Genomic DNA, 72,089 nt, shown 5'->3' with positions numbered 1-72,089 from the left:
TGTTACACACTCCACAATACATTCTGTATATGCGAGGGGCAGTGCATCATTGAAATCAGCTTACCCAGAGTCAATCTGACATAATGTGCACAGACTCTAAAACATCACACTGCACCCCATGAACTTGTAAAATTATAAATCTAATTGTCAACTTAAAATAAACCAACCTGTCAATGGTTAAAGGCAAAAATTCAATTAAGTTGTGGTTTGAATAATAGCATGTCTTGGTCTTGTGATGCGAGGAAACATATAATTTCCTTAAGTTTCAGTTTCTTCATTTGAAAAATAAGAATAATAGTCAAGCTTATTTCAAACTTTGTTGTAAGTTTAAATGAGATAACCATATAAGATATACATGATGATGACTAGTATTTTTATTACAACGTAATAATCAACAACCATCATTATTATCTATAAATTCAAGAAATATCTTACCTTATGTATATTATTATCTTCTCATATCAGCATAATGTACAAATTGTAGACACACAATAATTACATTGAATACATAAATACACTTTAAAAAAGTGTCACTAATCCCTATGTTTGCAATTTTTATTTTTGTTTTTAAAATTATTTCTTAAGCAAATCACTTGTTCAGGAACACTCATGTAAAGCAGTTTCACATCTATCACTTTGGTTGCTCTAGAAAAGAAGTCTTATCACACATAACATACAGACACCTACAACAGATGACCAAGGCTGGTCTACCACCTGTATTATGATGGAGGGCTTTGCAACCGTGTTGTGAAAACTGAGAATTTCCTAATGATACATTGCACTCATACAATTTTGATGATGCTCCCTTGCGTTTGCAATGAAACATTTACATCAGAGCTATTACAGGTCATAAATTCTTGGTTCTGGAAGGGATCTCAGAGTTGCCTAGTTCCGTCTCCTTAGATATATGAATCTACAAATTTGTGTCTGGACATCAATTCCTCTTCAATCAATGCCTAGGGAATATTGCTGTTTTCTGCATTGTTTGTTTCATTGTCCAAAGTCTCAATTCTCCGAGTGTTCTTTGTTGTGATCAGCAGAAACCTGCCTCTGCTCAACTTGTGTATCTTCCTTCTATGTTTAAACAATGTGATCCTTCCTACATGAAACACTTCCGATACCAAAGAGTTCTTATCTGCACTTCAAAGTTTTCCTCCCAATTTCCTTTTGCCATTTTTCACAGGACATGATTTTTTAAATATTTCTCATAATTTAAGCTTTAAAATTTTCTCACTTAAAAGGAGATGCATGGGCTGGATCTTAGAATGGTTGTGTAAAAAAGGTTGCAACAGAGGAAATAGTGGAATTCATGATGTAAAGAAAGTGAAAATTATCTTTTTAACCTGTCCCTAGCTTTCCACTCCAAGTTGTTTTAAAATTTATTGTATAGGACAACGGGATGTATCAGTGCATGTGAGGATGGTCCCCCACAAATCTGCCCTGAGTCTCAGTGCCTCCAAGTCAAAATCCACATTACACTCTCATTTTCCTTTTTACTATTCCAGATAGCCCAGGTCCAGTTGGCAAGAATGTGGCATTACCTCTGTCCGTTATGGAACTGCAGGTAGTCTAGGCTAGATCAGCTCTCCCATGGCCTAGGTATGTTACCTAAACTGAGGGTAACAGACTTGGTATTAAACAGGCCTGGGTTAGAATCCCTACTCTTAGTAACATAATCCCCTGAGATCATCTCTCTTGAATTTGTTTCCTTCTATTTAGAAAATGTAACTGTAATAGTGGTACTTCTCTAATGAGACTGATGCAATTAAAGCATTTGGTTTGATGCGTGAAATACATCATAATATTTTCTTCCCCTCTTTCTTAATATCTCTTAAGTTATTGATATTTGCTTCACAGAAGAGGATTCAATGAGGTACTATGTGAGGACAGGACTTTTTGCTTAACTCTTGAATTTTATCTATATATGTAGTAGCCAACCCCTTAATGTTTGTTTGCTAGAGACTAGTTACCATTTAGCCAGAGCAATTTTTCTTCCAGGTGAATGTAGAGAATTATGTGAAGTGACAGGCTGAAGCAGTTCTAAAATTTCAGAGTCTCTGCTTTTGAAGTCATTATTCTCATTCTAACCTTTAGCAGGTGCCAGAATGTTGAAAAACTTTAAGTAGTAGAAAAAAAAATCTTTATCTTACCTCCAACACAAGAAGGGAGAGTGTCATATACTACACTGCTCTCCTCAATTATATTTATAAAAGACAAGACCTAACAGGTGGTTTCTGACTGCTGATGCGGATAAAGAAGGAAGGAATATGAATCCAGAGGTACTCCTCTATGAGAGTGACGCTTTATACTCTTCTCAAACAAAAGCAATCCCATTGTTAGTTCATCTTATAAATTCCATCTCCCAGAAGAGGGTATTTCATGATTTTTCTGTTCCCCTCTGCTGTTACCTGGTGATTAGGAAAAAAAAAAAAGCTTGTCTCGCTTGGAATCCCATGTTACATGAACTGCATTATGTTTGTCAAAGCAATGATCAAGGAAAAACTCATTAGCAAACATTCTCGGTGCCCAAAATAAGTTCCTGGAAAATATGGAGTTTTCATTTGCATTTCCTGCTTCAGAAAGTTTACTCTCACTAGATTGTCATGGAGGGATTCATCTCCAGCTACCATTTAGTGTTGCTCTGGAGAACAAAACCGTATTTTATATTTTATCTCTCTTTTATGAGACATATCACAGAGCTGTGTTTTGAATATAAAGCATCAATCCATACACATTCAGGTGTTACATTTTTATGGTGTTTTTTTAAGTCTCCTTAAGCAGAGACATGCAGAAGTCTTAGAGAATCAACTTAAATTCTTTTAAAAAATGATGATTAGCTATGTGTAAAGAAATGTTCTTATGTCTGAGGATATACATCCACACACATTCCCCATTTATTCATAGGCAATGCCTCTGCAAAAGCCTAGAGTGATAAATACAGGTGTGTGTGTGTGTGTGTGTGTGTGTGTGTGTGTGTGTGTGAGAGAGAGAGAGAGAGAGAGAGAGAGAGAGAGAGAGAGAGAGAGTCAGTCAGTCAGATCTCAACAACAAGCAGAGGCTGGTGTACCTGATGTTCAGACATTTCTGAGATATTGCAGTGCTACTGCATGGAGGAGAGATGGAGCAGTATTAGTTGGAAATAAAATGTACTCCACTTTATTCTGAGCATCATGATAATTATGATAACTAAGAGGTTTTAAAAAAGATTTATTTGAAAGAGTTACTGAGGGAAAGACAGAAAGAGACATCTTCCATTATCTGTGTTATTCTTCAGATGACTGCAACTAGAGTCGAACCCAGAGTTGAGCCAGGCTGAAGCCATGAACCCAGAATTCCACCAGGGTCTCAAACATGGACACAAGGAGTACAAGTTCTCTGGCCAACCTTCATTGCATTATTTCATGGCATAATTCAGATGCATTAGCAGGGAACTGGATTGGAAATGGAACAGCAGGTTCATAACTGGTGCTCATACAAAATGCCAGAGTCTCAGATGATGCTTCAGACATAATGCATTATGCTTGTAACATAATGCAGGATGCAAAAGCTAAGTTGTAGATCACTGTGTTCTACATTTGCTACACATGCTGATTCATATCTTTACAGAAACCTAAGAATGAAGGCATTATCTTCTGATGGTGATATTCAAGAATATCCTTACTGACTGCCAAATGCTCCCCTGGGATCCGGTGGAGAACCACTAGAATAATTTATGGAAGGTGCTCATATCCCTTTGTTGAATTGTTGAATAAATAAGTCACTATTCAAGATGAGAAATCTTTGAGAATGAATCCATTCTATGGGCAGGTTTTCAGGTGAACACAGAACTGTAACCCACTAGGCTGTGCATTTTAAGTCTTCTTCCCACTCTTCTGAGGTTTCTTGATGCACTTTTCTGACAGTTGTAGAGACATCTCAGTTAATATTGGTTATCTCCAATCAGAGCACACTGACCAGTCCCAAGGAAACATCAGCAACCCTTTAATAGCCAACATTTCATTTTGAATAGCAATTTACTCCTGTCTGCATGAAAAGTTTCTTCATAATAAAGTTGTACAGGTGGGTTTTTACTTGAGGGGAAGTTAATTATCTCAGAAGTTATGCTATGAAACAAGGTAAGATAAAGAATGAAGTGGTTGGAACATATATATATATATATGTGTGTCTATATATGTTTATATATATGTTTATAAATGTGTGTATGTATATATATTTTTTCTTTCACTTTCTTGAATTACTTATATGATACGGGATCACTGTGAGAAAGGTATGGTGCTACACAAATATAATTGTATTACAAGTTTGACTTTCTACATCTTGGTTTTCAGATACGTATCTAGAGAATTTATTATAGAATAGGAAATTGCATATCATACAAGTCACTTATCAGAGATAAGTGGAGAAAAATGTTATTATTAAGTAAATGTGTATGAAATATTTATTATGTGAGATAGATACTTATTAAGATAGAGAGCTAGCCCTCTTATCCACAGGTTGACTCCATAAAGAGGGTTGGGATTGGTTTAAGATGAAACCGGTAACTGAAAATTCAGTCTAGGTTTCCCATGTAGGCGGCAGGGGCCCTGTTACAGATTCATCCCATTCTCTCTCCCGAGGACATATTACATATTAGCCGGAAAACAGTGTTATGAACAGAGCTGAGGTTAAAGGTACAGTTAGGGCCCGGCGGCATGGCCTAGCGGCTAAAGTCCTCGCCTTGAAAGCCCCGGGATCCCATATGGGCACCAGTTCTAATCCCGGCTGCTCCACTTCCCATCCAGCTCCCTGCTTGTGGCCTGGGAAAGCAGTTGAGGACGGCCCAATGCATTGGGACACTGCACCCACGTGGGAGACCTGGAGGAGGTTCCTGGTTCCCAGCATCGGATCTGCACGCATCGGCCCGTTGTGGCTCACTTGGGGAGTGAATCATTGGACGGAAGATCTTCCTCTCTGTCTCTCTTCCTCTGTGTATATCTGGCTGTAATAAAAATGAATAAATCTTAAAAAAAAAAGGTACAGTTAATTGGGAGCAGGGTGTGTGTGTGTTTGTGTGTGTGTGTGTGTGTGTGGTTGGGAGACAGACAGAAAGATCTTCCATCTGTTGCTTCACTCCCCAAATGAAACAGTCAGGGTTGTCTCAAGCTGAAGCCAGGTGCCTAAAACTCCATCTGATTCTCCCATGTAGGTGACAGGGACCCAAACAATTGGGTCATCCTCCATTGCCTTTTCAGGTACATAAACAGGGATCTCAATTGGAAGAGGAACAGCTTGAACTTGAACTTGGGACGATGAAACTGCAGGTAGTGACTTAATCAGGCTCTTTTAATCGGGATATAGGTTTCTGAATTGCTAGGTCAAATGGATTCTCCTGATAAATATACTCAGTGACTGCAAATTAAATAAAAAAACACATTAAAAATATTTATTTGAAAGTCAAAGTTACAAAGGAAGAGTGAGAGACAAAGAAAGTAAAAGATCTTCCATCTGTTAATTCACTGTTCAGATGACCACAATGGCCTGGACCAGGCCAGGCTGACGCCAAGGCCCAGGAGTCAAGAGCTTCTCCCAGGTATCCTGCATGCGTATCAGGGACCCAGGCACTTGAACTACGTGCTGCTGCTTTTCCCAGGCTTTTATCAGGTAGCTGGATCAGAAGTGGAACACCCGGCACATGAACCAGGTGGGAATCTGGTATTGCAAGCAATGTTTTTTTCAATGTGACACCAAATTGGCCTAGAAAACGTTTTTATTTTTCAAGGTACATGATGAAAAAGTAGTGTTACAAGCGGTTGAGTAAAAGTGCGTAGTGCATTTTTAGGGCTACCATGAAAGCAACAGAGTATGGAAGATTTAACCAACAATTTTTTTGCTTTTGCTTTTTGTTTTGTTTTGCTTTTTGCTTTTTCACAATTTTGGAGGCTAGAAATCTGAGCTCAAGGTGTCAACAGGGTTATTTTCTTTTATTGCCTCTTTTACAGTTGTTCATCTGTTCCATGAGTCTTTACCTGGTTTTCATTCTAATGATCAGAGTCCACCCTGAGGGCCTCAGGGTTTTTTTTTGTTAAGACTTATTTATTTTTGTTGGAAAAGCATAGTTACATAGATCAAAGAGACAGTTCCAACCCTAGACGGATAGAGCTGGGCTGGTTTGACGCCACAAGATTTTTTTCTGGTCTCCTACATGGGTGCAGGGGCCCAAGGAATTGAACTAGCCTGAATTTCCATAAACACTGAATTTCCACATGCAGTAGCATTCTGAGCTATTTGGAGATGAGTCTTCAATGTGTGTATTTGTTTTTGCCGAGAGGAAGGCACAAACTATCCCACAACAATGTGTACTGGGCAAAATGGGGTAAAATTTCCAATTCAGGTAGAAATGGGATAAAATATGACAGTGAAGAATTTTTTGGATGTCATAGTATGTGAGTTTTTTTTTCAGCTTTTTACTATCAAGCAAGCCATTTAATCAGAAGCATCTCCATTCGTCATGCTCCACACACTTCCACACAAATGCCTGAATAATCACATGCACTCAGGCATACTTCTATGTGCAAAACATTACACCAATGCAAAAAAAAAAATTAAAGAGATGAAGCTTTAGAAGGGCCTTGGCCAGGGTTTGAATCTCTGGTCAGTTACCAGCCACCTGTGAGAGTGAAACTGTTGTGTTAGAGCCAGTGTCTGCAATCCTGCAAATAACACCTCTGGTAAAAACCACTCAGAGAAGCAGGTGAAGCAAATGCTAACATTCAGTCAACCAACTTTGTGCTCCTTCTGTCCCATATTTTGTAAAGCAACTTTTGAGGAAAAAATAGCAATGAGCCAAGTCGTTTATAGAATAAATTATTTGTTACTGCAATAATGATAGTTCCTCCAATTTACAGGGACCGGATTTAATTAATCCCAAAGAGAATTTGGGTGAAGGAAGTTGAGACTTACTAGTGTGATTTCCTTCAGGAAACCTCATAACTTTCAAGATCAAACTTGAAGACAAAAATCGAAAAGATTGAGAAATATGACTGGGACGACCCATGATCAGTGCAGACAACCTCCTTGAGGAGTTCTTGGAAATGCCATTTTCTCAGGGATTTTCATGTCCTAGTTTAGATAAACACAAAACAAAAGCAAGGACTCACACAGAGGGGCATCCTGGTGGGTACCTGGGGAAGTAACCTCATATGGTTCAGGAAACATTAAGACCATAAGCTTTGATGTTTTAATGTGGGTCAATGTAAAAAGATTCGACTTGCAAATGTTTGATAGACACGCTGTGATTTACAGAGTCACTGCCTGTTCTTTTCCTATGCTCTTTTCAGAGGTTCTGACTCAGTGACCTGGCTATGGGCTCTTGAGGGCAGCAATTTCCCTAACACTGCTTGTGGTTCTCATGCAGGAAGCCAGCACATAGCCCTAGAGATGTACTGTTTCATAGGAACTCGGGTTTGCACCAGATTTATCTTGTGCTCAACCTACTGTTTGCTGTTAGGCATTTTGTAAAGCTTTCCCCTATCAGAATCCCTGCTCTTATTCTAGAAATTCAACATGCAAGATTGGTAATACCATGTGTATTTTACTGGTACATACATGGACAAGTTCATCGATGGAACCCACGTTTACATGGACCACAGGCAAATTAATAAAAGAAAAGGTAGTTACATTGTTACAAAGGAACACTGAAGTACATCCAGGTATATCAGAATAAAAGCAAATGCTGGCAAAAATTGAAATTGTCATATAGAAGCTCTAGTGTATCGAAGCTGCTCTAATTCACAATAATGTATTATATACTCTATAAAGAAGACAGGAACTGGCAGGCTCCAATCACACAGAAAGATAAAGAAATGGAAAGATTGGTGGCTTGGATTGATGTGTCTGTACTGTGTATATGCATTGGAATATTCCACTGTGACCCAGCAGAATATAAATCAACCAAAAAATTTTTTAAAATGTGACAATTTGAGAAAAATTAAAAATGTGTATGTAAGACATCTTTTAAAAGTTCATGCAAAAGGTGTGCTATATCAAAACGACGCAAGGATTTCAACTTTCTTTTCACTCAAATAAGCTAGTCTTTTAGATTCATTTTTTACAAACTTTTAAAAAGTGATGTTGTGTTTATTAATTCAGTCTTCCATAAAAAGTATTTTCTTTTTTAAAGGTTTATTTATTTTTATTGGAAAGGCAGACATACAGAGAGAAGAATAAACAGAGGGAAAGATCTTCCATCCATTGGTTCACTCCCCAAGTGACCACAACAAGTGAAACTGGAGCCAATTCAAGGCCAGGAGCCAGGAGCTTCTTCTGAGTCTCCCACATGAGTGCAGGATCCCAAGGCTTTGGACCGTCCTCTGCTGCTTTCTCAGGCCACAAGCCCGTAGCTAGATGGAAAATGCAGCAGCAGCTGGGACATGAACTGGCACTCATATGGGATCTTGGCAAATGCAAAGGCAAGATTTTAGTTACTAGGTTATTGCTCCAGGACCGTGAAAGTTCCTCTTCATGTATTTGGACCATCTGTAAAGTCCAAATTCTTAGCTCTTTCTCTGACACATTCATTTTTTTGTTTGTTTGTTTGTTTGTTTGTATATTCACATGATTTCAGTCTCCACCTGGGTGCATCATTATACATTTAGGCGATCGTGTGCATGTGTGTGTGCGTAATTGGAGTGATTCTTTATCAAAAAATTTTATTGAGGAAAAAATGATTTAACTTGAAAATATTGTAATTAGAAGTTGATGAGGATCATATAGACTTTACATCAATCATTTTGTGCCAACCTAAAGTAACAAAATGTGATGACCTCCTACAAGGTTGGATATGAATCGCCAGTTGTTATTATGAAGGAAGTGTATCTAGACTGTCCCAGGAGATGACAAGACAGGATTGGATGTGTCACAGATATTGGGGCACTCTATTATCTAAAAGGCAGAAAGAGCTAGAAGAGGGAGGGAGAGATGTTAAATCTGTAATACGCCTGATCCTTTTGCAGGAAGCACAGAGGGGAAGTTGGATGAGAAGTCTCCAACAACAGACTAAAAAACACTTTCCACAGGGCTGCTCGAGTATTCTCAGCCAAACTCTCCAGTCACAAGAGGCCTGTATCTAGCAAACAGGTTGACTTCACAGCTCTCATCTGTTCAGTCGTTGGCTGGGAGCTGCCTGTGGGTGTTGTGAGTGTGGCATAGATACAGTGGAGGATTCCATTTATCATATAAAGCAAAGTCAGCATTTATGACTTCAGCAGGAGATCTGAGTGGCACATTTTCAGGACTGCCTCATTAGGGAACTATGCTAAGGAGAAACTACTGTTCTAATTGATTGGTTCTTCTTGCACTTGCTTTGTGAAAGTTCTTTACTCCACATCAATTGTTGTTCTGCAGGGAACAAACATCTTAAATGCTACTCGAGATGCTGAACTTGCAGAAAAGAACTTTAACAGGAAAGTGTAATGTTGCGATTAGACAAAAACATGATGACTCTGACACTCCCTGAGTATTCCTTCTTAGTTTCATGTTTGGTTATTGTAGGAGCTCAATTATTTTCCTGCCAAATTCCTGACTGCACAAGTAGCAACATACAGTGAGCAGAGAAAACCCTGTGAAAATACTGTCTTGGGAAATCATCTATTCTCTTCCAGGGATGAGAGTTTAGTTTTCATTTAGCGAATGGGTCACAAGGTATCAAATCTAGAGATAAGGACACTCATATTAGGAAGTTGCAGTAATTCAGATAAGAATTCACTGGGCTGGACTAAGCTAAGTGACAGATGCTATACACTATTTTCTTGCACTAAGCATTGTGTTTTGGTTGTGATGAGCAGTTCTTTTTCAAAAATTTTATTTATTTTTATTGAAAATCAGATTTACAGAGAGAAGGAGAGACAGAAAGATCTTCCATCCTCTGGTTCACCCCTGTCAAGTGGCTGCAACAGCCGAGCTGAGCCAATTCAAAACCTGGAACCGGGAGCTCCGTCTAATCTCCCACATGGGTGCAGGGTCTTAAGGTTTTAGGTTGTCCTCAACTGCTTTGCCAGGACACAAGCAGGGAGCTGGAAGGGAAGTGGAGCAGCCAGAATATGAACTGGTGCCCATATGGGATCCTGGCACATGCAAGGCAAGGACTCTATCCACTAGGCTATTGTGCCAGGCCTGACAAGCAGTTTTTTTAATTTAGGACTATGCCAGGCAAGAAGAGCTAAAGATCAGATTCAAACTGCCTGTGTCAGAGATCAGGGGGCTGACAAATGCTAGACATGAGCTAGGCTCCTTTTGGGCAGTCTGTGATAAAGGGAAGAGCTTTCTTTTCACTAAATAATTGATGACCAGGGAAAGAAACGGAACAAAAATCTAATTATACATGGTGTGGCAAGAACTTCAGGTAGGAAAAAAATACAGTAAAATGATACACTAAAATACATTGGAGTGACCAGAAGACTTTAACGATCCAGGTGGCCAGGAGGAGATGACATCAACATTGCGTTCAGCACAGGGCTACCTTCACTTCCCTGTTTTCTTCTGTCTCCACATCAGATCCACTGGCAAATTTGGCAAAATTTCTCAATGGATACAGAGTGTGACTATTTTTTCTGACTTTCAGCTATGGAATTCTGGTCTATAGGATCATCACCTATGAATTGGTTTCCTTGCTTCATTTTTTTGCCTTCTGCCTTTTTTCAGACCCAGCACAGTGACTCTAATGATATTTACAAGATCATACTTCTTAATGCCATACAGTGTCCTTTAGATTATAATCCAAAGCCCATCCTAGGACCAAAAAGGGTCCCATCAGACATTGTTTTGTTGGCCTTGTCTCCTACCCTCTTACCCTCATTGATTGCTGTTAAGGATTAAGTTCTTTATATTCGGTAAGAAGCAATGGTGAATCTTGGCCCTGCACCTCATCGTTCTGTGACTTGATTTCTTCTTTTGTACTACAGAGTTGCAATTGTCATTTGATACTGCATAATAAATGACCTCAAAGCTTAGATGCTTAAAACAGCAGCACCAGGGCCAGTGCAGGGTCTGGCAGGCTAATCCTTTGCCTGCAGTACTTATATCTCACATGGGACTGGATCATGTCCTGGCTGCTCCACTTCCAATCCAGCTCCCTGATAATGTCCCTGATGACTCAAGTCCCTGGGCCTCTGCACCCATGTCATGACCTGGGAGAATCTCCTGTCTCGCAGTTTCAGATGGGACCAGCTCTGGCCAACAGCCATCTGGTAATTGAACCAGCAAATGTAAGATTTCTCCTTTCTCTGTAACTCTGTCTTTAAAAAACAACAACAGCATAAACAATACAGGTTTGTCATTGTGTATAATTTCTGAGAATCAGATATTCAGCAGTGGCTTAGCTGGGTGCTTCTGCATTAATTAGCTTGTCATGTCTGAAGGCCATGGTGAGATTTACAGATATGTTTCTAGAAGTGGCTCACTTAAGTGAGTTTTTCGCAAGATCAAGATTTTCTCTGATTGCCATGGAGAATCTAAGAGTCCTGCTTCTGTGCCTTTCTGTCACTTCTGTCTGGTTTTCCTCAGAGAAAGAGATGGAAGTCAGAAGCCACAGCTTCCTTCATGACCCGGTCTTTAATAATCTGCATGCTTTCCCAGTGCACATGTCAGCTTTATTCAGCACAGGAAGGCAGTGAACAAGGCGTACTGTACTTTATGGATCATTACTCCCTTTCATCATCTGAAATGCCACAATATACCACTTTTATGTTCCCTTTCATAGTTTTTGATTATTTATATTCTCATAAATATTTTTCTTGGTGACATGATTTCAATCACTTTTATTACTATGGATTTTCTCATATTTTTATAATTTTTATTTGGTTGCCCAACTGATATGTGAAGTTTTGTTTCATCCTCCAATACCTCTTGTCTTTTGCACAATTCTGTGTCTTCCAAGCTCTACTACAGTCAAGTCTTATTTTCAGAGTTCATGTTTTTATGTGCATTCTGTTTATACTTGAGTATTATGCAAGCATTTATCATTATAAGATTCTATAAAAGTAGGAATCAAAAATGAAATAAAAATATTCGAATGCAACCTCTTTTGTGAAAGTGTTAATTGCAAACATATGCTGGGTACAGATACAAAAGTTTGGCAGAAGTCAATGGGTGCATGTGGTGGATACTGGCATATTTGCTGTGCTTCTAAATTAATTTGTAGTAACGGAGATGTTGCTTTACTGTTCAATTCAAGTTATTTGAGTATGAATCCCAATTAGATGATACGACGCAAAGTTTGGAATAGGATTCTTGACAGAAATTACGATCATGTAGCAGTTTTTTTCTCTTGAAATTAGAAAATAAACTTGTCTAGTCTAACATTTAAATTTAGAGCTATAAGATTTAATCTCATAAATCTATTTATACTTTCTTTCCTATTTGCAGTGAGAGCAACACAGTCATTGTCTGCTCTGCCTATGCAACTCAACACAAGCTAAAAACACAGAATTTCAGTCAACCTTGTTGATCTGGTCCCACTCCACATGCTACAAATTATTTCACATCTTTATTTTCCCATTTAGAATTCTACAGTAAGAATTTTTAAAAACTGCTTTATTCCCCTATAGATTGACAGGAATTTTTTTTCTATGAAATTAGTTACAGCTTATCTGTTTTGTGCCTTTTTTTTTTTTTAAATTCTGTCGGTTGGACTTTTCTGCTGCCTGTCTGCATCTGTTGTCTTTTCCCTGTGGTTTTATGCTGAGTTCTGCACCTTCACTGCCTTTCAGTAGTGTTTCCAGGGAAACTGAAAATAAACATCCCATGTTGAGCCAGTTTAGAAATATTTATGGGTGGGGTGGATGATACTCTATTGTTGCATCTCAGCATTGTTGGATTACATTCAGAGAATCCTGTTTGGAATACAAACTTCTTTGGAATTTGTTGCTCTTCTTTGTAGCCTAGGATGAACTTTATTTTCATTCGTGCTCGTGTGTCATTGAAAGAAGATGGAACGTCTCTTAAACTGCATGCAAAGCTCTACATGAGTGTGACACCTACCTGTCTTAGCATCACTCACATAGTTTCTTTGCTTGTTAGTGATTTTTCTCCTTTATATTCAGAATTATAAAATAAATGAATTCAATCATCTTGCTTTTGCTGTGAAATTATTTCTCCTTGTACTTTCGCCAGTTCAAAAAGATCAAGACTAATGACCTATTTTTTCCAGCTTTATAAATGTTTCCCCTTAATGTGTAATTCTTTTTTCAATATTCCTCTTATTTCTACAAATACATTAACTCTGTAATATTTTTGGTGTGTGCCATCCATATTGGTAAGTTGGATTCTATAGGTGAAATAAATTTATCTCTTCACTTATTTATTTTTCAAATTGAAAATATACTAATTTATTAAGTGTGTTTGAAGAGAAGGTGTTATGGGAATTTGACCACCGAAGCCCATATCCACTTGTGAGCAAAGAAGTGACCTTTATTTATTACAGATGGTATCAGCTGGGGTCACTCCCAAAAGACTGAACATGGACTGCCCCTGTCACAAGCTTATGTAGAGCAAATGCATAGATTTCTGTACAGATAGGAGTCTGCAAGCAGTGAGATACAGAAACAAAGACTCAGCTGTTAGCTTTGGGCTGTTAAAACATCACAACACAGTTCTTGGCATTTTCCTGTCTCTTCAGCTGATATTTTATCTTAATATCCAGTGGTATTGGCCTTGCCTCTTTTGACTCAAAGCAAGCTCATCTCCCCACATCTTGCAAACAGGCTGTCATCTATGTGACCAACATTCTCCTCCTCATGCCAACAACACTCGTTGCACCTGAGTATGCCAATTCCTATGGATAAAAGGTGATAAATACACTGGTACTTGGTCAATATTTTCATCCACAAACTTAAGCACAATCGGGCTCCTGTTCTCTCATGATTGGACCTGTCTCACTATGCAGTCCTGTATTTGTTTTCTTCCTTTCCCTGGCCCGCTTTACACTTCCTCTCAGTTTATTTCTACTATGACATCTACTGATGCAAGCTGTTCCTAAAAAAAGAAAACAACAGTGTGCGTTGATAAAGAAGAATAGGAAGACTGTGCTTGGATTCTTGAGTTCACAGACTGCTGGCACAGGAGGCCAAGGTCAGACTCCATAGGCAACGGTCTACAAGTGGGCACAAGTCCAAGACCAAAGTCGAGGCCTGCAGGTGAGGGTCCAAAGTTGGGCAATGATCCAAGGTCACAGAAATGTAAGATATTCTGGAGACAGTTACAAACTGACTTCAGTACTTGGGCCACACTGCTCAGTCTGGCTAATATCAACATGCAATGTAGCTATCAGACTTTCTGCCATACCAGTTTTTGTAATTTGACTCCCCAAGCAGTTCAGCAAAATGTTGAGGCACTGAACCTTGTGTGTTGAGCATCTTCCTCAGAGAAGGGGGATTCCATCTGTCCAGTAACTTTTGCAGTCTTTGTGTCTATCTCTTTTCTTGTTTTCTGAATTGCATGTTGGCCCCTCTCCAACCCTGTTCGTGTTGTGCTGGTAGCAGCATCTGCAGTTGAACCACTTGAGCTCACAATCATGACTCTAGTATGTTTTTTGGTAGAACCCAATCTACTGTCCATTCCCAGAATGTAAGTCTTCCTTTGTAGAAGCTGGTTCTCCATCATCCTCAGCACAGGCAATGGGTAGAACAACAGGCATTCCTGTTGCAGATGGGGAGAGTAGATGGAGGGAGCGAAGCAAATGAGCCAAGAATGCCCCACCTACTCTTACAGATCCTCCAAACTGCCTGTCTTCACCTTGCTGAGTTGCTTTCTCGTGTTCCAGCACTGTGAATCATAAAAGAACTCTCAATCTTGGTGTGTCTGATGTCCTTATTATGTCATTGCACTGGAACGTAAGTTTGTCTAGGCACAGGTTGATATTTGATTTCCCTCAAGCATTTGAGAGATGTTAATCCTGTGTCTTCTGACTTTTGACTTTAATGAAAAGTCTATTATTACTTTGTTTGCTTCTTTCTCTGGCATCTAGAAAATTTTGTCTTAATTGATTCTTTTTTTTTTAGTTTTACAAAATTAAATCTAATACAAATTTTAAAAATGTACCCATCTCAGAAATTTTTATGGTCCTTCAAGATTGATATGTTTGTGTAATTGATCAATTTTTCATTTTAAATTTTGACAATTGGTTTCTTCTGTTTTCCCTGTTCATGTTTTTCCCACTGGAATTCCTAGTAGTTCTATGCTGGAACTTTTCAATCTGTCATTCCTGTCTGTTAAAATGCCTTTCATCTTTTCGTTTGATTTTTCTGTGTTCTGTATCATTTATATTTTTAAAACTCTAACGTTTGCATGCTAATTCTAAGTTGAGCTTTCTGTAGGTTAAAATTTACTCCACCCGTTGAAGGAGTTGAAAAATGTTTTGAAAGCCTGTATTCTATTTCTATGACTCATGGTTGTTTCTTTTCCCTATTTCCTGCATGGATTAATAACCACTCATTCGTGTTTGATTTGTTTTATGCTCCGGATCTTCAGATATATTTCCCTCATAACTTCAGAGTATTTTAAACCTAGCTGTTTCAAAGTTTGTGTATTAAACCATGCGTTATCTTCTCTAGGGAATGATATAGTCCATTATTGAGTTCCTTAGCTATATTTCATGAATAAGATTCCCCTATATTGAGCATACTTTAAAAATTCATCTCATGTTGATGTATTTTGTTTTCTTGCTTATTGGATTAAACCCTTTCTGTCAAAAGGCTTTTCAATTTCAGTGGAAATTCTTGATATTCAAAGATCTTATTACATTGGTGAGTCAGACTTTTGGCGGTGGTGTCTTGGTCCCATTCTTTTTCAAGTGAATGACTCTGTTTCTCTACTGCGTACAGGAAAATGTATTGTGAAGAAACACTAAGGAACATACAGAACAATTTAGCTCCCAATGATAGGAAAAGGTGACATGCAGATTTCCCACTCTTTGCAGGGAATCTATATCTGATACTCACTGACTTTGTGAGTTTTCTGATTCTCCAGGAATGTTTCAGTCAAGAGCACAACACTTGGTTCTAGAAGTTCTAGGACTTGTTAGATTGATTGTAAGCTCATCTGTTGCCTTTTTGGTTTCCTGTACTGTCTGAAACACATGTGTGTGCAGGTATTTCATATGTGTTTAGAGTACAAGGCTTTCTCCCTAATTTTTGTTTCAATGTTTAATTTGAAAATGTTTAATTTGAAAGTGTTTAATTTGAATAAGGCTTTCTCCTTATTTTTTATTTCAATGCTTAATTTGATTTGATTCTCATGATGATACCAAAATAGCATACCAGACTGCTCTGAAAGGTTCCAAATGTTCTAGCATTCTATTTAATAAAGTGTAATCCAATTATTTCATTGAGAAATATTTGCCTGTACAATAATATCCACATTTAACCTTGTGATTAGATTTGAAGCTGGAATTGGAGCTGGAATGAACTGTTTCTAAAGCTTTATGGAAATGATTGCTTTTACCTGAAGAAGAAACAAATCTCCTTATGTTATAATGATAGTATTTCTTGCGGTCCACATGGATTCAATATCTTCTCTGTGCAGTCCCTTCTCTATTTTTCATTCTCTATCTACTTTCCCAACAAACTACTGTCTTATAAAAGCTACTTATAAAATCTCCCTGACTGTTGTAAAGCAAATCTGGCTCTCTTCCACTGACCATTACAAAGGACTAAAGAAGGAAAGATGCTACATGGTTTTTGTATGCATTTTGAGGAGAAATGTAGTGTGAAATCATCTCATCGCTATTTGAATTTTTGTCACGTGTACTACATTACTATTGATAAAAGTGTGACTTTTTTCCTTCTCAACACATTTCCAGGACACCCCTTCCCCCAGGAAAGAATGAGGTGATTCTCTGGTTAAGGTCACAGTGTGAAACGTATCTTGGCATATTGAGTTAAATACAGTCATATATACATACATAATTTCCATCATAATGTAAATAGAGAATTTCTACTACCATGTCTGACACACAATGAATGTCCTAAATGGACACCAGTTCCATTCCCTTCTATTTATCTGTCGTCTATCGGGCCAATGGAGATAGAAGAATAAAGGTCATTTCCTTCTGTTGTATTTTTAAAAAAAGATTTATTTTTTATTGGAAAGCCAGATTTATAGAGAAGGAGAGACAGAGAAGGAGAGACAGAGACAAATCTTCCATCTGCTGGCTCGCTCTCCAAGTAGTTACAATAGCCAGAACTGAACCAATCCGAAGTTAGGAGGTAGGAGCTTCTTCCAGGTCTTCCACGTGGCGGCAGGGTCCCAAGATACTGGGCTTTCCTCAATTGCTTTCTCAGCCCATATGAAGGGAGCTGGTAGGGATGTGGAGCAGCCAGGACACGAACCAGTGTCCACATAGGACTATGATGCTTTTAAAAGGAGAATTAGCCACTTGAGCCACTGCACTTGGCCCTCCTATTGCATTTTCACCAATAGTGATTTTCCTATATGTAGAAGAATTGGGGTCTCCGATGTTTATTGTCTTGTTTGATTTGACTCAATTAATTAATTTTATGAGTTTCAGTGCCATATAAATTTTATCCTGAGATAGACATTGGGTTTATTTAGTAGAAATGTGCATAGTATACATTTCAATGATATAGAAAAAAATTATTAGAGGCACATGGAATAAGTACATGGAATAATGAACCCTGTGATTAGAATTATCAATCCACTTCAGTGTTGACTAATTTATACTAATTTATGCAACAAGTTTCACTCTATGTTACTCATTTAGGTAACCATCTACTCACTATTGGAATCATCCAGTTCTGCATTTCCTCACTCATTTAATAGTTCAGATTTGTTTATTTATTGAATTAAACATCCATTGAATACACATTTAATATCTATTATAAACATTCAATTCTAGTAGAAGATGAGAGGGCTGATAGATAAGTCTTTAAGACTGCATAGGTTTCATTACACAACACTTCCACACACAGATTTGCAACTTATAGAAAGCCTCATTTTGGCTGTAGTCTTAAATAGTCCTGATTGAATCTTTCTTGAGTGACCAGCTATGTTTCATCCTTCTGTGTCCTACCTGAAATAGTTTCACTTTAGTATGTTTTTGGAAATCAAGGTCATGCATGGTTAGTATGGGAGAGAACTTGAGCTATTTTTCTGCTGATGCTTCTGTTTCTAGAAGTAATTCAGACATAAGCTTCCAGGTTTACAAGTTCATTGATCATACTTATTAAAGAAGCATATTTGAAAAGAGATGCTGTTGTGTAGCATCAGTGTTATACATGGTTAGACTGATCCCTGGAACTAAAGCAGAAACATATATGGATATATATATATATATATATATATATATATGGATATATATATATATATATATATATTGAATGAATCATTTTCCTCTTTTGTTTTCAATCTCTGAAATTTAAAAATAAGATCCAGACTGCATGGTATTACTCATTATACAAAGTCAACTTAGAACTCTCACTTCTTTTAGGCTCAAATCCATGTAGATGTAGACATTACTATGGGATTTATGATTTTTGCCATATATACATTAAATTAGATTATCTTGGAATAGATCCTGGGATACTGCATTTCAACAATCTCTCAGGTTGATTTTTAGGAACATTACTGTCTAAGAAGTATGAGTTTTTGCTGTGTACAAGAAGCTTGGAATTCTTTTGAGTTCTAAGAACTGAGATCTCCCATATTGGCTTTTACCTATGAAGCCCTTTGTAACAGCAGTGTGCTTAGGTGACACTTTCTGCAGCATCTAGGATTACAACTTTCACCTTCACATGGAAGAATCATCTAATTTCTTGTAAAACATGCCCAAAATTTCCTGAAGCATAGTCATAGCATCAAAGCATAAATGGAACAGATTTCATGCAGGAAGAAATTGCTCACAGAAACTAAAGATAAGAAGTAATTAAAATTTAAAAATTATTAGATGTTGGAGTTCTGGTGGTAGTCCCACAAGATGTGCAAGGGATGTATTATTAGTAGGTTGAGCTGAATGGAGATTTTTCTTTTCCCATAATCTTTGTGAAAGCACTCTTCACCTCCTTGTTCCTCAGACTATAGACCAGTGGGTTCAGCATGGGGATGACCATGGTGTAGAAGACAGACGCCATTTTATCTGTGTCCATGGAATGACCAGAACTTGGCTGCAGGTACATGAAGATGATTGTGCCATAGAAAATAGAAACGGCAGTGAGGTGGGAGGTACAGGTGGAGAAGGCCTTTCTCTGTCCCTCTGCTGAATTCATCCTCAGGATGGCCACAGAAATGAACAGGTAAGAGTTCAATATTATCAAGAGAGTGAAAAAGACGTTGAAGGATGCCAGTGTGAAGAGCACAATTTCATTTGTGTGAATATCAGAACAAGAAATTGCCAGCAGTGGGGGAATGTCACAGAAAAAGTGATTAATCACATTGGAATGACAGAAGGAGAGACGAAATGTCAAACTGACATGGATGGAAGATTGTAAGAGCCCTGAGATGTAAGAACCAGTGACCAGCAGGATACACATAGTACTTGTCATGGTGGTGGTATAATGCAGCGGCTTACACACTGCTGTATGACGGTCAAAGGCCATCGAGGCCAGGAGAAAACTTTCAGTAGTGGCAAAGGCTGCAAAGAAGAACATCTGGGTAGCACATGCATTATACGACATGATTTTATCTCCTGCAAGGAATCCCAGCATCACCTTGGGAGTGACAGCCGAGGTATAAACGCAGTCCACTACGGAGAGGTTACTGAGAAAAAAGTACATGGGAGTGTGGAGCCGGGAGTCCAGCAGAATCAACACTATCATCCCAAGATTTCCAATCAGAGTAGTGAAGTAAATGAGAGTGAAAATTATAAATAAAGGGAGTTGTAACTTAACTGTATCTGTTAACCCCACCAGAATGAATTCAGTCACCTCTGAAATATTCTCCATTAGTATCACTAGAAAGTCGTGAGCTGCAGCAATAACAAGTTGAGAAAATGTAAAATTCTGCTAATTAAACATTTGCAGTGAGAACTGAAGCATGCTCAGGGTCTCTTGCTTATGTGTCGGTTGCTCTTCTAGGACAGCAGTCCGTGTACAAGAAGCTGGAATCAGTGGGTTGAGCAAACAGATGTCTCTACTGACTGTGGTTGCTTCAGATGTTCTGAATCAAATCCATGGAGTAGATTTCATCTTGCCGGAAATACAGTATTCTCCATTACACAGAGTCATATAGGATTCTTTCTTACCTCTTGCCATATGATGTAGGCACTCTTGTCTAGATTATACATAGATGGTTTAATCAACATAAACTAAATATAGGAAATATTTGGTCAATCTTTGGTGCATGATAATGACAAGACCTGTAAAAACACTTTAATCCTCTGATAAATTCCTTTCCCACTTGTCTTCAACTCCTGAAAATCTTATGATGCTCTAGGGGTCTCTCACTTTTCACTCTAATTTATGGAGGACTTTCACTGGATGGCTCCCTTTCAATATTAGTCTTTATGGAATTCCATGATTAGTGAGTACATTCCTAGTTATGTCTTGGTTCATTTCAGGTAACTGGGTTCAGAGCATAGTTTTTCAAAAGGTTGAAGCAGAGCTTCAGGTATTTTTCTCACATCACAGTTTTATTTTTCCTCACAGACTGCTGTTTCCTACCATCGTTAGTCCATATTTTTGCATTATTTGTCAGGTAGGGCAATAAGGGAACGGGAAGGACCTGCTCTCACTCCCCTCTTCAACCAAATGACACAATTACTGCCATGTTATGTGTGTATGGCCATGTTCTCCTACAATGATGGCTCAGCTGATAGCTTTCTGTATTGTTGTAGCTAGGCAAAAGACACTTCATACTTTAAACCTTGAATTACAGTCATTTCACCTGGATTAACTATTCAAGGCAGGAGACTTGGAAATTCCTTGTGTTTCAGAATAACCAACACGCATACCAGCCACCTTTTTTTCATAGGCTATAATGCTCTTAGGAGATAAAAATCATATATAAAATTTCTTTGGAAATCAAAAACATTTAAAAGCTGTTGCTTTGAGCCATTGCTTTCCATATCCTGGATCTCATCTCTTCTTAAGTACTGTTGAATATTCAATCCAAATCTTGATGCTCACAAAGAAAACAGCATAATAATTATGAATTCAAAACAAATGTTGACAAAGATATATCACATGAAATTTAGAGAGGGAGCTATGATCTTTACACTGTTAATACTCTAAAACATTCCAGACAAAGGAGATTAGAAATTATAGTCTCCTCTTTGAGTGAAAGCATTATTCCAGCTACTGATCATTAGATTGTAAAAAGCATGGATATCTGGATGCAATAGCAAGTACGGTTCACAAAGAACATAGACTAAGGATGAAATTACAACCTTACAGCAGCATGTTTGTTTAACCTCTTTGGGCTTTACTTTCTTCTCATCTGTAACATAAGCATTTTTATATTCCAGTGCCCCTTATGATGTCTAATTATCTATGACTGTGCACTTTCTTGATACTTACCTTTTCTCCAGGAAAGACAAAGACACACAGGAAGGAACATGCACAACCTTCACACCTAAACCATTGATTGAGGTCAATATCTGGGAAGGCATTGTGTTGGGAAAACTCCTTCCTTGCCTGTGAAGCTCCAAGTCCAGGAGCAGAACCTCCACTTGAGCGCTTATGCATATCAAGACAGAGACACTGGCTTTTCCACAGAAGTCTCAGGGGAAACGTTCTGTGCTGTGTTCCTGAGCATCTCAGGAGGATACTGCTCCTGCTTAGTTGTCTCAACTGACCCTGATTAAGGACAGCATGTGTGCATTTAGACTAAGGGAGTTTATGAAGGTAAGACCTTCCACTATTCCAATGAACAGTGTGCACAAAGAAGTTAGGGCAAAAGACACACACCAAAATCCTGGAAGAAGCAAGCAAAAAAGTCCTCACTAAAATTTTTGGCTTAGGCAATGTCAGCCCCTCATATAAATGGTCTCACAAATATTTTTTTCTCTGAAAAGTCTGAAGTTCTTTCTAGAACATTTCCCCCCTTCCTTTTTCTAACCAATTTAATTCTTTATCCTTCTAAGTAATATATCCATGAACCCTACCATAGACCAGTCTCAATAGAGTTGGACTGAATATATGTTTTACCTTTCAATAGTAAGAAGATAAATTATTATTTTTTACTCCATAGTCACTTCCGATCCAAAACATTAAGATGGAATTATCGTTTTTACTAATGCTGTCATGTCCAGTTGTGTAAGTTTGAGCTGTGTGGTCATGATACTTTCAGTCCTTATCTTGCCAGCTTTTCAGTGTGATCTTGGCCAGTTTATTTAATCTATCCAAATTTCAGTATGTCACCTATGAAAAAGTAACAGTAATATTGTGGATCTCTCACAAGATGTTTCATAAACATGACCTGTATACAAAGCAGAAAATAATGTGTTGCACTTATCAAGGGATCAGTACCATAAGTATTTCTATTTTATTAGCAATTAGAGTTGATTTGTCATGGGGAAAATTTGTGGTATCCAGTATAGAGCAACAACTATTTCGACTAGATGAACTGAAGTAGGAGCAATTTGAGTTTGTGCTGATTCTGGGTGGAAGTATAGAAAAATCTAGGCATAATCTTTTAGTTGTCTTCCACTCTATCTGGGTAGTTGAGAAGCCCATCTGTTTTGGAAGATGTCATTGCAGATGACAAAGCTTTCCCTGACCTAGATATTTGAGTGGATCCATGGAGAGAGATTCTCTCTTTCACAGACAATCTGTGCTATACATATAGAACTGAAGCCAGAAATAAACCTGTTGTGTTAAGTCTTTGGGTCTTTGGAATTTGTTTGTGACTGCAGTGAAACCTAAGCTATCCCATCTACAGAACATTTAATAATTTATGTTGTTTTTGGTATGTGTTTGTTGTTAAAACAGGTCATCTCTTGGATATCAGCCCCCCTTTTCACTCATTCCCTTTAAAAACATAATAGCATTATAGAAAGCCATGCTATAAAGGACATAACATAATATTCACCAATTATAGCTGCCACACAGCCAGTTTAATTGCAACTGCTGAAAAAGGACCCTGTAATGTTGAACAGCAACCCCCATTTCTTTCCTGACCCACTGTAGGGCTCGAAGTCAATTGTCCACTTTCTGTCTAAGTTTACTTAGCATGGACCTTTCACAGGAAAAGACTCTTGCAACATACAGCCATTTGTGACTGATTCCTTCTGCTTAGACCACTGTTTTTAGGCTCCATCCATTTGGTAGCGTGTATTTCGTTCTCACTGCCAAATGATACGGCAGTAGGAGAATGCAGGCACATTTTATTTCCGCATTCACCAGTTGATTGACATCTGTGTTCTCTTGCTTTTCCATTCCTATATTTTGTGTAGATGTTGAACTTTTATAGTTGTTTATTGATAATGGTGTGTATGTATGTTTTCATTTCTCTTGGTAGCATACTTCAAAGTTCAGTCGCTGTGAGGCAGTGTAACTGCTGTGGTCTGAATTTGTCCCCAAAATGCACTGGAAATAACATTACATACAACAATGTTTGTGAGTTGGACCTTATGGAGGGGAGTATTTAGGTCAGGAGGGCTTTGCCCTTATGTATGCACTAATGTTTTTGTAAAATAGATTTGCAGTACCCATCTCATGTTTATTCCTACAATGGTGAAGTCCCTGCCTGTGCCTCAACGCAGGGCTCTCACCCATCTCATCCTTGACATAGATGACCTGCTTCTGCATACAGAAGTGCTGTATTCAGTGTATTCCAAATAATATGCAGTTCTATAAAAACAAATACAACTGGTAGGTGAAGTCACTGGTGATGAGGAAAAGGCCTTTGAAGCTGCACAGGTTATGATAGACACTGCAGCTCCCAGGTACAAAGAGCAGCTGGTGGAAGAGAACCCATGGTTACCCTCATGCCAGAGGATGAGAAACTGATTCACTCTCTGCAGAAGCACAGCATCCCTTCTGCATTTACCACCATGTCCTTCCAAATGAAGACATTTGTTTGTGACATCTCTATTAGCTGAGATGCATGTTGTTATGATTTCTGATAGAAACCCAAGATCATCCTGGTGCTGAGCTTCCTGAAAGATTTCCTGCCCAAGTGTGTGGCCCTGCCCTTTCATGCTGGCTTGAACCTTTAGAAATGCCTAAGCCCATTGCCTTGGCCTTTACAACTGCCGCAAGATTTGGAGAAACCAACAATCCCCAAACTGTAACCTATATAGGCATTCATTCTCATGGCATTGGTGTTTTTATCCAGTGTTGGCATTGCCCTGTCTGTGACAGGTGCATGAGCCATCACTTGACAGCAGAGGGAAGGCAGAGTAGAGACTTTTCAGAACAGAGACGTAACTGAAATTACCATATGGCTCATCAAGCATGTGCTAAACAGGATAGAGTGAATACACACAATGCTATGCAGGCCCTCATGTGACTGTGCACATACTCAGGTAATTCAACATGTACATGAAGAAACAGGGTATTCATGAGTGCAAAAAGACTTTGAAGTTCATGTGTACAAGGGGATCCTCCAAAACGTTTATGGAAAATGTATATTATGGAAAGCCCACACCTGGATTTCAAATATTTCTGCAAGAAAATAAACATTGTTTATTTCCATTTCCCAAGAAGTTTTTTTAAAGTACCCTCCTGTGTGTTGTATGTATATATAGATAAATATACATGGGTTTAAAATATATACAATTCTTTCAACTAGTTAGCATTAAATTTTTACCTTCAGGGCCTCCCTTTGTACCAATACCATTTGCACCAGTGGCAAGGTCTGGGCTGTGCTATCCAAAGTTTCTTTTTAGCGTGAAGGTGTCTATAATGCGTATCTTTGATATATATTCTATCTGTGTTTTTTACTTTTACAGTATACTCCTTTGATTATTATTCTAATTCATGTGTATTTATAATAATTGTCTTAGTGCTTACCTTGGAATTAAAGTTAGTACCAATAATGTAATATCATCTAATTTGAATTAGTATCACGAGCTTATGTAATATATATAAGATTTTATTGTATTGCTCTTCATGTTTCTTTTGTCTTGTTATAGTGAGTATGTCTGATACCATCAATAATGGCTTGTTACAGTTAAGGATGTGTGATACCACCAATAAGTACATGAGAAGGCCTTTGAAATCATTGATTTTTCAGAAAATTCTCATCAAAACAATGAGATACCAATGTGTACTTAGTTAGTAGTAGGTATTAGTGGTGGAAATATGAGATATTATTTGCAACATTAGTCATAATAGAAGATGGACAAAATCTAACTTTACATCTACAGATGAATGGATACATAAGATGTACTCTATCAACACAATTGAATATGATTCTGTTACTTAAAAGTGAAGTAACTTTTGACACAGTCTGTAACATGAACGAAATTGAAAGCACTATGCTAAACATGTCAGTCAGACACAATTTAATGTTATATAATTCTACTTATATAAAATACAAAATCTGCATTAATATAGGCACAGAAATTTTAGAGTAGGACCATCCTCACAGAAATTAGATTAAATTAAATTTGATTATATTAGTAGCTGGAGAGGAAGAGAGATTGAGAGTTTATTCTTAAAGGTTAGAGTTTCTGTTTGACGTAATGAAAGCATTTTGGAACGAGATAGCCATAATAGTTCCAAAACATTGTCAAAGTGATTAATGACAATTCATGGCTCCACTCATAGAAATACAGGGCTTTTTTTCCAGCGTTCATTTCAAAATAGTTTGAACCTGTATCTGTTCTCATTTGCAAAGCCACACTCATGTTTTTATTGTTTTAACAGCATCCTTCTCCTTTGTTACAAATTTATTTCTTAGTATATTTGTGTTGCCCTAATGAAGTACCATAGACAGGTAACTTAGAAAATCATAATATGGTTTTCATATTGCTAGATACTGCAAAGGCTAAATGAGAGTGCCAGCATCTAGTGTCTGTGAAGCCCTTCTTTTCGTCTTCACATGGCAGAAGGCAGAGAGCAAAACAGAATTAGCTCTGTGTCCCCATAAAGAAGAACATAAAGAGAAAACATACTCTTCCAAACCTGTTTTCATTTAATCCAGATCCTGCATTTTCTGTATCAAGGACACCATGATTCACTTGAAATGTATAAATACCATCCTACAGTTGAGTACTGGTTGACTTTTAAAAGTCGATGTGTCACATGTGTCACAGATGGAGGAGTTTAAGTGAAGGGATAGAGACAGCTTTTGTGATCCAAGTTGTGGGAAGAAGGATAGATTTTATGGCATGCTTTGTTCATCAGCTTTCCCCCTTGTGGTTTGATGTCGCTCAGACACAGCAAAAATGTCTTGTGTTTCCTAATCTAGTGGGTGAGAAGACTGATGGTACAGGATCAACCTGTGCAAAAAAGGAACTGTAATACTGGGATGTGTATTAGGTTAGGCTTGCCAGAAGAAGACCTGGAGGCAGTGGCTTGAGTCTCTGTGCTTCATTTTGGAGTTAAAAGTTGAACTATGTGGTGGGAGAGTAAGGAGAGTGAAGCGCACAAATCAAGTGATTCAGCAATGAATAGATTCTTTGTGTATACAACTGAGGCGCAATCACACTTCAACAACCTTGGAACCACTAGATGACTGTGCAAGGCACATCCATAGTCGAGTCTCCTGAGTAGAGGAATCTGAATATTCATCTTTGTACTTCTGTCTTTTATTAAGGCTGCTACCAGAGGAATCAAGTGTCTTCCTCGTGAGCTAAATATGCTTTTGCAGTGAAAATAAATTCTAAGTCTAGGAGATACAAGCTCCTTTTTAAAAACAGCAAGCAAATGAGTATCAGGGGCATATGGACAGATTAGCTATTACAGGAAAGGCAAGAAACTTACACACCTGGACAAAATTTTTCTGCTTATTCATATTGGCACTGGTGGATTTTAATCTCATATCTGACATCTATAAATGTTTAAATAAATATTTTAGAGCGTTATTTGTTTTTAAGGCAAAGGCAGATTTACAGAGAGAAGGAGAGACAGAGAGAAAGATCTCCCATCCACTGGTTCACTCCCCAAGTGGCCGCAGTGGTAGGAGCCAAGCTCAATCTGAAGCCAGAATCCAGGAGCTTCTTCTATGTCTCCCACATGGGTACAGCAACCCAAGGCTCTGGGCCATCCTCTACTGCTTTCCAAGGTCATGAGCAGGGAGTTAGATGGGAAGTGGAGCAACTGGAACATTAACAGGCACCCATATGGGATCCTGGGTGTGCAAGGCAAGGATTTAACCACACTTCCATCATGCCTGGCCCAAAAATATTTTTTTGCAGTTATCAATAATCACAAAAGTGAGTGAATTAAATATATTCTCCCTGTGTGTAAAAGACAGCATAATAAATAATTGGAGGATAGCGGGAATAACAGTACTTACTGTATTCCTGTATCTGTACTATATTCCTGTACTTATTGTGTTACTGTATCTAAATGTTACCAAGCCTATCAGTGTATGTCCCTACGCAGAGATTAATTACTTGCTCACTAGACAAGTAGAATGAATGGAAATGATTGCCCTCGAAGGGAACCTGCTCCCCTGAGAGCTTCCAGCTTGTAGACTTCCTCCTAACTCCTATATCAGAATGCAATCCCTTCATCACCCCTCATGATGTTATTTCAAGGAACCAGAGCATGAGAAGAGTTGCTTTGCTCATCATTTATTCATGGGAATGCTGATGCTTTGAAGTTCTGTCCTCAAGTGAAGTTTATAGTGAAGCTACAAACCTGGACAAAACCCAAGATACAAGTTACATTGATTCATGGTGATAGGCTAAGCAGTTTTTTTTTTTTTTAACGTGGATCTACTTTCATTTGCTATCCACAAGCACTGCTCTGTGAAACATGAGCAAAAGATAATTTTGTCATGTCTGTTCCATGGTTGAGGACATCAATTTGGAAAAAAGTAGATAATTCTTCCAGTGAAACAGAAAAGTCCATGTTAGGTGCAAGACCAAATTCCAAGCATCCTGGCTCTGTGATCCTATCTCCATCTTGATGCCTTTGGAACTTAGTCTATAGTGCCTGAGAAGTAGTTTCTCCAGCATTACTTACAGGTCTCCCAGAGATGAATTTCTGATTTCAGGTTTGTAACTCAGATGTTCTTTTCTTTCTTTTTGAGGAACAAAGTCAACTTCTGTACTCAAGAACACTGCGAACAAATCTTGGGGCAACTCCATCTTGTATTAATCTTTTAGCTTACATCTGTCTGTTTGGGCTTTGTTCTGAAATATTGACATGATTCTAGAATTCAAGCAGAACTTCTTACATAAGCAGATAGTATAGTGAAGCTTCTGAAACAGAACAAAAATCCTGGAAAAAATCCCCTAAAAAGGCATGTACATTTGCTTCTTAGGGCCCAGGACAAGCAGATTCAGAATCTGGCAGGTCGGAGAACAACTTGTTGATATTTATTGATTTATCTCTACTTTACTCACAATGGCAGTGGGAAGTGTCCAAGAAACAGCCACTTGGCCCCAACTGCATTGCAAGGACATTTTTATTCTGTAATCTGTCTGTATTTACAGAGAAGTCTAACTGATTTGATTTCAGATGAATGTGGCCTCGAAACATTACTGCTATTCTTTTAACCTTGCTTCATGTTCTATGAAGATCTAACTGCTGTAATACTCAGTGTATTACTGTTACACAGTATATGCTCAATGAGCATCTTTTAAATCTATGAATGAGATAGTTAAGGATTAAATCGAACTGCATCAATAAGCTGAATGTTTGAATTGATCATGATAATGGAAGTGAATTACACAAAATAAAGCCCTTCTAATATGCATATATTGAATGTCAACAGGCATACTCATTTTAACTTGCACTTTTTCGTATCAGTTACACTCTGCCTTTAGTTGCAATGGCTTCATGGAAATCTTATCAACAATTAAGCCACCTCATAATTATTACTTTGAAATTATGTCTCATTAAGTGACACTAAATATAAATCATGAAAATAAACATGAGGTTATATAAAGCTTTAACACATGATCATATTTGGAAATTGCTTCAAAAATACCAAATATGCAGTCACCTGAAATGATTCCAAGTATACATATAAAATGTAAGTGTAACAATGTAAGTAATTAACATAACATCCACCCAATGTGCTGATTTAATGCACATTCTTTTTCTAATTTTTAAATTAATTAATAGGTTAATTTTATGATTCAATTCCATAGGCTTGGGGAGTTCCCCTTTCCTCATCCTCTACTCCGCTCCCCCAACTGATTTCCCTTATTTTATTACAATAGTATAGTCCTTCAAAAGCATTCATAAGTTCATCATTTTATTTAAGTGCATCCTAACATTGTGGGAATAGACAATGGCAGGAAGTCCAGTATCCTATTGTCAAGATATATTTAACAGTTTCTTTGGGAGTTCATCTGTGATTTGGGAGTAGAGATGCATAGTTCTTTATTTTAGAAGGAGAGAGATAAAGACAGACTGTACTTCTCCCTCCTGTTTCACGCCCTAATTTTCCAACTGGGCTATTGTTGGTCCATGGCTGAAGCAGCAGGTTGAATGCTGTCCGTGACTCCCAGGTGCATGTCAGGGAGCCAATCACCACTACCTCCCAGGATCTACATTAACAAAAGCCGGAGTCACGGATGGGAGCCAGGAATCAAATCCATGTGTTGTGATATAGCATGCAGGTGTGTTAATAATTAGGCTAAATGCATGCCCATTTTACACATGGGCATTTAACGAAGATCATTGAGAATTTACAGTGTAGCAGCTATCTGCTTAGGTATTGGTGGGGAAATATGTATATGGGTAAAATTACCGCTATTTCTGCATCTTGAGAGAGAGAGATAATAAAGAAGTAAGTAAGCAAATGCAAGGTGGGGGATTGATGAGAACGTTATAGTTTAGAGTGAGAGGATACTGACTGTGGGAAGGGATGAATGACAGACTTATAAGGGTGATCAGGAGAGGCTTCCATGATTAGCTAACATTTGGTTAAGCAGATACCTGAGTGATGTGAAACATTCTTCCAAAGAGAGTGAACAGGAAGTACCGGTGTCCCCTGTCAGAAAACACTTGTTATTATAGAGAAACATTAACATCAGTGAGACTAGTGTCTTGCAAAAGACCGGGGGAGTGCTCAAAGAGGGTGTAACTCAATTAAATTAAAAATTAATGGCCAAATTAACCATTTATAAGAACTTACAGAGAGAAAAACACATTGAGTATTATTAATATTTCAAGGCATTTCAATATAGCATGACTATTAGTAGTCGCATATGAATAAATAAGAAAATTTTAGATTTCCTATACCTTTCCCATACTCCAGCCATTTCATCTTCTTGGAAAGTGTAATGTGAAAATGTATGTTCTACAAAATGACTTGCTTGAGCCAAAAATATTAACATGCTTCAGACATTTCAGCTGTACATCTCTTGATAAAATAAGTCAACAATAGAGCTACACACCTTCATTTAAAGCTGTGTAACTTTCCTCCCAAAACTAAAACTTATATAATGGTTATTTGACTAAAGAAAAAAGCAACAATGGTCAGGAATTTATATTCTACTATGACAAATGAACATTTACATTATTTTTATTAAGCACCAACTATATCCCATTTATATCTGCCTAATGTTTAGCTTCCATGTGTATATACCCAGGGAAACTTTTGCTAGTTCTTTTTTCAGAGACTTGTTTTTGCCTCCATTTTACAGGTATGTTAGTACTGACATTGAATGGAGGACAGGCATATGAAAAGGAGTAGGTACATCAAGTCTCTTCAGTTTTTTGACAAGCAGAACAAAGACATTTTATTTTCTTTACTGATCTACAGTCAAGTGTTACACTCTCTACCATTGTATTTAAATCCTTCTGTGTAAGAATCTAAGCTCTGGAGAAGATAAATGTCTTCCTTGCAGAATTTAACTTTCACTTGGGGCTTAGGACATCACTTGCTGATACCTGGAGAGGACCAGAGAAGAATGAAATTTGGTTATTATGCAATCTGCAATGTTACAGTCACAATCTTATGGAAATTTTGCCTTCAAAAGAACTTTCTTGAATGCAGTCTTCACCTCCTTGTTCCTCAGACTGTAGACGATAGGATTTAGTAGGGGAATAACCATGGTATAAAACACAGATGCAACTTTGTCTGTGTCCATGGAATGTCTGGAGCTGGGCTGCAAATACATAAAGATGACTGTTCCATAAAATATGGAAACTGCAGTGAGATGAGAGGCACAGGTAGAGAATGCCTTTTGATATCCAGAAGCTGAATGCATACTTAGGATTGTGATAAAAATGACTGTGTAGGATATTAGGACAACAAGAAGGGCAAAAAAGATATTGTAGGTCGCAACATAGATAAGAACCATCTCATTAATATGTCTGTCAGAGCAAGAGAGAACCATTACTGCTGGAATATCACAGAAAAAGTGATGAATCACATTGGACTTACAGAAATAGAGACTAAATGTGTCTCCAGTGTAGATGAAGGCATTCAGAAGACCACCAACATAGCAGCCTATGACCAAGCGAGCACACACACTTGGTGTCATGGTGGTGGTATAATGGAGAGGTCTGCAAACTGCTGCATATCGGTCATAAGCCATTGCTGCCAAGAGGAAATTTTCCACACTGGCGAAGGTTGCAAAGCAGAACATCTGAGCGGCACAGTCATTGTAGGAGATGACTTTATGTCCTGTATGGAGCCCAGCCATGACTGTGGGAGTGACAGCTGAGGAGTAACAAATGTCAGCCAGAGACAGGTTACTGAGGAAAAAGTACAGGGGAGTGTGGAGACGAGAGTCCAGCAGAATCAACATGACTATGCCCAGGTTGCCAACAACAGTGGTGAAGTAGATGAATGTGAACATGACCAAGAGTGGAGCTTGGAGTCCTGGGGCATCGGTTAATCCTAGGAGAATGAACTCTGTTACATTTGTCCTGTTCTCCACCATTGTAATTTTAGAATCAGGGGATGTCCTATAGCAAGAAAAAATGAGAGACTTTCCAGGAAACAGAAATGTTTATATACAATATACATTATTTTAATATAGCAATAATACATGTTTTGGGTCTTTCTATAATTAAAATGAGCTTCAAAACAACTTAATGTATAAATTATATATAGAACTCTAGATGATTGAATGAAGAATCTTCACATTTTGCCTTTACAATCTTTAATTTTATGTATTTTAAACTGAAATTTTGGAGGTTTGATTAATTATCCTACATAATAAATCATTATATATCTATTAACATTTAATAATAATAGCAATAAATGCCTGACACGTTAAACATGAGTTGGGTATGGTTAAAATCAATGTAGGAAGATTTTTCACAGAAACATTAGCAGTATCTATAGTGTTTTCAGAAAGAATAGAATTCTAGTATTCAATAAAGGTGATCCATGGTTAAAAAAAAAAAAAAGCTAGCAGTTTAGCTTTGCCATAGTAAACTCATGGGTTTGTGTTACTGATGTTTTAAGAATTGGTATCCATATTTACTTTTTAAAAATGTTATGAGACAGTAAAAACGTTATTTTCACTTGCACTGAGAAGAATCGAAGGCTGAGTAATATGACTATATTAATGTTTATAGGAACTTTTATCAATAGCCATTTGATCTAAGACAGATGTTTGCCAAGCCCAACCAAGTATAAATGATGGAATCAAGTTAAACTTAACTTGTTTTTTAAGTGATCATAGTTTAAATTGGTTCAGTCTTAGTATGTGAATTTTTAAAATCTTTATTGTTATTATTATTATTATTATTATTATTATCATTTTATGATACAGTTAAAAGGTTCCTGGGACTTCCCTTATCCCAGCCCCAATTTCCCCCTACACCTAGTTCCTCTATTTCATTACTAAAGTATAGTTCTTCATACACAGTCATATGTCCATCATTGCGGGCATGGACAATGGCAGAGAGTCTAACATCCTATTGTCAAGATATAGTAAAGAGTTTCTTTTTAAGTCCATCTTTGGAAATAGAGGTGCATACTGCATTGTATCCTCACATCTGAATATGTCAGTCTCCATTTCACAGTTACTGTACATTGCCTTAAATGAAAAGCCACAAAATAAAATCAGCAACAGGAAGAAAAATTGATATTTACAATGCCATGAAGTTAAATAACATGTTACTAGATATGACAGTCTCCATTACACAGCTACTATACATCCCCTTAAATGAAAAGACACAAAACAAAATCAGCAAGAAGAAGAAAAAAGAAATTAACACCACCATGAAGTTAACAACATGATACTGAATGACTAATGTGTCACTGAGGAAATGAAAAACAAAATCAAGAACCTTCTTGAAGAAAATGATGCTACTGTATGATCTATGAGTCATTGAATGATTTAATCAGAAGTAAGTTTTTTGAAGAGATGAAACTAACAGAAAACAACAAAACCCATGCGACATAGTTTCCACTGATTTTTGTTGGTGAAGTGTGTCTCTTCTAGACAACAAATAGATGGGTTTTGTTTTTTAATCCAGTCTACTAATCTATGACATTTGATTGAGCTTAAGCCATTTACATTCAGTTTTAACGTGTACTTTGGTCCTGTCATTGTAGGAATGGGTTGTTCATTGGTTTAGTCTTCTGATGTCATTTTACTGGGATGTTCTTCCCATTTGCCGTTGGTTTTGGTAGGTGCTATTCCTCTTCTCTGTCAAGAGACATCTTGACGTATCATTTGTAGGCAGCTTTGAGAGGCAAATTCTTTTAACTTTTCTTGACTGTGGGAAAATTTCATTTCATTTTCAAAACAAAGGAAAGCTTTGCTGGATATGTTATCCTAGGCCGACAATTTTTTTCTTTTAGAATCTGAAATATGTCACTCCATTCTCTTCTGGCCTGTAGAGTTTCCTGTGAGAGATCTCCTGTGAGTTTAATTGGCGTTCCTTTATATGTCAGTTGATTTTTTTCATGTGCACATTTCAGGATCTTTTCCTTGTGTTCAATTGAAGAGAGCTTGATGATGATGTTTCTTGGTGAAGATCGCTTTTGGTCAAGCCTGTTGGGAGTTCTGTGTCCCTCCTGGATCTTGTTTCCCATTTCATTCTTTCTCTAGATTAGGAAAAATTTCCCTTATTATTTCATTAAATACATTTGCAAACTCGGCTTCTCTTTCTGCACCTTCTGAGACTCCCATAACTCTTATATTAGGCCTGTTAATAGTGTCTTTCAATTTTTGAATACTTTTTTTGGCCTGATCCAGCTCAGCTTCCAGCTGTTTGATTATTTCCCCCTGGTGACACAAAATACCTTCTAATTTTGAGATTCTTTGTTTTGCTTGCTTCATTCTATTTTGGAGACTCTCCATTGTACTTTTAATTTGCACTACTGTGTTCTTAATTTCTGATATATCAGCCTTGATTTGTCTTCTTGCTGTTATTTCCTGTTTAATATATTCCTTGAATACTTTGAACTCTTGTATGTGCTTCTCATTATTGATCAGAAGCTTTAAAATGAGTTTTCTGAATTCTGTGTGCCCCATTTTCTCGATGTCTTCCTCAGTTAACTCTGAGGCTGGCATAGGGCTTTGTTCCTTTGCAGGGAAGTTTTTGGTAATATTCATTGTGCTTTTGTCTCTTTTTTTGCTCTTGGTCATTACACTTCTGGTTAGCAGAGTCTTCTCCTTAGGGGAGGTTTCTAAGCTCTGTCACCCACAGATCTACAATGCGATTTTACTTATTGCAGTTGGTACACTGCTCTTTGCTTGCAGCCAATTGTGCCACTCCCTCCAGGGAGTTCCAGGTCTGGGTTCTTATGTTAGATTTCCACCATGGTCTCCACAGCCCCAACTCCTTACTTACCACTCCTCACCTCCTGTGATACCGTGCTGAGGTTGCATTGTTGTCTCTGCAACCTTTCTCCCACTTCTGGTTGGAGCAGGTCCCAGGATTAGAGAGACACCAGGTATTCTATATAGCTAAGTTGTTTGTGGTGCTGATCTTGTTGCAACCTGTTGGACATTAGGTCTGGGTGCCACGTGGACCTATTTTGACCCATACAATGCCACATTCAGTATTATTTTCCTGCAGGATTAGTGCAATCCATGGAACTCAGTGAGTTCTCCTGAGCTGAGCACATGCGCAGTTCACTGTTGTCCCCTGCAGTCCTAAAACGTTTGCCACAGTGTACAAAATGGAGCCCAATGTGCCACTAGTAGAGTTCTTGATGTGCTAGCCATCAGGTCTGAGGGATAGCCAGACCTGTCTTGGGTGAAACCTGTGGAATGCTATGTTGATGCAGTTCACTGAGTCAGAAATGAGTTCACTCCCAGCTCAGAGTATGTTCAGTGTTTTCCCTTGCCTTTGCCTCCTTAGGCAAAACGGCACTCAATTCAGCTCTAGGGGGCTGACTGGGCTATGAAATCCACCCTGTTGTTCCACTGCCCATCTGGGACCTGCTGCTCTGCTTCTGCTCCTGGTCAAATCAAACGGACCAGCAGGACAGACAGTTCTTTGTCTGGGTTCACCTCCCAAGCACCCAATGAATGTCCCTTCCCACCTGGTTGCTGGTAGAGTTCAGATAGCCATTAGCTGAATGCCGCTGGAGTCTCAGTCACTGCAACACCACGTGATTGTGTCCACTGCTTCCTGCGTCTGTCAGTCTCCAGGTACCCCTCTGCTGCTGTTCTGTCCTCTCCTATTTCCTGGAATGTGTCCTCTCTGCTTCATCCTGATTAAATGTTTCTCTGTCCATTTAAATGTGTCCTTACCCTATTCTGCCCTCTTGATTCTCAGTGTGTGAATTTTAAAGTTAATATAGTGAGAGATATACACGTAGTGGCTTTGGTGAACTCCTGGGAAACACACAATCAGCAGATAGAGTTACAAGGCTGAAGAAAAGCATAGAAGAAGGCGTTCAGATATGGGACGAGGTGTGGGTCAGTGTACCTTCACAACCTTTAGGCTAGTTGCCCTAAAATGAACTCTGTAGAGCCACGTAAAGGTGTTATCATGAAAAACAGTGAGGAAATACATGCAAAGCACACTTGATATTCCGCTCAAGCTGAGGAATGCTAAGTATACCTCTATTTTGAGACTGCATGATAATATCTATGTAGTTTCAGAAAGGTGAAGGGCAGCACACAGAGCTTGATGTGTGGTTGAGACAACACCACACTCTTTTTTGCACACCATGTCCCCTGAAATTTGTGTGCCCTCTGTTAGGTCAAAATCTATACTGTTTTTCCCATGTGACTAGCTGCTATGTCCTTCCATGTGCACCAACACTTTCATTTAATACCTTCCTCAAAATACATATACATTTATTTTCTACTATATGCATTTTTAGTATACATATTTTAAAACATAAAATTATAAGGACCTCAGTAAGGCCACAGATTTTAATAATTTTTACAGTTTTTGACATTTCTTTAGTAATGTTTAACATTTATATATACATATGATTACTATCTTTTGATGCAAATATTTAAATTAATATAAAATAGATATATTTTAAAAAATAAAAAATGATAAAAGAAAGATTTATCATTAAATAAGGGGCATAATTCAGTGAAGATAACTTTTATATATATCTATATACCCAACATCATGATATGCACACATTAATTTCGTTCTCTACGTAACAGAAAACATATTGTACTTTAGTTGAGAAAATATTTTTCTCCTCCTTACTGCTGTCATTCTGTAGCTAAGGAATCATAAGATATTGGCGGTTGGAAGTTCATTGTTCATAGGTTGCATTTACCTGTAGATTTTTTTTTTGGTGGAAATTCTATGTTTAATTTTTTAAAATAAATGGATCTAGTCTAACATGAAAGCATATTTTATGTTAAGCTTTTGGAAGAATATCCATCCTGTACTTCTCAGTATTCCCTCTTATTCACGACCTATTCCTTTTGTAACTTCACTTTACCAGCCTAGTTCCTAAAGACTTTATTTGACCACATAAAATTATCTCTAGCATATATTATGTTCCCATAACATATGATAAAAGCATTATATCTACACCAATATGTGTTTTAATTTCTGTGAGAAAGTAAGAATACAATTTATTATCATTGATGTTATTGTTAATGGTTAATGTGGTGATTTGCAAAGTTAAGCAACATTCTATGGTTGTGTTGCTAGTCTGAAGATCCTTCAAGGCTTAATATTGAAACTCAGTTTCATCCTGTTTGAAATGCTGTGCTGTTAGACATGTGTCTAATGATGGTGATGATGTTCATGAGATTACGGGAGGTGTTAAAGTTCAGATCTTGCTCATTCATTTAGGTTCCTTAGGAGTTTGAACAAAGGTCTTTTCACTATTTTTGTTTTCTGAATCTCCAATGAAAGGTGATTAGATAATAAATAAATTGAAATTAGCACTTACTCTTCAGAGAAACAACTATACTATTTTTACTCAGCAACACTTTGGAAAGCATGCTGATGTTTCACAAACATTGCTAAACTTTCCACTGAAGAAGGCTTGATACTTATAAACCAAGTTTTATTTCCTGTTACAGAAAAATATTCAAAAGAATTCAGTGTTCAAACAATCCATCATGCATTCACCCACTTCACTAATTTTCTATGTATTATTACTTTCTTCAACTTTTATTCTGAATGTATGAGCTTACCTTACTTATTTAAAAAGAAGCAACAGTCAGTCCTGAATACTGTGTTTGAAGTTGGAAGCTCTCCCAAGGAATAATGCATGAACATCATCAAGGGAGCTCTTGCACGGTTGTGGAGAAAGGACTCAGGCCTCTAAAGCATATAAATGCGGGAGAAAAAAATGCTGATATGCTTCCAGATTCTAACCTAGCATTCCTTTTGTGACCCAGAGGAGTCACTTACCTGCTCCTTGTCTGTGATTAGAATCTGCAAAATTGTGCTTATAAATGGCAGAATTTAAAAAGTCTACAAAGTGACTTGCTGAGACACGATTATTTCAAAGTCACTCAGTATAATTTCAGTCTTGGGATGCGTTTTCTAGTCACAGTTGTAGACCAACAGCAAATATTCAGGTTAGAAGAAGGCTTGTGTGTACTAACAAATATTAGCATTCAGATGAATAAGTGATGACCAGATGTATCCAGCACTTAGTCTGCTCCCTTACAAAAAGGTCATGCATAATTATATTGGGTTTGGAGCCTAATGCACATGAGTGGAAATGGAATTGTCAGAGACACTAAGCTCTTTGAGGTTGTTCCCCATGAGGGCATTTACAGCTCCTCATCCTGCTTTCCTAGAGTAGAAGCAATTAAGCTCTCTGCAGGGACTGAGCTGGATATGTGAGGGTGTGCACATAATGTTTATGCTGCTTCTTTTGTTCCTTTTTTGTCCTTAATCAATGTAAAATTTCTCTTTTTAATTCTTAAAATTCTTAAGTTGGGTTGGTGGCAGGAGGGAGTGTGTGTGTGTGTGTGTGTGTGTGTGTGTGTGAGAGAGAGAGAGAGAGAGAGAGAGAGAGAGAGAGAGAGAAACACAAGAGGCAGAGCTTGTTCTCCCCATCCGTTTGTTCACTCCACAAACAATGACCAGACCCTGGCCAGGATTCCTTCCAGGAGCTGGGAATTGAATCCAAGTCTCTGGTGTGGTTGTCAGGGAACTATCCACTTGAATTATCACCTGCTGTCCCCCAAGGTCTGCAACAATAGATATCTAGAATCAAGAGCTGGATCTGTATTAAGAACCCAGGTACTGCAGCATGAAGCACAAGTATCGTAACTGACTTCTCAATCACAAAATATCTGACCAAATTTAAACTGTAAATACTAATACCTATACTCTGTGTGGTACAGCTCTCCATACTCCAAACGTAGTTGATATGCCCAGTAGACTACCATTCTCTATTAAGAAAGGTTAGATCTATTCCTGCATAGTATCATACATAAAGCAGGAAACCATTAGGTTAGGTTACATAAGCCAAGAACGCAAAGACAAGTGCTAATCATCTCACTCATGTTGAATATAAAAAGGTTGACCTTATAAAAGTTAAAGATAATGGTGGTTTCAAGAGGCTAGGAATATGTTGATATTGGGGCCTTAAATGGTTAGCAATGAATAAACAGATCTGGTGTTCTAATGTAGAGAGAGCATAGATAACATACAATATATTTTGTATTGACTGAATTGAGATATAATTAAACAAAAATGCTTTAAATTGAACAATATTGAAATGTAAATTCAATTTATTGCCTGCAAGTGAAATTTTATGAAATGCGGTATTAATGTCAAAGATCTGTATACTTTCCATGAACAGGAAATAAAGCTATCACATTATCACAGACATAGATATGAATAATAAAAATAAATTTATGCTAAAAATAGAAGATAGTTACTATACATCCCCTTAACTGAAAAGCCACAATACAAATCAACAGTAGTAAGAAAAATAGAAATTTATAATGCCATGAAGTTAAATAACTTGCAATAGATATGAGAATCTCCATTACACTAATTTTTAAAAAGTTTAAAAATAAAAACTGTTAATTCAAAAGACTTCAATTTCCCTACAATCACAAACCAACAGGTGCCAAATAAAAGGAAATTTTGTTCTACTCAATCAGAGCACTGTCTATTTTACATGTGTGACCGTCTTCCCTTCAGTGTTTCTTGTTTATGAGTTAACTTCCTACTCAATATTTTGTCATTGGGACTGCAGCCAAAAGTTCTGGAAAAATGTTCATGACATCCTGTTTTGAATTCATGTAATTCATGGCAGACGTACCTTCCAGACTGTTTCTGCATGTACCAGGATTCTTACTAACATTGTCTGTGGAATGTAGATGCTTATCTCATTCTTTTAGAAAAGGTGCTGGAAATATGAATATTCAGTGAGGCACTGCCTGGAAAGTCTTCCAGGGGTGACTATACTCATGCTGGAGGAGCAGCTTGCTCCAAAACTGTTCACAAGTGCTTGGAGTTTTCACCTGATGCCAATCTCGATTTCTTTACTTGTGAAATAAAAATAATTGAGGCTTCTGCACATACCACAGAACTGTGAAGAGTTATACATTGGCTGTCAGAAACAAATGACAGAAGGTCTACAAAACAATTCAGTGGTGCATTAATATTTAGACATTATTCAATATAATGTATTTCTTAAGTTGTTTATCTATCAATAATGCAGGCACAGAAACCCCTAAGTGTGGGGAAAGGCTACTGTGTACACAGAGGTTTTTTTTAATTTAGAGGCATAAATGATGGGGTCGAGGAACTCTGCACATGGTCTGTTCTTTCTAAAACTATGTCAACAAAAAGATATGTGTTCACATTTTTAGAGCTGATGAGTAGGGTCAGAAGGAATATAGGGTCAAGGGAATCTCCACTGGACAGCCACCCACCCATGTGAAAGAAACAGGTTCTTTCCCCTCAGTTGTTAAAAGGAAGAAATTAATTTTAAAAAACAAATTTATTTATTTGAAAACCAGAGTCACAAAGGGACAGAAAGGCAGAAAGGGAAAACTTCAATCTGATGGTTCATTCCCCAAATGACCACAGAAACCCATGGTGGGCCAGAGCGAAGTCAGAAGCCAGGAGCTTCTTCTGGGAATTGGATCATCTTCTGCTTTTTTCCTGAGCACATTGGCAGGAAGCTGGATCAAAAGTAGAGCAGCCAGGACATGAAGCAGCAACTCTATGCAAAAGGCAGCTAAGCCACTGCACCACAGCACTGGACCCAGCAACTAACTTTTCTTTGGGAACCTAGGTTCATTTTATAGGACAGCACATAGATGTATTGTCCTTATTTGTTTTAATTTCTTGCTTTTTCTTTTTTTAAAATTATTTATTCATTTAAATGGAAAGTCAGATTTACAGAGAGAAGGACAGGAAGATCTTCCATAGCTGATTCACTCCCCAAGTGGCCACAATGGCTGGAGCTGAGCTGATCCAAAGCCAGAAGCCAAGATCTTCTTCCAGGTCTCCCATGAGGGTGCAGGATCCCAAGCTTTGGGCTGTCCTCTACTGCTTTCCTAGGACATAAACAAGGAGCTGGAAGGGAAGTAGAGCCACTGGGATATGAACCGGCATCCAAATGGGATCCTGATGCATGCAAGGTGAGGACTTCAACCCTGCGTCATTGCACCAGGCCCTATTTCTTGCTTTTTCCAAAAATAAACTCAAATCTATATACAGAATATTTAGTTTTCCCTTTTCAGAGTTTAGACAAATGTTGTGTGGTTGTATAACCATCTTCACAATCAGGCCAGGTTAAAGGTACTGGTTTGTGAAGGTAAAGACTGAATACATCTTACCGGGGGTTCCCAGGCTTCCAGTGGCCCTAGTCAGGTTCCTTTTTATGCTCTCTTCTGCTCCCTCTTTGATAGGTTTCCTATGTGTTGTAAGGATGACTGGACTGCAGGGCTCCTATACCCTTTTCTATTTCTGGTCACTTTCAGAACTAACTCCTGTATCTGTGTTCACGTATACACACACACACACACACACACACACACACACACACACACACCTCTTTATATAGTAATATAGTATACTCTTTGTGAACAGGTGGCCAGTTGCCCCCACTGCATGAATAGCAGGAGGCTTTATACCTCCTTAAAGAAGGACAGCAACAATTAGGCACCAAGGAGAGACTTTACCCTAGTTGTGGCTCACTTTTTCATTTGCTGAACAGTGTCATTCAAACTCTATCTTTTAAAAGCATTCTATTAATTTTTATAAATTATGGCTATCACACCAAAACTTTTTTTTTTACTAATTGAATGTCACTGAAAACTTTTACAGTAAATTCTAAGAATTACAAAATTTAAATGTTATGGGCCCAGTGTGATGGCTCAATTAACTAATCCTACCTCGACAAGCACCAGGATCCCACATGGGTGCCGGTTCATATCCCAGCTGTTCTTCTTCCAGTGCAGCTCCTTGCTTGTTGCCTGGGAAAGCAGTAGAATATGGCCAAAGTCCTTGTGCCCCTATACTCATATAGGAGACCTGGAAGAAGCTCCTGACTTTTGGCTTTGGACTGGTTCAGCTCTGGCCATGTCAGTCACTTGGGGTGTGTATCAGCATGTGGAAGATCTTTCTCTCTGTAAATTTGCCTTCCAAATAAAAATAAGTAAATATTTTAAAATATATATGTATCTGTTCCTGGAATAGATATAATTTTATTATATTTAATATCATCTATTATATAATATATTGCAAATATATTTTATTGTATATCACATCTAATATATTATTAGATAGAATTATGTATATATCATACATATAAGGTTATATATGATATCTACTCTTGGACTATACATATATATGGATATCATTTAGAATTCATTAATTTGATGGATACACATTACATCAATTCATATATTTACCTATATTTATTAAAATGTGCAAACATACATGTTTGAAAGGTTTACATTTTATGTGTAGGCTTGCCTTTGCCCCTCTGTTCAAACTAAACAGACCAGAATAGCACACCTATTCTTTTTGATTGATGTAATAGGCTTATCCTTTCTGCAATTCTTCGCAGTGGATAGCTGATTTTTGTAAAGTGATCTTTATGCAACTATGCATGGGATTGTACAGTAATTAGTAAAAGCTAATATGTAAGTATATTAACAGGATTTAATCTTGACTCGGTGTATTCTTTTTTTTAATTTATTCATTCATTACATTGTATTATGTGACACAGTTTCATAGGTACTGGGATAGACTCAGTGTATTCTTGTGCTTACAATGATGTGAGAAGAACTTATTTGCCTGGGTTCAACCAAGTAAGTGCCCACCAGGAGAACAAGTCTTCCAGTTGATGAATTGCTTAGATGGGCTCTAGAGTGAGTGTTATTCCAGCTCCCGTCTCCAGAGTTGGAGGGTGGATAGTCAAGATTGTGAGGGCGGTTCAAGACACTTTTGGGGTCAGAAGGATAAAACTTTCTAGAACTCAACTACAAAATGCTTCCTCATCTGTAAAAACATGTCTGTTGCCATGAATAGCCAAGAGAGCACATATAAGAAAATGCTCAGAAATTGTGAAAAAAAAAAAGGATAAATGTTATACAAATATTCAGGGTTTGACCACCAAGTCAAGAGTTCAGGAACTAATTCATGCAAGCCTGAGGTAGTAAAACCAAAGAAGGCAGGAGAAGGCAGGAGAAGGTTTGACTAGGGTGAGGGGGTGGGCCATTTCCCAGTTCACTTGGTGGTGGTTACCTCAAAACCTCTAATGTTTCTGTGGCAACTTTTGTGGGGCTTTAGAGACAGGGAGGCACCAACTGGAAGGAGGATGATGAAGTAGGTGAGGGCGTAGTGCCTTCAACAGCACAAAACCAGCAATCCAAGCTCTGCAGTCAGGTCTTCGTGGCCTCGTGTCTCCTCCCTTGTGTCTAGCTATAGCTCTTGGCAGGAGGAGTAGCTGGGCCTCTGTCAGGCATGGGGGAGGTACAGAAAGTGTGTGTGTGTGTGTGTGTGTGTGTGCGTGTGTAGGTTAGTTCTGGAAATGAGCATAATCAGAGAACGATGTCCAGGCTCTGCATTCCAGGTTCCCACTCAAGATACAGGAAACCAGACATGCGGGGAGCTGACAGGTGGTGAAAATGGGCTGAGGATATGGCATTTGATGATGTGGGGATCTCAAATGAGGACAGGAGGAGCTTGAGTTCAGTCCTCCACTCCACCTGCAGCTGCCTCTTCCCTGGACTGTTTCATTATTGTCGAGTTTGCTACTTCTTAAGGACTGAGTCATTTTCTCTTTCTATGCTCTACCAGTTATGTAAAAACACAATTTTATGCTCTTCATAATACATAAATAGGTCACACCAAACCATTCTGGAGTAAAACACAAAAGGAAATCATATATACCTGAAATTAGCCTTAGGTTCTACAGAACTAGGCCCTTAGGTTTGTGACTCTCAGACAGAATGGATGGTGAGAGACAGAAGTTGGTGAAACATTCAGACTGTTCAACCACCCCTACATTCAGGGGCTGCAATCATATACTCACCCAGTGCCTAGAGGTGATTCAGGTAAAATGATAATTTCAGGCACAATGGGAAAGCTAAGAATCTGACTTGGGAAAAGATAGTCACAGGATCTAAGGGATGGGGAAAGTGTAACTTTCCTTTAAAAATACACATGTTGAAGAGCTCTGTTCAAAAAGCCAAATTAGCCAAGGGGTACTGACTTTTCCAAAGTTAGCTCTTGTCAGGTATGACCAGAGGGACTGAGTCTGGGTTATTTGCATTTGGTTCTGGGGCTGTCTCTGTCAGGGGAGGTACAGAAAGTGTGTGTGTGTGTGTGTGTGTGTGTGTGTGTGTGTGTGTGTGTGTGTAGGTTAGTTCTGGAAATGAGCATAATTAAAGAACGATGTCCAGGCTCTGCATCCCAGGTTCCCACTCAATGTACAGGAAACTGATTCCAAGGGAATGATGGAACATGCCACCAGCCCACATGTATAGTCCAGGAACACATACCTGTACTAGACAGGCTGGACTGGACAAGCACCCAAGCCCCAGGGAGCATCCTCTCCACCCAAAACTGGATTCACTGTGCTTCATGCAATCATTTGCAGGCACATGGAGATGTGTACTCCTGCTGTAGCTCTTTCAACCTCAGTAGGCCCTTCTGGGAACAGTTCCCTACCAATACCACCTGCAGGTTTAACACTTTGGGAGGAGGATCTAAGCCAGTGTTTGCTCTGGAACATGATCATTGTTCTGAGAGATACGAAGACTGGAGTTGCATGCATGATGCTTCCTCGTGACTTTGTGCTTGCAATGACTGGATAAGAACATCGATAAGTGGGCTTTTACATTCTTTTCTCCAGGTTTGGAGTGGGGTTCACGTCCTCAAATCTAAATATCTTCTTGCTCTGGATTGGTTTCCTGTGGCAGTGTCTGGGGAGCACTACCAAGGACAGATTGTGGCTGGTGCCATTGGAGCACAGGGAAATGTCATTCTCCAGGTCTGATGGTGAACTGGACACACCATAACAGTGATGTTTTCATACAGGCTGACATATCCTCATTCATCCGGGGCTAACCAAGAGAACCTTATGTCATTAGCTGCAGTTATAATGTACCCATTTCGGGAAGGTGGGCTGCAACTCTCAGCTGTGTGAGAACATGAAAGGTCACAAAATGCATCTCATCCATCACCACACACTCCTTCCTCAATGCTGTGCATATTCAGAGAAACGGTTCCAGAAGGCCTTCTGCTAAGCTCCAAAAAGGATGGGATCATGTCTTTTGCAACAAAATAGGTACAATTGGAATCCAGTGTGCTTAGTGAAATAAGGAAATTCCAAAAAGACAAATTTCATATATTTTTTTCTGATTTGTGTTGGTCAATATATAAAATACAAAAATGTAATATATATGAATGAAATTCACATCTTGACAACTGATTGTATTATAGCCTCTGGCCATATTCCTAAGGAACAATGGTCTTTCTATTTACCACTTGTTAAATTCTTTATTTCCTGGAGGATTAATTTTAAGATTATAAATTGAAAATATAGCATCTCAAAAATTGAAATAAAATTAAGAAAGGGAGGAGGAAACAGAGAGTGTGGGAAGCAACTTTGCCTTACTAACACTGTATATGTGCAATACACTAAATTTATTCTCTTCACATGCACACATAAACATTTAAAATTATTCTTGAAATTAAAGTCTTAAATACCTTTCTCAAGTGTTCTAGGGTATCACAGGGATCCTGTTCTTTTAAACCTGTGCATTTTGCTTAAATTGCCACAAATTTCTTTCTTTTATGACTTCAAGATTTTAAACGTTTTAATTAGTATTTAACAGATTCAGTGTGATATGTAGATACAATAATGACACTTCATTCCTTCTTCCCACCCTTTTCCACCTCAATCTCTTTTCTTCTCCCTTTCTATGTTATTTTAAATTTTTGAGATAACACATTTTAGATTTACATTACAGTGAAAGTTTAATCCTCCACAAAATAGCAACTTTAATAAGTAAAAGGAAACACCTGAGTCTAGTGTGAATACAATTTCTATAAACAAGTGAACTGAAAAAATGACCATTTTATAGTTACTCAGTAAATTAGAAAATATTCAGAGATCATTAAAACTACAGTTGTGCGGCATTTCCAACCACTGGCTTGACAAAGGTATAAAACAAAGTTTTACAAAACCACATATTTTTAAGCATAGATTTAACTATGACATTTTTTTTCTTCTTTTCCTCATGTAAGAATGTCCCCCTTCCAACGCAGGCCCTTAATTCTTGGATTGGTGACTTCAGCTATAAGCTCATGATTTTATTGCTTTTTTACCATCTCCAAACCAGATTTTTGGTTTTGTTTTGTTTCATTTTTTTGTCTTTAATTTCATTGGTATCTGTTTCATTTTTCTCAGATCTTCTTTCTGTTTATTTTGATGTTTTCTCTTTTCTTATCAGTTGCCTATGGTGCTAGCTCATCTCATTGACTTGAGACTCAATTTTGGCCAGTGTAAGAATTTTATCCTAAAGATTTCCCTCTCAAGTACTCTTTAATTCTCTATTACAAATTTCAATGTTAAAAAATTCCTTCACTAGAAATATTTTCCAGTATCTTTTCCTATTTGTATTTATGCATTTTAAGTCTTATCTCAGTTTAATAACTGGGTCTATAATCCAGTTTCCACTGGGTTTTGCTGGTGAGATAAGATACGGTTCAACTTCATTTGTTTCCATTTGGACAGTCACATTTTCCAAGATCTTCCATGAAAAAATAAATTGTTCATTCACTGACTTCTTTGACATCTATACTGGAAGACAGTTGACCATAAATGCAAGGATTTATTTGTGATTCTCAATTCTATTTATTGATCCATAAGTATGTGCTATTCTTACGATACTTAGAATACTATTCTGAAATACTTGATACTAGAATACTATTTTGGGTGAGAGTTAGAGTTTTATTTTTCATTATGTAATTCATGCAATAATAGTACACAATAATGTAATAGATGTATTGTTGAAAGGCAGCCATTGTGGAAAAACAATAAGAAACAACCTCAAGAAACTAAAAGCAGTATTACCTATTGTGCCCAGGATCCCTCTAGAGAACATTGACAGTTCCAAAACTGTGATTTGAAACATCAAACATATTCTCTAATCTAGACTTTCCTTAATGTCTGTGTCCTGCCTTAAAGTGTAGACATTGTACCTGTTTTAGAAAATTTAACCTATGTGTTTTCAGTATAAAAAAAAACCTGAAAAATAGAATTCTCTTCATTTTACTTCAGATTATGTGCCTTGGTACTATAGATACATCTTATTAATATTTATATATTGATTTAATAATCTAAAATGTGTTGAACTAAGGTATTAGATCGAATCAGTTTCAGTGATTTGTTCAGGATTCCACATATTTCTAAATAGGTAAGTCATTGCATCTGATAAAGAAGACAGCTTTATATTTTACAGCATGAGAAATAGGTTAAAACTTTAAACAACTTTGCTTTATTATTTTAATAAAGATATTGATGACTTGCAAATTATCACAGGTCCATCTTTCTTATACCAAATAACTCAACAGTGACAGAAACATGATCTCCTCTAAGGTGACCTGAGCCTGGGAACAATACACTAGAAAACACGTGTCCCATTGAACTTCAATACATTACTGGTTATTTCTAGTTTGTAGAAGTCCAGAACAGTTCTTCCACGAGAAGTGACAATGTAGATAGAATTGCGTGATCCACACAGCACATGACATTTAACTTTGGAGTTATTTCATGCAGTAGATCTATGAAGGGTGAATTAATGTTCGCTCTTCTTGCTATCACTGAGTAACTAATCCTAGAAAGCGTTTTGCCTTGTGCACCACTTTCTTCAACGCACTCTTGACTTCTTTGTTCCTGAGGCTGTAGATGACAGGGTTCAGCATCGGAATGATCATGGTGTAAAACACCGATGCAACTTTGTCTGTGTCCATGGAGTGACTGGAACCAGGCTGCAGGTACATGATGATGACAGTCCCGTAAAATAAGGAAACGGCAATGAGATGAGAGCCACAGGTAGACAGAGCCTTGTGGTGTCTCTCACCTGAGTGCATCTTCAGAATGGTGATAAATATGAACAGGTAGGAGATCAGAATAACAACAAGAGCAAAAAAGATATTGAAACTTGAGAAGAGAATAAGAATCAGCTCACTCACATGTTGATCAGAGCATGTCAGAGACATGACTGCTGGGATATCACAAAAGAAGTGATGGATCACATTGGAAATACAGAAAGGGAGTCTGAATGTATCTGCAGTCTGGAGAGTAGCAATCAGAAAACCAAGAATATAGCAACCTATGATCAGAGAAGTAAACCTGTTCTTCGTCATGACTGTGGCATAATGCAAGGGTCGGCACACAGCCACATATCGGTCATAAGCCATTGAGGCCAGAAGGTAACTTTCCACAGTGGCAAAGAGTGCAAAGAAGAACATCTGAGCAGCACAGCCACTAAAGGAGATGACATTGTGTTCTCTACACAGGCCAGTCAAAACCTTGGGAGTGACTATTGAAGAGTAACAGAAGTCCACCAGAGACAGGTCACTGAGGAAAAAGTACATGGGGGTGTGGAGACGAGAGTCCAGCAGAATCAACGTGATCATGCCCAGGTTCCCAATGAGCGTGACGAGGTAGATAGCAGTGAAGATTACACAGAGTGGCACCTGCAGTTCAGGGGAGCTGGTTAGTCCCAGGAGGACGAATTCACTCACCTTTGTATTGTTCAACATTGTTGTAGAATCACAAGATGATCTACAGCAAGCAGAGACAAGGGGCAGCATGATTAGTAAAGTGTGATACAAAAATCAGAATGAATGGGCACTGTTTCGTTACTGCACTTTTCCGGATCTGAAGTATAGAGATCAAGTTAACATGCAACTAAAGTGAAGAATCTAATGGAGCATATTTTTTACAAGCAAACGGAGTCACAAAAAGGGATAATAGGCTGTCCAATATCAGAGGCCAGGATAAAACTCTCAAATAAGGTCTTTTAAGTCTAGCAGTATACATTCTAAGTTCTCATGTCCACCTGTCTGGTGTGTATACATTTGGTTAATGTTCTCAAGCATATCCATAATTAACCTGTTATTGTTCTCTTCAGATCTGAAGTGACTTGGACATAAAGAGATTGAAAAATTATTCAATATTACACAACCACCTACAAACAGAATCTATCTTTGATCTTAAAGTAATTATGAACGTGAATGCTATTCCTGAATTTGAGCTGATATTTAATTTACATTCAGTAATTGCCGCTATAACAACATACACAATCCTGAGGTTTCATTGTAGAGTAACTTACAAGAAAATGCAGTAGGATAAATGCATTTTTACAAGCATGTAAGAGCCAATCATGAAAAGAGGTATGTATGGGTTGCAAGGTCTAAAACTCTAGAAAAAAGTTGTATTTATGTTGGCAAATAAGTGCTATAATGACGATGATTATTGGATCTAACTCATGGGATTATTGTGAATTAAGTGAGATGACTTATGAGGAGCATTTGGTAAGGTGTGGAAATTCAGCACAAAACCAACCTATTCCTGCTGAGCTAGAAAAGAGATTTCTATGCTAACATAGGAAAGATTTCTGGCAAGGCAAAAAGTTTGATTTCAAGTGACTTTTGACATTTTCTCACATCTTATCTCCTCTCATATGTTTGGTTTATCCTTTCATTATTATTCTGCTCTTTTTCTCAAAGATGGATGGTTTTGTCAGCCATGCTGTAAACAAACAAAAAACCACATATTACATTCTGATTTCTTTCATTTCTCGATTTCAATGACATTTTAATTCATGGTGAAGTACTGTTTCCTTATGTTACACCTTCTTGCTACCACTTTGGTCAACTTTGGATGCAGTTCAGATTTTAAGGGTAAACTTTACTGCTTAGGAGCAGCTTGCAGTGACTCAGTGGCTAATACTCCCCTTGCAGGCATTGGAATCCCATAAGGGCACCAGCTCTTGTCCCAGCTGCTGTATTTCCCAACCAGCTCACTGCATGTGGCCTGCGAAGCACTGCAGGTTGGTCCAAAGTCTTGGGACCCTGCATCCACAGGGAAGACCCAGAAGTAGCTCCTGGATTATGATTTTGGGTCAATTCAACTCTGGCCATTGTGGCCATTTCGGGAGTAAACCACGAGATGGAAGTTCTCTTTTCTCTGTCTCTCCTCTCTGAAATTCTGCCTTTCCAGTAAAAACAGAAATATCTTTTTAAAAAAATCATTGTCTTTGGAGCTGATTTTGGTCATCACATTAGTTTTTCAGGAAATAACAGTTTCACATCTTCTTTTTAATGTTGGATCCTTGGAGAGAAACTTACCTCCTGAGGAATACTACTGTTAATCTCCCTTTCCTGGTCCCACATTTTGTCCTGACATGTCCGGATTTTATATTTTTATGTTTGTTAATACAACACTCACACTATAATATGAGCTATCATTTTTATTTTTAGTATCATTATGTTTGTTCTTTGGATTGCTCTGTAGATAACTCCTGATAACTGTACCACCTCAAAATTCTTATTCACTGTACACAGCTTCTTTCATCATGTGAGGCAAGGTAGCCATGGTTTCCAGGATTTAGAGCAGTCAACAGCCATTGTTAAGGTTGCAGTAGCCAATGAGAACACAATACAAAGTGAGTAAGTTATCATGAGTTAGAGATTGCTCTGAATGAGATCTACTCAGAGATTCCTTGGCCAGCTTAGCAATGGTGTCCAGGAATCAACAAAGGCTCATCAAGAGTATTAACTACTGAAGATCTAAATCTACAATGAAGATCTTCAATCAGATCTCCAAAATTCATTTCAGTTTAACATTTGCAAGCCAGTTTTTATGCGTAAGATATACAAGAAATAATGGAGAGAGATAGATGATAGGTAGGTGATGGACAACACATAGATAGGATGTAGGTAGCTAGGTAGATGGATTCATAGCGAGATAGCAGTAGATGGAGGGAGATAAAGTGATTATGCCCACCTGCATATAAACATACAACCTCACAGACTGTCAAGATAATGGAGGGTTGGAGGGAATACATGCCTTCCTCGTATCCTGGTTCTAGAAAGAACAATTCTAGAAGAAAATCCACATTAAATAATACTGAGGTCTATGCCTTTAATATCTTCAGTGTCAAATTTTCTAGATGAACAAGTAATCAGAATTGGAGATTAGAAAAAAAGTTTGTGAAAATGGAGTATGTATCTTAGAAGCTTTTAACAATTCACCTGATGTTTATGTTTTTGCATTTTTTGTTGTATTTTTGCATCCTATTTGTGAACTTTAAAATCAATAATAACCCACGACATAATAAGACACAAATAAGCCATCACAATAAGCCATCACAATAGGCTTTCCTTATATCCTGGTTCTAGCAAAAACAATTCAAGAAAAAAATTCATATCTAAATAACACCAAGGTCTATGCTTTTAATGACTGAATAGAATTACACAGAATTATATAGAATCTTACCTCGTTCCTTCAAAAGGAGGAATGGAAACCCTGAATTCTGAGTCTGGAATCACAAATTCATCCTTGGAAAAAGGTACAGATGATATTGTAGAAATTCTATCTAATAAACTTTCCAAAAGATTTCAAGGTCTTAAAACATCAAAGAGTTAGAGAACGATCATAATCCTGGAACTAGGAAAACTGAACTTGGTTCTGCCACCATGAATTTTTCTGTACACTAGAAAGAGCTATTCAATGCTGTCCTAACTTTCCTAATTTTGCAAGAAGAGATAATTTTATATACCTCCATAATCATAAAACCATGTCTGAGAAAAATCATGATGGTGTTTTCATACAGTTTTTATCAACGTGTCAATTTACTAAGGTAAATTATGCCCTAAGGCATTTTCATTGCCTGTGATTACAGACTTACTGCAGATATTAAGCTTGTGGAAAATACAGTGTGTCCCAGAAACAGAAGCATTTATTTAGAGATATATTGACCAGAGAGGCTCTGGTTAATTCTTCTGTTTTTAAAATGATGTCATATAGAGTCATGAAGTCATTCCAGATCCTAATAATGGCACCCAGGAGATTATCATGCAGACGTGGGATTCTCTAAGTACAGGGTCCCTGTGAGGGCAATCGCTTCTCCTCATCCCACTTATCTAGGAACGAGGCAATTACATACATATAGGGATACTCTTTGTTATAATGAGCAGTACGTACATCATTTTCAGCAACTGTTGCTAGAGCATAGTTCACACATCATATGGGTTCTATTTTAGTTCAGATTCACATTTTTCTTTCATAAATGGTAGCTTCATTTATCTAAGTTTATTGTGAAATTACACTAATTCAGTGACATCATCATGCTCCTCCTACCATGCTAATGTGATGCAGCTTCTACCACATCTGTGGTTACATCCGCCAATGAAGTCTTCAAGCTCTCTAAGTCCTCTGTGAGATGTGGAGTCAGCTTCTTCAAAACTCATGATAAATGTTGGTATTTTGATCTTCTCCCACAATTGACAAAAATTCTAAACAGATTTTTCAGATTTCAATGTACTTTTGCAAGCTCTAGCGAAGGTCTCAGTAGCTAATTCAATTATTGTTTTATGAGAAGTGTGGCTTACAGAGTGATTTCAAAGTAAAAATTAATTCTTCAAAGCATTAATTCTTGATCCATGGGTTACAATAGTACATTGCATTAGAGGGCATGTGCATTAATCCCATGTTACTTCATCAGAGCTCTTGTGTGAACAGGAAACTCGTTAATGAAAAACAACACTTAGTAAATAATCTTATTATGAGTAGTAGGTTCAACAGTTAGCACAAAATATTCACTCTAACAATTGCCATAGAAATACACTGTTATCAGATCCCCTTGTTCCGTTTGTAGAACAGAGGTGGGTAGAAGCTGCATTATCTTTAAGGGTCCTGGTGTTCAGGGGATGGTAAGCAAACATTGGCTTTTATTTCAATCATTAATGGAGTCTACATGTCATACAGCAGAAGTTATTTAAGGAGACCATTCCTCCCTATATTTTTGTAGTGCCTGGAGTAGCACTGTTGGTTTGCTCCAATAATCTATTCTTTGTCGGTGTGCATGAATGTTTGGTGGAAGTTGTCTGATCTTTGATCTGTCTTTCCCTTTGGAGATTTATTCCTCACTAGGTTTAAATATTTTTAGCTTTAAAGTGTAGAAAATGTGTCTCTTCTTTGTACTTAAGCTCTTGGAGGAGACTGTACAGTTACTAAGTGGCCTAATTTTAAGATTAGTACGCCTCAAGGAATAAGAACGCGTGACTCAAAACTTTATTTCTAAGAAATAACTCCCAAACTGGTCAATTTCAGATGAGGTTTCATCCATGCTATTACAAGTATAATTTTTAAATTCAAAAATCAAACAGGTTTAGTGTATGAGGCAAAAGAATATAGAAATACAGTAAAAAATTTTTTTAGGAAATGGATCAAAACCAATGGCCATTATATAAAAACTAAGGGATTTGCAGATGCACAGTAACAGAAACCAGTAGCATTCATTTTAAGAACTGTACTGAGGAAAACAATAAAATATTAACCATTTCTTATTCCTCTTTATTGATGACTTACCAATTTTAATATAATTAAAAAGCCCTTTTCAAAATGTAAAAAAAAAAAGAATGCGTGAAGAGAGAGATGGAGGAATGGATGTTTGGTGAAAATGCAGAAAAAAACATTATCAGAGAAGTTGGTTATCTTTGTTTTTAGGTTTCTCTAAAATTTTTATTTCAAGATACAGTTTCATAGGCTCGGGTATTTTCCTTCCTACTCAAATCTCCTCCTATCCACTCATTTTCCCTATGTTATTACAATAGTATATGCCTTCAAGAATAGTCATAAGTCTATCATTCCTCTATTTAAACGTGCCTTGACATTGTTGTAAAGATATATTTAACAGCCTCATTAGGAATCCATCTTTGATTTTGAAGTAGAGATGTATCTTCACATCTGGATATGATAGTGTCTATTACACAATTACTATGCATCCCTTTAAATGAAAAGCCATGAGACAAAATCAACAACAAGAATAAAGTTACAAAAATTTACGAATCTATGAAATTAAATTACATGGTAGTGGACCAGCAAGATGGTGTAGTGGTTAAAATCCTCGCCTTGAACACAATGGGATCCTATATGGGTGTCAGTTCTAGTCCTGGCAGCCACACTTCCCATCCAGCTCCCTGCCTGTGGCCTGGGAAAGCAGTCGAGGATGGCCCAAAGCTTTAGGAACCTGCACCTGTGTGGAGACCTGGAAGAAGCTCCAGGCTCGTGGCTTCAGATTGGCTTAGCTCTGGCCATTGCAGCCACTTGGGGAGTGAATCATGGGATGGAAGATCTTCCTCTCTGTCTCTCCTCCTCTCTGTGTATCTGCTTTTCCAATAAAAATAAATAAATCTTTAAAAAAAATTACATGGTACTGAATGACCAATGTGTTGCTGAAGAAATGAAAAAGAAAATTTAAAAAAATCTTCTTGAAGAAATTATGCCACTGTATAATTTATGAGTCTATGAAAAATTTAATAAGAAAAAACTTTTGAAGAAATGAAAATAAAAACAAAAATATCAAAACCCATGAAATGTAGCAAAAACAATCTTGAAAGGGCAATTTTGCATAAAGGTTGCCTTACACCAGAGAGAACACATGATTTTTATCCTTTTGGGATTGACTTATTTTACTGAGCATAATAATCTCTAGTTGGGACCGTTTGGTTACAAATGATAGAATTTCATTCTTTGTTTAAGGCTGAATGCTGTTCCATTTAGTAGATGTACCACAGTTTCATTTTTCACTCCTCCTTAAACAGGCATTTGGATTTTTCCATGTCTTTGCTATTGTAGATTGTGCTGCTGTAAATGTGAGATAGCAGATCCCTTTCTCGTATCAGATTTCCTTTCATTTGGATACATTCCCAGAAGTGGAATATCTGGATTATATGGCAGGTCAATTTTCAGTTCTTTTAGCACTATCCATATTGACTTCCATAGTGGTTTTTTTTGGTTTTGTTTGTTTGTTTGCTTGTTTGTTTGTTTGTTTTTGTAGTAGCCTACACTCCCACCAAGTGAAGCTGGGTACCTTTCTCCAGCTCCTGCTTGCTATTGGTATGTAAATGTCTCAGTTCTGTGCTCTGCCAGGCAATTAACAATTAAGTGCTCTAAGATGCATTGGGAAACATACAGAAAAGTAAATCATCCCCTCTAAAATAACTTTTGTTATTACAAGAACTCTAACAGTTAATACACAATAGTTAAAGCATTTTCTGACCAGCAAACATTGAGAGCAAAAGATTCTGGGGGTTCCTTGGAAACCATAGAAACTAGGGGAATCTGTCCTAGTGACCGCTGCCACTGGGGCTGGATTAGTGTCCTAACCAGGGCAAGACCAAAATCCCACTGCCAACAGAGCTGGATTTTGGTGACTGAACGAGAGCATGACCAGAGCCCACTGCCAACGGAGCCAAGACCTCACCCAAACTTACCTAACATGTTCAAGTTCCTGTCCGAGGTGTCAATTCTTGAGGGTTTCCTGACAAGGTCACTGAGGGTGAGGCAGCCATGTTCCTCAGCTGCAACAGTCACTCGAGACAAACTGCTGAGGGATGTCTGTTTATTTATCACAAACTCCAAGTTTATAAAGGTTAGGGAAAAGGAGAGCTGGAAGGCACCTTGTGACAGTCCTCCCCCCCAACAATGACACTGTGATTGGCTAAAAGGCATGTTTATTCCCCTTGACATTTCAGTCAAGTCACAGTTCATATCCCACATGCGAGGTTGAAAGCAGATAAACTGTAAGCCACGCCCCACCAGGTAGCGGGCAGAGAGCCAGGGGTGATTACCCACAGGAAGAACATATTAAAAACTCAAGGTGAGACACAGGTGGGGCCTCCCCACTGTGGACACTCAGAAACCGAGGGACACTCAGAAACTGAGCTTACCAATTTCTTGGAAGAAGCTAATGAGAAAGGACCAGCAGAGAAGGTGAGAGCAAGGGAGTCATTGCTCACCCTGAGGAATCATCTCCCTCTCCTTTGGCCTGTCTACAAGAAAGCCCAGAGTACCTTGAAAATAAACCAACCTAGGGGCATCTGTGGACACTTTCAGTCCCCTTGGACTGGAGAGGCAGCCAGACGGGGTTCTCAGCCTCCCAATTTCAGCTATGCTGATACAACTTGATACCATGAAATTCTTCTAAGGACTGGGCAAGGCATCCCAGAACAGACACCAGTTACAACAGTGGATAGCAATAAGCCCCAGGTGAACAGCAGTGCACCGGCCTCAGCACACTCTAACTGTGGCCTGTCAACCATAGAGTTCAATTAAACTTCCCAACCTATGCATCCTGGAGAATCCATGCAGGCAGTAAAGGCAAGGCACAACAAGCCCTCTCCTTGGGAAGTCATCATGGGAACCAACTTGAAAACACTCAATGCATCTATTAAAATATCTAAGAGCCAACAAAGCATCGTCTCCTCCAGCTTTCCTGCTGGACGTTAGGAAGATGAGGCAGACCTGAAGGCCCAGGTCACTTACAGGAAGAACCTCCCAGTATAAAAAAAGTTGGAGGACTTAGCAACAGGTGCCATCCTTCAAGATCCTGCCATTGACGACCACCTCCAAGACTGTGTCCCCAAGATAACCCTCACTATGGACAACTTTCCTTTTCATGCCACTGGGGCCAGAACTGAGAGCCAATCCAGCAGCAGCACCCCATGGGGGAATGACCTCAAGATGCTGTGTGCCACTGACAAGTGGGATGTATGTAGGAGTGCATGAGACTCAGACTAGAAGGGCAGGAAGGAAGGTTTATAGGAAATGCCCTTGGGCTGTGCTATCCTGCCCAGGCTTCGCCACCCATAGAGTGTCTAATGAGCAGAACCTTGTTGCAACAGCCCAACCAACCAGCATCACCCCCAGCCAACCGTCTGGAGAGCAGAATAAAGAACTTGCTGAAGCAACTATTCCCCAAAACCAAAAACAGAAAGATTCTTCACCAACATGTTGTACCCCCAGGATTAACCACAAATTGATTCTTTATGGGTGTTAGAGAGCCTCAGGGTCAGATGCCTGTGATCACGGCACCTGACCCTGAGAGGAGAAAATCGTGTGTCACCATGGATTTTTAGCCTTGAAGGAAAATTCATACAAAGAACAATTCCAGTGGAGGCATGTTCATGCCACCCCCAAGGGAGCTTCCTTGTATTCTAGGTCAAAGGGAAGGATGACTAATGCGTGTTGCACAGGCTGTGACTAGCCACATGTGTCCTATCAAGAACAGATGGGCCTGAGACACAGAGAACAACCAGGCTGTGCTGCCCAGGGAGCCTGTGTTTCCCAGCCAGACCCTGCCAGAACCAGCTAAGGGCAACAAGTGACATGGAACACATGACAGCATCAGATATGGGCAACAGGTGACTTGGGATGACAAGTGCCCCAGGCCTCCCCATCCTCAGTGTTTTTAGACCAGCAAGAGTGCTGGCAGTCAGATGGCTTAATGCCCCAGGGATGGCCCTGAGCATCTTGGGCACCAACAGTGCAGGGGGAAGTCCTCAGGCCACCCCACTGTGTGCTCTGGGGGCTTGGGAGTGTGGGTCTGTTAGGACTTTGGTGAATGGAGCAAGAGGGACTGAGAGGAACCTGAGGACTCACGTCCAGATGAGGAATGATTTCTGAGGTACTGCCATTGACAAGGGCACTGTAGCTGCAGGTAAGCAGTGGGCCAAGACATAGCTGTTTGGAGGGGACAGGAAGACCTTTAAGGATCATACTGAAGCATCAGTACACGTGGGAGATCTGAGCTTGGCTACTTAGCATTGATCATTGCCGGCCGCCACTCACTGGCACATACTTAAGTCAGGGCTGAGGACCAACCTGGCAGGGCTAGATCACAGATTCTGCCAGTGAGATAAGAACAGAGTATAGGTCACATTAGCCTGGGCCATGACAAAGTCCAGCATGTGGGAGAATCAGGTCTAGGGGCAGACCCTGTGTTGGGAGTATTTGGACCCACCCCTGTGGGAATGCAATTTCTGATGATTTACTCAAGAGCTTGGAATGGTGACAGCTGAACTGGATATGACTGAAAAATCCTCCAACATTCGTGGGCATAGGGGTTGCACACAGGCCAGGCTGTTACAGGTTGCAGCACTCAAGAATGGGGTGTGGGGTGGGGTGGGCCACAACACTCACCAACTCATTCATACACTGGGGCAGAGGGGGCAGATTGTACTAGATAAAGGCCTGGCATTCTCTGATAAGAAGATGCTACAAAGATCTTTCTTTTTCTCCTCTCTGTAAATCCGACTTTCCAATAAAAATCTGACTTTCCAATTTTTGATTTCTATTTTCAACACACATTAGACATTTATGTGTACATACATATACACATGCAAATATAAAAATATTTCTCCTAGCATCACTTTAAAGTTAGATTGTTTAAAAACTACAAATCCAATACAATTGCCAACAAAATATTTTGACATCTGGGCAATGAAATAATGGCTAGTGTTTAGTTGTTCTCTTTATAAGACCCTTTCTTTTGTGAATGTGGTTAAGGAAGATCAGTTGTACAAACAAATCTGTGGAAGGTCGTGAAATTGTGGGTGGATGTAGGTTTTTGAGGGGATGTAGAGGGCAAAAATAGTGGAGGAAAATGGATGGCAAATGCAGGAAGGAGGGAAGAGAGAGAGAAAAATATCCATGAAATATCTGGAATATGTACACTTGATACAAATTAAGGAATAAAACCATTTAGAGCACTATTGATGGAATGAAAATAATATTTATTGCCTGGAGTCATTTCTCTCTTACTAGTTCTGTATATTTGCCATTTACCTACATCAAGACAAAAAAAATAAAATGTGTTACATTTAGTTTCAATTCCCTACCTGTATGACAAATCAGATGTTAAAACAAATGACAATATCTTTTATTTATCCATGAGGGACTGAGAGTTGAGTACCCAGAGACAGTTATAAACCTAGGTCAGTCAAGGAACATTCTTGGACACTTGAGGAGGCAGAACTAAATACAATAAAGAAAATATTGGTTTTCTATCAGGTAACACCGTTGCTTCGGTTTTTATGATTTATTATGTATGCTTATTGCATCTTTTTATCCTTTCCTCCACTGAAAGGATGCTATAAACCAATGGATAATATGAAGTACCATGAAAACATTGATTTACTTAATTTATTTATTATTTCAATTATCCATAACTTAAGAATTATTTACCTGACAGACAATTGTGTATGTGAGTTGTGTGTGCATGTACGAGGGGGGGGGGGGAGAGAAAGAGAGAGAGAGAGAGAGAGAGAGAGAGAGAGAAAGAGAGATGGATAGAGAGAGAATATCGTCTCAATGCCAGGACTAGGGAGAGGGCCAATGCCAGGAGCCAGGAACTCCCTCTGGTCTCCTACACAGGGAGACTTGCTCCATCAGCTGCAGCCTTCTCAGCACATCAGTAGGGAGCTGGACTGGAAGTACAAGAGATAGAACTCGAACTGGCTGTCCATAATGGGATGACAGCACCGTAAGCAGCAGCCTTTGGCATTTCAAATTCATATATGCATGCGTAAAAGTAAATACAATAAAATACTAATATGAGTTTCTAAAGTAGTCAAGCATTATTCATCATTTCAAACTGTTACTTGTACTATTTTAGTATGTTCTCATAGTACAAAGAATATCGAAGTTTTAAAACTTTGTCTGCAGGGACAGATGTCTAAATGAGTTTAAGCCAAGCCTCAGAAGACTCATACAAGGATGACAACATTTTTGTTCAAACATCATCCTTTTTGCTTCTATTCTCCTTGTGTCTTCAGTTCCATGTTAATAACTTGGCAGAATGTGCCACTGGATAGCATAATCATTGGTCTATTTAACATATGGCAGTAGGATCTAGAAGCTGACTCCAGAGGTTATTTAAGTCAAATAAGGGCGAAAAAGAACAATAAAATAACAATAAAACATCTGAGAAGCTAGGTTAGGAAACATAGCCCAGAAACAAATGCTTTGAGGTGTTGGAATTGTGGGTATAGAAGCAGTTCTTCATGTGTCTTACACATCTGATCTGTTGGTGAGCTCATGGGCATTCTTGTTCATCAGGGCTCAAGGATTTGTGTAGGAAAGCTTGCCCTGTCACTTGTGCTGTAAGTATTCCTACGGTTGGGCTCAAAACGTTCTTCAGTGTCTGTTCTGAGAAACAGTAGATTTCACAGGGGGACATGACTAGCCCTGATCTGTTCCTATCAGCTCATTCCACCTTGTGGTTCACAGATAACCCCAGCAACTGGTACTGCAGATCTATCACCTTTTCTAGCATACGTGAAGGCTGTATGACAGGCAATCTGTGTCCCAGTAAAAATGGGATACGACTTTACTTATGGACTCCAGGTTGCAACAGTGGAATAATGCCATGTATGAGTGTGCGTGCGCGCGCGTGTGTGTGTGTGTGTGATGTGTCTGATGTGTCTTTGTTCCAAATTTTGAATGATGTGGGAAAAATAATGGGACATACTTATTACACTGCTCAGTTAACTATCTCTAACAAGGTATAACAATATTTCTACAAAAGTAGTAAAGATAATGTCAAAAGGTACGTTATTAGGATAGACTAATTTTAAGAACTTTTTTACCTTTTATCTGAGGACATAAAATTGTTTTTCTATACAATGTAAGTATGAAAATATCGTAAGCTCCATGTAGATTTGTACAGAAATAACATATTTGGTTTGGATAAAAGTGTACAATTTCCCTAAGAAAGATGCACATATAAGAAACATTACTGTCATCTGATGGGTTTACATTACATAAGTAAAGTCAGTTCAGTTTAACCAATCCTGGTATTGCTCATCTCACTTTGTTTTCCTTTCTGTAGAAAAAAATCCGACAGTATATCATCATAATAAGATCGTGTTAATCATCTACTTCCATTTCCTTTCACAGCTGAAGGTTTCTGGAGCAGAGGATAGCTAAGAATTGCAGTTTGTTTCTGAACTTTCTAGTCTGAAGACTTTCGGCAAGCAAGATGTGCAACCAGGGCTCTTCGTTGTCTTCCTCCTTATTTATGGAGCTAGTGTGATCGCCAGTCTAGGGACAATCATCCTGATCAAGATGGATCCCAGACTTCGCACATCCATGGATTATTTCCTCAGCAAATTGTCTTTTTCTGATGTCTGCTTCTCTTTAATCACCCCCTTCTAAGATATTGGCTGAGTTTCTTTAAAGATTCATTTATTTTTATGGCAAAGTCAGATAGACAGAGAGGAGGAGAGACAGAGAGGAAGACCTTCCATCTGATGATTCACTCCCCAAGTGATCACATGCCCAGCATTGCACTGAGGCGGGCCCAAAGCCAGGAGCCAAGAAACTCCTCCAGGTCTCCCACGTGGGTGTAGGGTCCCAAGGCTTTGGGCCCGCCTCTTCCGCTTTCCCAGGTGATAAGCAGGGAGCTGGATGGGAAGTGGGGTCGCCGGGATTAGAACTGGCACCCAAAATTGGATCTCGGCACATTCAAGTCGAGGACTTTAACTGCTAGGCCACAGCACCAGGCCGATATTGGGTGATTTTTTTTTATCGGAGCAAAAGAAGATTCCATATAATGTTTGTGTCATTCTGATGTATTTTTTCGGGGCCTTTGCAGACATGGAATGTCTCATGTTGGCTGTCATGGCCTACGATCATTATGTAGCCATCTGCAATCCACTTTTTTACACAATTGCCATGTCTGGGAGAATGTGTACACAGCTAGTAGCTGTTGTCATCACTGTAGCCTTGGTGGACTCGGCCATCCACACGAGCTGCGTTTCGACTGTCCTTCTGCAATTCAAATGTTATCGATCACTTCTTCTGTGATTCCCACCCTTGCTACCCCTCTCTGACTCAGACACTTTTGTTAATGAGATAGTGATGTTCACTTTCATTGGCTGTGTTGTGGGGTTCAGCATCATCACTGTCCTGCTCTCCTATAGTTACATCATAACTACCATTCTTCGGATGAATTCAGCTGAGGGCCGGCGCAAAGCCTTCTCCACATGTGCCTCCCACTTAGCAGAGGTAGTTGTGTTTCATGGAACTCTACTGTTCATGTATTTCCGACCCAGCTCGAGTTACTCAATGGATACAGACAAAATGGCCTCTGTTTTCTACACAGTTGTCATCCCTATGTTAAACCACTGATCTACAGCTTAAGGAATAAGGATGTGAAAGATGCTCTCAGAAAAGCAATCCAAACCATAGTCTCTTCTGGGTGACATGTGGCTTTCCATCTGAAATCACTCAGCTCTCCTGAGAGTTAAAGTTCAGATACAGTTTGGCACAACTCCCTGTAATCTTGCCAATACAACTTTACATGTTTCACTTTCCATGTATTTTCAACTATTCGTACCTAAGTTGAATGTAGGCAGCAGAGATGTTTGGTCTTCTCTCTAAACTAGTAAGAACAGAAACAGACTCTCTGTGTTGCTCCACATAGAAGGTGCTTTCATGCGTCTGTCCTCGGATGAGAAGCATGTCCCAGGGAATTATTAACTCAACATACTCTTCTTTGCTTCTCTGCTTGATTAAAGTGGATTTAAGTGGCATAATTTCTCAGTCAGAAGAAAATTAAAAATCAGCAAACTTAGTCTGTTTCATGACCCTGCTTGCGCATTTGCTTCACAAAACCATCATATGAGATAAATCACACATGTAATTTTGTGGACCTAGACGAGTCCATCCTTTTTTTTATACAAGAATAATCAAGTGTAGCCACTGTGTCCTAAAACTTATAAATCTTATTCATCCCAAAGTAAAATGCAATTAATTTATGAACATCTGACCTTAATTTTTGGTCAATAAATTCTCACTTCAAAGTTCATTCAAAGAGAAAACACTACTGTATAATAGCCATAAGAAGCTTTCCCAGTGCATTAAAAAATAGGAAAAAAATGTGCTCATTATCTTGCAAACCGTGTCCTTTACATCCTTATTTCCTGGGCTGCAGATCAGAGGATTCAACACGGGGATCACCATGGTGTAAAACACTGAGGCCACATTGACGGTATGTCTGGAGTTCTTGGAGTTGGGCACACAGTAGAGGAAGAGGATGGTACTATGGAAGATGATGATGGCAGTCAGGTGGGAGGCACAGGTGGAGATGACTTAGCAGTGTCCACTGGCTGAATGCGTCTTGAGAATGGTCACGACAATGAACACATAAGACGTGAGGATGATGAGGAGTGAGTTTATTTCATGGAAATGGGGCAATAGCGAAAAGTAGTAACTGAGAGAAGAATCAGAGCAAGAGAAGGGACATCAGTGAGGACAACTCAGAGAAGTGTTTGATGGTGTTCAAACCTCAAAAAATATAACCTTAGGGTTTGGTGCAGTAGCCTAGTGGCTAAAGTCCTCTCCTTGCACCTGCCAGGATTCCATATGGTCACCAGTTCATGTCCCAGCAGCCCAGTGTCCCATCCAGCTCCCTGCTTGTGGACTGGGAAAGCTGAAGAAGATGGCCCAAGCCTTCAGGCCCTACACCCATGTAGGAGACCCAGAGGAAGCTCCTAGCTCCTGGCTTTGGGTCGGCTCAGCTCTGGCCGTTGCGGCCACTTGGGGAGTGAATCATCATATGTAAAATCTTCCTCTCTGCCTCTCCTCCTCTCTGTATCTGGCTTTTCAAATAAATAAATAGATCTTTAAAAGGAAAAGGTAACCTTAAAGCTGAGCATGTGAGTGCCAAGGAATAAGCCACTCCAGATGAATAGGATATAGTAAGCATCGCAGCACAGTGTTTTGAGAACATGATCACTATGCAGAGCAGAAGGCTGAAAATGGCCACAAAGTGACCATAGGCAATCACTACAGATAGAATTACAAAGAGAAAGAATAGAATTACAAAAGATACAAAAGAGAAAGTATTGCACTATTTATTCTGTAAATGAAATGGTTCTGTCATCTGCAATTAGGTTCACCAGCATCTTGGGACCAACGATAGAGGAACAGCAGAAATCCACAAATGAAAGGTGGCTGAGGAAAAGTACACGGGGGTGTGCAGTGTGGGGTTCACTGTGATGATCATGATCATGCCAAGATTCCCTACCGCACTGAAGCTGGAGACTACCAGGAACACCAGGAAGAGGGGAACCTGCAGAGCCGGAGAATCGGAGAAGCCCAAGAGTGGTGTCGGAAGTTACATTTCTTCCGGTCAGATAATTTTTTCCCTTGGTGTAATCTAGAAATAAGTCTTGGAAATTAAACAAACCCCCCCCTCCAAAAGGAAAGTGATCGCCACATAAAGTGCTTAATTATCTCCTGCATAGAATATAAAATAAGACTAAGTAGATCTCAGTTTATATTTGTGACAAACGTTCATTGTAAAACATAAATGAACAAAGTTTCAGAAATTTAATTATTAATAAAACGGTGCTTTCCAAAAATTGTAAACCATGCTCACTTTAAAAATATAATTTCGGGGCTGAGGCGCTGAAATGGGAAAAGTGACACCTGTGATACCAACATTCCTTATGGATGCTGTTCTGATTTAGGTGTTGCACTACTAAACCAACTCCCTGCTGATCTGGGGAAAGCAGCAGAAGATGAACTTGGGCCCCTGTATCCAGGCAGGATATATGGAAGAAGCTCTGGGCTCCTGGCTTCAGCTTGAAGCAGCCTCAAACAGTGCTCTCATTTGGAGAGTGAACCAGGGGATGGAAGATTGAACTGTCTCTATCTCTCTATCTCTCTATCTATCTAGCTCGCTAGCTCGCTAGCTAGCTAGCTCAACAGTGAAATGATTTGCTATCATAATCCTACAATTATAATGGAAACAAAACATTTGAACAGCTTCAATATGCATACAACCGTTTGTATACAGTAATTATATGTGCACATACACTGATATCTAAAGAATTTTCCTTGTTATCATTATATCATTGGCTTAAGTATTCGTTCAGCATTCTAATTTTTTATATTTTATTTGACCAAACAAATCCTACATGAAGGTTTTTTAGTAAAAATTACCGAATGCTTTTCAATAGACACCATTTAATAAGTGGATTTTTATACAAAAGACCAACGAGAGAAGAGCTCAAAGCTTGTTGTAGGATAGTTATAATCATTAACAAAAAATCGGTTGTCTTGAATCTGAGTATCTTCTCAGCTGTATGTAATATTCAATATGGATACACATATTAAGATAGTACTATAGAAAGATCAAATTTTCATATTTTACTTAATAATTAATTTGACTACCCCCAAATAATATTTTTGCTATTTGTCAATAAACAACGAGCCTAGTAAAAGTATTGAGGGCACAGAGATGTTTTGAGTATGCATTTGACAGTACATCACACAAAATGGAGGTTATAGATCTATCATGCGTGTAGGAATACATATGATAATAACTCACAAACGTTAAGAAAGACGCTTCTATTTCTAGGTCCCTCACTCCTTGTCCTGTAAATCCTCATTCTGCTCTCTCAAGGTCAGGTTTAATTTGTTTGCATTTGGACACATGTTCCAAGAACGTCTGTGAGAAACAACTGTTCACATATTGACTTCTTTGACACCTATACTGGAAGTCAGTTGACCATAAATACAAGAGTTTATTTGTGATTCTCAATTCTGTTTATTGATCCATAAGTATGTACTATTCTTATGATACTAGAATATTCTGGTTGCGAGTTCGTGTTTTATTTCTTAACTATGCGATATGTGTAATAATAATAACTGTGAGGAGATGTAATGTTTGGAAATGCAGCCATTGTGGAAAACAGTTATGAAATGACCTCAGGAAACTGAAAGCTGCCCAGGATTCCACTAGAGAACATTGCCAACTTCATAACTGTGATTTGAAACATCAAACAAATTCTCTAATCTAGACTTTCCTTAATGTCTTTGTCCTGCATTAAAGTGTAGACATTGTACCTGTGTTTCAATATTTTTGTCATGAAAAACAGAAAAATAGAATTCTCTTCATTTTACTTCAGATTATGTGCCTTGGTACTATAGATACATCTTATTAATATTTTTTCCCCTTTGCCTTTTTTCTCTTTTCTTTTTTTTTATTAATTATTTTGCATTATGTTACAGTTTCATAGGCTCTGGGAATCCCTCCCGATTCCCTCCCCCCTGGTGGCTTCCTCCACCTTGATGCAGTATTACAGTTCAAATTCAATCAAGATTCTTTCCTTGTAAACATATACCAAGTATATAGTCCAGCTATTTATTGTCCAGATGGGTTGAACAGTCTCTTGGGGAGACCATTTCTGGTCCGTTGTTAGACTTATTAATATTTACATATTGATTTAATAGTCTGAAATGTGTTGAACTAAGGTATTAGATCGAATCAGTTTCAGTGATTTGTTCAGGATTCCACATATTTCTAAATAGGTAAGTCATTGCATCTGATAAAGAAGACAGCTTTATATTTTACAGCATGAGAAATAGGTTAAAACTTTAAACAACTTTGCTTTATTATTTTAATAAAGATATTGATGACTTGCAAATTATCACAGGTCCATCTTTCTTATACCAAATAACTCAACAGTGACAGAAACATGATCTCCTCTAAGGTGACCTGAGCCTGGGAACAATACACTAGAAAACACGTGTCCCATTGAACTTCAATACATTACTGGTTATTTCTAGTTTGTAGAAGTCCAGAACAGTTCTTCCACGAGAAGTGACAATGTAGATAGAATTGCGTGATCCACACAGCACATGACATTTAACTTTGGAGTTATTTCATGCAGTAGATCTATGAAGGGTGAATTAATGTTCATTCTTCTTGCTATCACTGAGTAACTAATCCAAGAAAGCGTTTTGCCTTGTGCACCACTTTCTTCAACGCACTCTTGACTTCTTTGTTCCTGAGGCTGTAGATGACAGGGTTCAGCATCGGAATGATCATGGTGTAAAACACAGATGCAACTTTGTCTGTGTCCATGGAGTGACTGGAACTAGGCTGCAGGTACATGATGATGACAGTCCCGTAAAATAAGGAAACGGCAATGAGATGAGAGCCACAAGTAGACAGAGCCTTGTGGTGTCTCTCACCTGAGTGCATCTTCAGAATGGTGATAAATATGAACAGGTAGGAGATCAGAATAACAACAAGAGCAAAAAAGATATTGAAACTTGAGAAGAGAATAAAAAACAGCTCACTCACATGTTGATCAGAGCATGTCAGAGACATGACTGCTGGGATATCACAAAAGAAGTGATGGATCACATTGGAAATACAGAAAGGAAGTCTGAATGTATCTGCAGTTCGGAAAGAAGCAATCAGAAAACCAACAGTATAGCAACCTATGGTCAGAGAAATATACACGTTCTTCGTCATGATTGTGGCATAATGCAAGGGTCGGCACACAGCCACATATCGGTCATAAGCCATCGAGGCCAGAAGGTAACTTTCCACAGTGGCAAAGAGTGCAAAGAAGAACATCTGAGCAGCACAGCCACTAAAGGAGATGACATTGTGTTCTCTACACAGGCCAGTCAAAACCTTGGGAGTGACTGTTGAAGAGTAACAGAAGTCCACCAGAGACAGGTTACTGAGGAAAAAGTACATGGGGGTGTGGAGACGAGAGTCCAGCAGAATCAATGTGATCATGCCCAGGTTCCCAATGAGCGTGATGAGGTAGATAGCAGTGAAGATTACACAGAGTGGCACCTGCAGTTCAGGGGAGCTGGTTAGTCCCAGGAGGACGAATTCACTCACCTTTGTATTGTTCAACATTGTTGTAGAATCACAAGATGATCTACAGCAAGCAGAGACAAGGGGCAGCATGATTAGTAAAGTGTGATACAAAAATCAGAATGAATGGGCACTGTTTCTTTACTGCACTTTTCCGGATCTGAAGTATAGAGATCAAGTTAACATGCAACTAAAGTGAAGAATCTAATGGAACATATTTTTTACAAGCAAACTGAGTCAAAAAAAAGGGATAATAAGCTGTCCAATATCAGAGGCTAGGATAAAACTATATACATTTGCTTAATGTTCTCAACCAGCTGTTATTGTCCTTTAGTTATGAAGATAATAAACAGAATCAATCTTTGATGAAAATGAAAGTGATTGTCAACGTCAACATTATTCATTAATTTGAGCTGATATTAAATTTACGTTTAACAATTGTTATGATACCAGCAAACACAATCCAATTTTCATTGTAGAGTAACTTACAAGAAAATGCAATAGGATAAATGTATTATTACAAGCATGTTACATAAAAGCCAATCTTGGAAAAAACTATATAGTGTGTTGTAAAGTCTAAAACTTTAGGGAAAAGAACGCATTCATCTTGACCTCTGAATCCAACACTGTACTTCTTGGGTGGCTGATCACAAAGTAGCTACTCTAAAACTGCATATTTCAGGAAATGAAGTCTATTTAGGACCTAGTTCATGAGATTGTTGTGATTTAAGTCAGATTCATAAGGAACATTTAGTAAGTGTGAGAATTCCACACACAACAGTTCAGTGTTGACCACAGTACTCCTATTGAGCTAGAAAAAAAAATGCCCCTAGGTTGATACAGGAAAGATTTTTGGTAACACAAAGGGTTTAATGCCAAGTGAGTTTTGACATTTTCTTACACTTTATGTCTTTGCATTTCTTTGATTTCCCCTTATTTATTATTCTGATCTTTTTCTCTAAGTTAAATGTGTTTGGGTCATTCTATGAAAAAGACCAAATATTATTGCATTTTTGTTTCTTTCATTTCTTAACTTTCAAATGATGTTTTAGTTCATGGTGAAGTATTCCTCTCTTATGTCACATGTTCTCACTATCACTTTGGTCAACTTTTACATGGGGATCAGATTTTTAAAGGTAAAAATTGCTGCTTTGGGGGCACGTCACAATGGCTCAACTGGCAATAATCCCCTTGTCAGCACTGGAATCCCATAATGGGCACTCGGATACTGAGCTCCCCATCCAGCTCACTGCATGCGGCCTAAGAAGCATCAGAGGTTGGTCCAAAGCTTTGTGACCCTGCATCCACAGGGAAGACCAAGAAAAAGCTCTTGGATCATGGCTTGGATTAACAGCTCTGGCCATTGTGGCAATTTAGGAAGTGTTCCAACAGACAGAAGTTCTTTTCTCTGTCTCTCCTTCGCTTTGGAAATTCTGCCTTTCCAATAAAAATAAATATGTCTTTTTAAAAATTCACTGTCTTGGGATTTTTTTTTTAGTCCTCACATCTGTTTTTCAGGAAACAACAGTTTCACAACTTCTTTTTAATGTTGGATCCTTGGAGAGAAACTTACCTCCTGAGGAATACTACTGTTAATCTCCCTTTCCTGGTCCCACGTTTTGTCCTGACATGTCCGGATTTTATATTTTTATGTTTGTTAATACAACACTCACACTATAATATGAGCTATCATTTTTATTTTTAGTATCATTATGTTTGTTCTTTGGATTGCTCTGTAGATAACTCCTGATAACTGTACCACCTCAAAATTCTTATTCACTGTACACAGCTTCTTTCATCATGTAAGGCAAGGTAGCCATTGTTTCCAGGATTTAGAGCAGTCAACAGCCATTGTTAAGGTTGCAGTAGTCAATGAGAACACAATACAAAGTGAGTAAGTTATCATGAGTTAGAGATTGCTCTGAATGAGATCTACTCAGAGATTCCTTGGCCAGCTTAGCAATGGTGTCCAGGAATCAACAAAGGCTCATCAGGAGTATTAACTACTGAAGATCTAAATCTACAATGAAGATCTTCAATCAGATCTCCAAAATTCATTTCAGTTTAACATTTGCAAGCCAGTTTATATGCGTAAGATATATAAGAAATAATGGAGAGAGATAGATGATAGGTAGGTGATGGACAACAAATAGATAGGATGTAGGTAGCTAGGTAGATGGATTCATAGCGAGATAGCAGTAGATGGAGGGAGATAAAGTGATTAAGCCCACCTGCATATAAACATACAACCTCACAGACTGTCAAGATAATGGAGGGTTGGAGGGAATACATGCCTTCCTCGTATCCTTTTTCTAGCAAGAACAATTCTAGAAGAAAATCCACATTAAGTAATACTGAGGTCTATGCCTTTAATATCTTCAGTGTCAAATTTTCTAGATGAACAAGTAATCAGAATTGGAGATTAGAAAAAAAGTTTGTGAAAATGGAGTATGTATCTTAGAAGCTTCTTAACAATTCGCCTGATGTTTATGTTTTTGCATTTTTTGTTTTATTTTTGCATCCCATTTGTGAACTTGCCATTTACAATAAGTCACCATATAGCAATCAGAATGGATTTACCACCTCCAGAACCAGAACATAATATAGGCTGTGTGTGTGATACATTCTTATGGAGCCAGAAAGGTATGTTTTGGGATTTGAATGTTAGATTCATGGCAATGCTTTCAAGAAAATCATTGAAATAAGAAAATATGAGCTTAAAAACTGATCGAAGATTGAGACGCCTGATTTTTTCCTGTATAAATCACATGGCCACAACACACAGATACTGAATGTAGAATCTTACCTTGTTCCTTGAAAAGAAGGGAAAGGTATTCCTGAATTCTGAGTCTGAAATCATAAATTCATCCTTGGGAAAAGGTATGGATGCTCTTGTAGAAATTCTGTCTGAGGAACTTTTCAAAAGATTTCAAATTCCCAAAGAGTCAAAGTCAGAAAATGGCCATCAACCTGGAATTAAGAATCTTGAACTTGTTCTGTGCGTTGTGGACTTTTTTGCACACATGGAGGAGTTACTCAACTCCTTCCTAACATCCTGGTTTGTTCAAGAAGTTACATACCCCCAGCATCATAGAACTGTGCATGAGAAAATTCCATGAAGACGTTTCTATACAGTCTTTATTAAGGTGTTACCCCATCCGGACGAATCAAGGTAAATTTTATCCTAAGGTATTTTCATTGCCTATGATTACAGACTTACTGCAGATATTAAGCTTTTGGAAAATGCAGCATGGACCAGAAACAGAAGCATTTATTTACAAAAACAGTGAGCATAGAGGCTCTGAATAGATTATTCTGTCTTTAAAGTAATGTCATATGGAGTCATGAAGTCATCCCAGAGCCTAATTAATAAGGCCCAGGAGAATATTATGCAGACTTGGGATTCTCTAAGTACAGAGTTTCTGTGAGGGCAATTGTTTCTGCTCATCCCGCTTATCTAGGAAAGAAGCAATTGCATACATATAGAGATATTGTTTATTATGAGTAGTACATAGATTCGTTTTCAGCAGTTGTTGCTAAAGGCATAGTGGAGAGACCATACCTGTCCCATTCCAGACCACTGTAATAAATTGAATGTTGCAATAATAGCAATCAAATGATTTCGTTTTGCAGTGCATCCAGAAGTGATGTTTACATTGCATTTTAATCTGGTGTTGTATAAACAGCATCATGCATCAAATATACATAGCTTAATTAAAAGGTTTTATTGGTAAAAGATACAAAGGTCACTTGAACTTTCAATGAGCCACAATCTTCAATCTGGTGGGGGTTCTTGCTTCTATCTTGACAGATGTAGTCTGATCGAGAGGTTAGCTCCTTGTCATTAGGGAAGTCCCAACAAGTCCTTACTATAAGACAGAAATGAAGTTTGCCCCGTGGTTGATTCTTCTTTCCATAAAAGATTTCCTTGTGACATATGATGCCATCTGATGGTATTTTACTTAGAGAAGAACTTTCTCATTTCAAACCTTGCCACTGCTGTATCAGCTGAGTTTAAATAATATTCTTAGTCCTTTGATTTTATTTCCACAATATACAATTTTCACAGGGAGGGGATTATGTCTCAAGAAGCCATTTTTTTATCCATAAAGGTAACGCTTCATCTATCCAAGTATATTGTAAGATTGCACTAATTCAGTGACACCTTCATGCTCCTCCTACCATTCTAATTCTGATGCTGCCTCTACCAGATCTGCCAGATCTATATCCGATATTAAAGTCTTCACGTTCTTGGGGTCATCTGTGAAATATGAAATCAGCTTCTCCCAAACTGCTGATAAAAGTTGATAGTTTGTTCTCCCACAATTCTCAAAATTTCTAAGTGGCCTCTAGAATTTTCCTGATTTCAATGTATTTTTTGGAGGTTTATCAAAGGACTCAGAAGCTATTGCAGGTATTGATTTATGAGATGTTTTTATGTCATAGTGACTTGAAAGTCAAGATCAACTTTTGATTCCTGGGCTAT

At 38.4% G+C, this 72,089-nt stretch overlaps 4 protein-coding genes and 1 pseudogene across 4 annotated transcripts; 1 reads left to right on the top strand and 4 right to left on the bottom strand.

The window, feature by feature from the left end:
* Positions 1-18,983: 18,983 nt before the first annotated feature.
* Positions 18,984-19,931, bottom strand: LOC101524170 (olfactory receptor 5B12-like). Its single transcript, XM_004585502.3, has one exon. The coding sequence runs from the start codon at positions 19,926-19,928 to the stop codon at positions 18,984-18,986; it is 945 nt and encodes a 314-aa protein (XP_004585559.2). The 5' UTR covers positions 19,929-19,931.
* An 11,081-nt stretch (positions 19,932-31,012) lies between these two features.
* Positions 31,013-31,945, bottom strand: LOC101523929 (olfactory receptor 5B3-like). The gene has a single exon (XM_004585501.2). It carries the CDS (start codon positions 31,943-31,945, stop codon positions 31,013-31,015), a length of 933 nt encoding a protein of 310 aa, XP_004585558.2.
* A 15,772-nt stretch (positions 31,946-47,717) lies between these two features.
* On the bottom strand, positions 47,718-48,665 carry LOC101523682 (olfactory receptor 5B17-like). The gene has a single exon (XM_004585500.2). The coding sequence runs from the start codon at positions 48,663-48,665 to the stop codon at positions 47,718-47,720; it is 948 nt and encodes a 315-aa protein (XP_004585557.2).
* Positions 48,666-49,367: 702 nt separating this feature from the next.
* On the top strand, positions 49,368-62,177 carry LOC101523434 (olfactory receptor 5W2-like; annotated as a pseudogene).
* A 4,520-nt stretch (positions 62,178-66,697) lies between these two features.
* On the bottom strand, positions 66,698-67,645 carry LOC101523196 (olfactory receptor 5B17-like). The gene has a single exon (XM_004585499.2). It carries the CDS (start codon positions 67,643-67,645, stop codon positions 66,698-66,700), a length of 948 nt encoding a protein of 315 aa, XP_004585556.2.
* Positions 67,646-72,089: the final 4,444 nt, after the last annotated feature.

This window comes from Ochotona princeps, chromosome 4 (assembly GCF_030435755.1).
Source record: "Ochotona princeps isolate mOchPri1 chromosome 4, mOchPri1.hap1, whole genome shotgun sequence".
In the NCBI taxonomy this organism is placed as follows: Eukaryota; Metazoa; Chordata; class Mammalia; order Lagomorpha; family Ochotonidae; genus Ochotona; species Ochotona princeps.
Note: the sequence above shows the minus strand (reverse complement) of the source record. Positions and strands in the feature narration are given on the sequence as shown.

Bases quoted from the DNA above. Each gene is read 5' to 3' on its own strand.
- LOC101523196 (XM_004585499.2), bottom strand. From the start codon at position 67,645: ATGTTGAACAATACAAAGGTGAGTGAATTCGTCCTCCTGGGACTAACC.
- LOC101523929 (XM_004585501.2), bottom strand. From the start codon at position 31,945: ATGGTGGAGAACAGGACAAATGTAACAGAGTTCATTCTCCTAGGATTA.
- LOC101524170 (XM_004585502.3), bottom strand. From the start codon at position 19,928: ATGGAGAATATTTCAGAGGTGACTGAATTCATTCTGGTGGGGTTAACA.
- LOC101523682 (XM_004585500.2), bottom strand. From the start codon at position 48,665: ATGTTGAACAATACAAAGGTGAGTGAATTCGTCCTCCTGGGACTAACC.